Source organism: Eucalyptus grandis, chromosome 5 (genome assembly GCF_016545825.1).
Source record: "Eucalyptus grandis isolate ANBG69807.140 chromosome 5, ASM1654582v1, whole genome shotgun sequence".
Taxonomy (NCBI): Eukaryota; Viridiplantae; Streptophyta; class Magnoliopsida; order Myrtales; family Myrtaceae; genus Eucalyptus; species Eucalyptus grandis.
In genome coordinates this window covers 34,542,952-34,615,040 of record NC_052616.1, presented here as the reverse complement: position 1 = coordinate 34,615,040, position 72,089 = coordinate 34,542,952, and the positions used below count along the sequence as shown (strand labels likewise).

The 72,089-nt window shown below is 36.7% G+C and overlaps 3 protein-coding genes and 1 long non-coding RNA gene across 5 annotated transcripts; 3 read left to right on the top strand and 1 right to left on the bottom strand.

The window, feature by feature from the left end:
- Positions 1-11,824: 11,824 nt before the first annotated feature.
- LOC120293857 lies at positions 11,825-13,387 on the bottom strand. The gene is made up of 3 exons (XM_039313629.1): positions 12,805-13,387; positions 12,582-12,611; positions 11,825-12,387 (listed from the first exon to the last, which is right to left on the bottom strand). The coding sequence occupies exons 1-3, from the start codon at positions 13,385-13,387 to the stop codon at positions 11,825-11,827; spliced, it is 1,176 nt and encodes a 391-aa protein (XP_039169563.1).
- Positions 13,388-25,900: 12,513 nt separating this feature from the next.
- Positions 25,901-45,294, top strand: LOC104446651 (TMV resistance protein N-like). Its single transcript, XM_039313628.1, has 3 exons — positions 25,901-26,373; positions 31,347-32,454; positions 44,590-45,294. Exons 1-3 carry the CDS (start codon positions 25,901-25,903, stop codon positions 45,292-45,294), a joined length of 2,286 nt encoding a protein of 761 aa, XP_039169562.1.
- An 11,646-nt stretch (positions 45,295-56,940) lies between these two features.
- Positions 56,941-60,309, top strand: LOC120293130. 2 transcript variants are annotated; one of them, XR_005550822.1, is made up of 3 exons: positions 56,941-58,040; positions 59,296-59,460; positions 60,164-60,309. It is a non-coding gene; the product is annotated as an uncharacterized LOC120293130 (long non-coding RNA). The 2 variants fall into 2 exon arrangements; XR_005550821.1 differs by lacking the exon at positions 60,164-60,309 and having other exon boundaries at positions 59,296-59,540.
- Positions 60,310-61,842: 1,533 nt separating this feature from the next.
- On the top strand, positions 61,843-63,401 carry LOC120293856. Its single transcript, XM_039313627.1, has 2 exons — positions 61,843-62,259; positions 62,379-63,401. The coding sequence occupies exons 1-2, from the start codon at positions 61,843-61,845 to the stop codon at positions 63,399-63,401; spliced, it is 1,440 nt and encodes a 479-aa protein (XP_039169561.1).
- Positions 63,402-72,089: the final 8,688 nt, after the last annotated feature.

Genomic DNA, 72,089 nt, shown 5'->3' with positions numbered 1-72,089 from the left:
CAGAGTTGGATCGACCAAAAACTCTTAGGACCAAGGACCAACCCGTATAGTGTTGGTCCTGGAATTTCAGGACCAAGGACCGACCCAGTCCCCTTGGGAATCGGACCAGGACCGGCAAGGTTGGGCCGGTCCAGGGTTAGTCCAGGGTCAACCCTAGACTGCTGCTCACCCTTAGCGGAGAGTGGACTTTTGCGGTTCACGAGCGTCCGTTGGTCTCCCGACGGTCCCCGCAAGCATTTTCGTTGAGAGAAGATGAGGCGAACATCAACGAGAGATGAAGCTGCCATTAAAATCACCGAATTGAACCGAAGTGAACTGTTAGGAAAAACTTCCGAACTGAACCGAATGAGACCCAAACTGAAATTTCGGTTTGGTTCAGTTCAGTTCGGTTTTTCGGTTTTTGGTTTTCAACTTTTAGTTTTCGATTTTTACATTTGTTTTTTTTTCTGTTGTATTTCCAAGAAATAAGCTCTTATCGGTTTGTTGGTTCAGTTAGGTCTGGTTAACCGTAAAAACCGAACCAATAAAAAAATTCCGATTTTTAATAAGAACCGAACCGAATGGAATTCGAAAAAAAAAATGAATATCGGTTTGATTCGGTTTGGTTTTCGGTTTGGTTCAGTTTTTGGTTCGGTTTTTAACACCCCTAGAAGGGATAGATAAAAAGTAACTACCTTGTTAGTGAAAGATTATTCAAGAATGACGTAGCCTCCATTTCATGCGGAATACCTCGACTTTTATAACTAATGTCAAGAGGAGTAATAAAATACATTTAGAAAAAGGAGAAAATGCAATTTAATATTTTAAATTATACTTACTATGACATGAATATCTCAAACTTGCTTTTTATCACAAAAATCTCAAAACTTGTATTAGTGCGACAAAAACACCCTTTTTCTACCACAAAAAATCACGGGCTTTGCCCATTGTGATATTAATACTCCAATCTTTTTATTTTATTTTTTTATCATTAAAACTCCAAAACTCCAAATTATGAGTTTGGGGTTTTAGTATCACAGTGGACATAACTTATGGTTTTGGATGATATTAATCCTAGTAACAAATGGTAAAGTGTATTTACCTCATAAATTCTACGACAACTTGGTTGAAATCCTTAAATAATCAAAGGATCAGGCACATGAAAAATATGCAAAGAACAAAATTTCTTAGCAGATAATTACATAAATGATCTCTCAACTTTCCCTCAATATGCAATGTCGTCATTGAACTTTTAATTTATTTAATGTGTTTCCTTTTGGTAAATGTTTAATCTAGTTCCTAAGCTATATGATGATATTTGATAATATTCTTCCATTAATTTAAATTAACAAAATTTGTTGATTTGGCTTTTAATTGGGTCAGTTGAATGGCAGATAAAAAAAAATATCGTTATATGTGGATATTCCATATAAGATATGTAAGTCAAATCAAAATATAATAGTCCACTTTATCATATAACATGCATAATTAATTTTGCAATTGAACAAATTAAAATGGCTTTTATATTTTAATATGAGTAGAATATGTTACGTATATAATCCAGATGTGACGTTATTATTATTTTTTCCATTGTTTAGACTTGTTGGATTGGAAACCAAATCAACAATTCTGTTAACTTGAATTGACAAAGGGATAACATTAAACATTTTCATTTAGTCCGGAGTGCAAATTTAATAGGTGCTAAAAGTTCAGGGACTATATTAAACAAACTAAAGTTCAGAAATGATGTTGCAAATTATGTCAAAGTTTCAATTTTAAATTTTTTGAAATCATAAACTAAACTGGTCCATTGACTTTTTATTTAGTGTAAAAAATTAAATTTCAATAATAAAACATAGACCTCACATCATTTTATTATATAAAAATATTAATTTTTCATTATGATAATCAAAATTCAATTCTTGTTGGGTACGGAGATCCTATTTGGCTCGGCTTTGGGGAAATGACTTTAGGAAAATGCAAATACCTTCGAATTAAAGGGGTTTTTCAAAATGCTATAATGTGTGATAAATTATAACTTTAAAGTGCAATGGAAAATAACTTTGACTTCAATGCCATTTGGTAAAACCTATATTTAAAAAGGGCTATTGTTTCTTTTTTAAAAAAGGCAAAATTAAATCTAGTGTAGCTTAGCGGCCAACAACCACCGGCGGCCGACAGCCTCACCTGAGGTATGGCGACCTTGGGCAGTGGTCACTTGAGACACACAACCTCAAGGTGGCAGTCACCAAGGAGGACGTGATCCCTCAGGTGGTGGTTCCTAGAGATAGCGTGATCCCTTAGGTGACTATAATTGGCCTCCAGCAACTCCTCCATGCAAATTGGGAAAGATGATCAATATACATGAAGATAGCATGACCCCACCTGATTTCAGCTTTCAGTCTTTTAATGCTTGCATTTGGCCAATGGGGTTTCAAAAATACTTGCCAAACACTTAGGTTACATTTGTTCATTTCTAATCAAGTTAGGATTAAATAGGATATGATATAAAATCCATGAAATTATATTATATCTTATCAATTGTTTGGTGATTACAGAATAAGGTTGGATATATTTACATTATATATATTGTTTGGTATAAATGGCATATCAACGTAAGTAAATAACAAATTCTACAAACGGAGACAGTAAAAATCTCTCACAACACATTTTTCTACTTTATTTTATTTTATTTTCCTTTCTTGACTTCTTTTTTTCTTTCTATTCCATCATTCTCTAACAAAAATTTATTAAATAGAAAACTATATTAATAGACCTAAAATACTAAAAACCTAAAATATGTAATAAAAATATATTTATATATTAAATTTATATGATAAGATAAAATTAAATTCATATATATAAATGAAAATAAGATTAAATTAAAAAATTAAATTTTTATTTTGAATTTCGTATATTAGAATTCAAATATTATTTATATCAAAATATAATTTCAAATTTGTTAATTTAAGAAGTTTGTTATTTAGCAAAATAACTTTCTTATTAGATATTAGAAATCCTATTCACCTTTATCCCATCTCTCCCATAAGATAATTTTATCCGGTCTATTTTTCCATTATTTCCAACTTTATCTTATCTTGAGCAATAATCAAATGTGGGATAAGATAAATTTTATCCTATTCTAAATTTTATTATGACGGTCAAATGTGGCCTTATATTTTCCCCCTTAACGCCTATTGAACCAAACAGGGCTGAAGTCTTTTTGTTCGGGAACCTTGAACATCAATTTGAAGTAATTGGTTTAGATCACAACATAAAGTTGGCCATAGAAAATAAGCCCACCTTAAAAAAACCTCCAATTTTAGTTTTTGTCCCAATTTTACAATATGTCTGATATAAAATCTCCAACTTTAGATTTAGTCCCAATTCTAATAATATTTTTTTTTTGTCCTTGTTTTGTCGATTTTGGTTCCGCAACGAAATATATTTCACCAAGCGTTACATTTTGTCCCCTTGAAATGGTCCCACCATGGTTGGGTGGCTTCCTCAGCAATTTTCCAACCCCAAATCTTCCCTTATAAGCTAATGAGATGGTCCAAAGGTTGAGGGCATGGGGGGCTACGAATTTGCATTTGGTTTCTCGCAATTTCACTTCAATTCTCACTTGAATTAAATCATTTCGGCTCCCATAAATTCTACCAAAGTGTCCTCAATCAACTTGACAGTTTTCCTCGCCAATAGAACCAACTTGCATCCTAAAAATGCGATAAAAAACAGTCCCCTGAATTTTCCAATCGAAAATGACCCTATACTTAATTTTCGCCAAAATCTCGGTTTGCAGAAAAATCTTCGGAGGATGAGTCGTGACATGACAGAAGTTTCAATTTCTGAAATCAAATTCAAATTCACAGTTTGTTTTGAGTCACAATGTACATCTTCAATACATTGGCGACTCTTGGTTGCCGTAAAAATCTCGAAATTTCAAATACAAACATTGGGTACCAAAATGACGGAAAAAATAGTCTAGTACAGATTGACGAGAAATTTTGCAATTTGGTGGAATCGCCAACGTTTAGCCACACATCTTAGTTAAACCAACCTATCTCTGATCTCTAATCAATTTTTAACTGTGTCGTAATAATCTCTGCAGATGAGCATGATCGAGTAGTCGATTCCTTGTCGAATTCTCAAATCTATTGCATTAAAATCCCTTAATGACTTTCCCGTATAGTCTAGTTATCTCAGAGTAATCAGCTTAGAGAATAGCACTATAGGCGCGTCGATGAAAGGCTCGATTTATTTAATTGAAAACATAATTGCATTTTCAGGATGTCGTAGGTTCCCTTCAACCCTCTTCCATCCGTAGGTTTCTCCTAGTATCCTTATTGTTATGCCCCGATCCTTGAGCGTGTACCCATCCATCAGTGGTTGATTTAAAATGCGACGTCCTAGGACGCGTCACCGACCCATTCATTTTAATGCGCACGCGGAAGTGAATAAATAAATCCCCAAACAACACAAAGATGGGATAGAAAAGGAGGGCCACAAATTTCACAAACCACAACACACATTTAAACACATCAAACTAGGTGTTCGAATCCTCAACCGAAGGCTCTGGGGTCTCTAGCTCTAGGGAACTCGAGTCTACCACTGAACCACCAGGAGGGTTAGCCGTACCCTTGCCAAAAGTGATCTCTAACACCGACATAGGAATCTCAGATTCTTATAGGGGACCTTCTCTGGGTCCATTTTGTTGGAGAAAACTCCCTTATTGTTTTGAAGTTGACAAAATGTTTCCATCCGTCTAGTTCAAAGATCTCCAGACTCTGTTGTCAAAGTCTAAAGACCGCCAGACTCAAAATTCAAAATCTACCATCACTGATAGTTTCCAAACCGACGAAGAGAAGACTTATCCAGATGCGGGTTTATCTTCAAGGATTCGCTTCGTACAGTTATAGAAGATCTTATGGCTGGAGATAACACCTTGTGATCAATTATTCTTATTGAAATCAATTTGGATAATCAGATCTGTTGAAAGGTGAAGTATATTTGGAAGGTTCTACTTATGGAAACCTAGATCTTGATTGTATGGGCAAGCATGATTGGTGGGCTATCATCACATTCCTTAAATGACTTGAGATCTCTTTTAATTGATTCTGTCCAACGGGTAGATTGGAAAAACTTTTTTGGAAAGTGCCAACGGTTATATAGGTATGAAGGAGTATATAACGAAGACACTCAAGTTATTCAAGTGTGTGCGTAAAAGAAGAATTTCAAAGTCTAAAACTCTTAATTCCTTGCTATTTCAATCGTAGAGCTTTATTTGTACTCAAGGGAGAGATCAAACCCTTTTGAGACTTTGAAGAAGTGTAGAAAAGTCTCTACACTGTAAAGTCAAGGACGTAGGACTATAACATCTCTTTTGATTCTTAGTGAAATACAGCTAGTGGGCTGTTAGTGCGGGAGAGTGGACGTAGGCTTGATCTAACCCAAATCATTATAAATTATGTGTTTATATTCTCTTTCCCTTAAACTCTTTATTTTAATTTAGGGAAAAGTGTTCCGTAGTCTACAACTTGTCACGAAAATGCATTTTAGTTCTAAAACTTGCAAAAATGCATTTAAGTCCTAAAACTTGTCAAATTGTTTCAAATGAGTCCTAAGATTGACGCCGTTAGCGTTTTCCGTTAAAAATGCTGATGTGGCATTTTCAATAATTTTTTATTTTCCTGGTTTATTTTTTAATTAATTTTTATCCATTTTTTAAAAAAAAAATTAGATTTAAAAACTAAAAATTGAATTTATTCTTATCTTATTTTCAACAAAAATAAAAAGAAAAGTTAAAAATTTTATTTTTAAAATTTTTAAAAATAAAATTTAAAAATAATTTTAACTTTTAAAATATGTTTTTTTATAAATATTTTAACTAAAAAATCTATTTTTAATTAAAATGTTTTTTAATAAATATTTTAACTTTTTTTTAAAATTTTTTGGTGAAAATAAGATAAAATGAATAAATTTGATTTTTTTAGTTTTTAAATGTAATTTTTTTAAAAATAATTAAAAATAATAATTTAAAAAAAATTCACATGGAAAATAAAAATTATTTAAAATGCCACGTCAGTATTTTTAATGGAAAATGCTAACGGCGCGATCTTAGGACTCGTTTGAAACAATTTGACAAGTTTTAAGACTTAAATGCACTTTTTATAAGTTTTAGGACTGAAATGCATTTTCGTAACAAGTTGTAGGACTTCTGGAACACTTATTCCTTTAATTTACAGCTTCATATAATTGTTTATTACTGTTTACGTTGCTAGCAAATTATTATGAAATTTCGTAAAAATTTCTTTATCACCTATTCACCCTCCTCTAGTTGATCTTACTAGCCCTTTCGCATTTCGCTCGTAATGATACCACGATCTGAATTGATTGGGTACCCTTTGGGATAGACCAGCATCAACCCAGACAATGGATCTCACGAGTTCGTAGACCTAGGCTCCTTGGCTCATAGGGAGGGGAATCTGAGAGATCTGTTCGGTGACTTTCTTCGGCTGACCGAAACGCTTAGGAGGAACAACCATCTACAGACCTGAAAATGTTGATCCCACGACAGGGTGAGACAATGTCTTAGCAAGTCCATCCCTTAAACTCCAACTAGGAAGGAAATATGCCTAAAGCTGTCTATGCATACATAAGACAGATGACTTACATTGCCTCAGTTCCTTCCTGTACGTCAGTATAAATCATATACTCAATTAATTCAAATCAAACCATTGCTCAATCGAATCACTCAATTCGATACATACAAGACCATCTATAAATTCGATTGATTCGAACATTGCTCACCCAAGCTGAAATAGATGGTGAAGCTCACCAAAGCTGAAAGATATACCTATAGTACTACTCACCAAAGCTGATAGATATACTTATTTTACTGCTCACCAAAGCCGATACCTATATTGCTCATCGAAGTTGCTATGCAATAATGCTCATCGAAGCTGCCATAAAATCTCGCTCACCGAAGCTGCTATAAGATCTTACTCACCAAAGCTGAACTACGAAAATTAATCCTAGCCAAGGATCCTGTCCTTTGCACATCGAATCCTCAATTAAATAACAACTTGGTCCAATTTCATCGTGTTAAAATACATTCGATAAAAATAGTCGTGTGTGAGTACACAGTCGGCTTGAGCCAAAATTATAATAACTTTACTTTAGAAAATCCCATTATTTATATAGTGTCTGAAAATATTTTTGGCTTTGTAACCCGACGCCTCGATAATTTATAATTAATTAATAAAATTCCAAAATTTTAGGATAATTACCCAAAATTACAACTTTCACTCAATTTGCACAATATATCATTCAATTAAATAAATCGAGCATACCATTACAATCGGCATGAAATTCCGGTTACTGGCTATCCCGGTCTAATTTTCGGAAAATAATAAATAATTAAATATTTACCAAAAATAACTAAATAAATGAATTTAATTACCAAAAATAGAGACTTAGGCTAGAAAAGCCTAATTAAATATCGAAACGGGTCTGGAAAATTTCCGAATCAATCTAGATAAATACTAAAACTTATCTAGTCTCTAATTACACTACTCTAACCACCTAACATGCAAAATCAAATAATTAAATTGCTAATTCATTCTAACTAACCACCTAATCCATACTTAGTCTAAACTAATAAACCCCTTAAGCATCATTAACTCCCTAAACAGAGATTAGTGAGTAAACTCACCGGTTTTGAAATCCGATGAGTTCACGGCGACGGCAACGCGGAGACATGCGACAAACTCCGAAGCGGCAACACCCTACTGTTAGAGTAAACTCCTTAACCATTTTGAAGTTGACAAAACCTTTCTAAAGTCCAGTCTGAAGACTTCCAGACTCTAGCGTCAAAGTCTGAAGATCGCCAGACTTTAGATTCAAAGTTTGCCCGCATTGACAGTTTCCAAACTAAATAATGAAGACTTAACTGGATATAAAATTATCTTTATTTCCTCAGAGATTCAATTCGTATGGTTTATGGATGACCTTATGGTCGGATTCAGCACCTACATGATTGATTATTCTTATTGAAATCAATTATGATATTCAAATCTTTTGGAAGGTAAGCAAACTTGGAAAGTTCTATTTATGGAAACCAAGATTCTGATTGTATGGGTGAACATGATTGACGAGCTTTCATCACAATTTTCGAACAACTCAAGATCTCCTTGATTGATTCTGTCCAACGGGTAGATTGGAAGAATTCTTTTAGAAAGTGCCAACGGTTGTGAAGGCATGAAGGAGTATTTAAGGCGGACTCTCTAGTTGTTCAATAATGCGTGAAAGAAAAATTTCAAAGTCTAAAGCTTCCTAGTTCCTTGCTATTTCTTTCACTGGGCTCAAAGTTGTATATAAAAGAGAGAAACTCTTAGTGAGACTTTGTGTGAGACTAGTAGAGACTCTTCACCGAGAAGTCGAGATCGCAAGACTGTAAAATCTCTTTTGTTTCTTAGTAGAATCCAGCCAATAGGCTGTTAGTGCGGGATCTTATTCTCTTTCCTCAACTCCTTTATTTCAATTAATAGCCTTGATTAACTATTTAAGCTTAAATTTATTTATTTTGTTTAAAGTCTATCTAATCGCTAAAGCCTGAATTCGTCTGTGATTTTCTATAAGCAAATTACTTATATTAAACCTTGTGAAAAATTTTGTTAACTCCTATTCACTCTCTTCTAGGTGTACTTACTAGCCCTTTCACCTACGAGACCTAGAAGTGGTATGAAATGGGCCTTGAAGCCCACAAAGGCTTGCTAGACTTCAATTCTACTAGGTGGGCCGAGAGGCTGGAACGGAGGTCGGTTGGGCTGGAAATGGCGAGAACAGGCAGCAACGGGGCTAGGCGGCCAACGGTGGTGCTTCACGATGGCATAACAGCGATGACAAGGCTCCGGCTGAGCTCAACGTGGCCTGAGGAGGCTCGGGGGACGGACTAGGCTAGTGGGATAGAGAGCTAGAGGCGGACGGCCAGACGGCACGCAATGAGCGAGCGATGGCGAACGGCAGGCCTAGCGGTGGTCGGATGGGCGTGTGACAGGCAAAGGGAGGGGATGCTTGGTTTTCTCTGCACTTTCAGAGCTTCAAGGGGTTTAACAATGGGGAAAGCAGCTCTAAAGGAGAAGAAAGGGGACATCCAAGGCTTGGTGGGGGCCACTTTTCTTCCATTCTATCTCTTTGTCTCTTGAAGAGGTCCCACCAAGCTTGGCTGGCTTCCTCAGCCATTTGCAGACCAACAAGCTTCCCTTAGAAGCCAAGGAAGTGGTCCAAAGGTTGAGGACCAAGGGGACTTACGAATTTGTAACATATTTCCCCTAAATTGGACCAAATCCTCTCCAATTGGATGCAATTCGGCCTCCATAAATTTAACTAAGGTGTCCTTGATCCAATTGACATTTTTCCTTGCCAATAGAACCAACTTGCATCCCAAAAACATGATAAAAAATGGTCTCCTGAATTTCCCGATCGAAAACAGCCCTACGTTGAATTTTCGCCAAAAATCTCAGTTTGCAGAAAAATCTTTGGAAGATGAGTCGACATTCCTAAAATGCCTCACGACATAACAGAACTTTCAATTTTTTAAACCGGATTCAAATTCGTGGTTAATTTCAATCTAGCGCGATTTTAACATAACCTAGCCTACCGGGTAGCTTTCAGAAATTTTTAGTGCATTTGACCAGCCACAACGTACATCTTTGACACGTTGGTGACTCTCGATTGCCATGAAAATCACAAGATTTCAAATACGGACACATGATACAAAAATGACAGAAAAATCGGTCTAGTACCGATCGACAGAAATTTTGCAATTTGGTGGAATCACCCACACACTAATTACATACCTTTGTTGAATTGACCTATCTCCGGTCTCTAATTAATTTTGATGGTGCCGTAATGACCCTTGTGGATTAGCATTGTTGAGCAATCGGTTCTTAGTCGAATTCTCAAGTCTATTGCGTTAAAATCCCTTAACGGCTTCACCTGATAGACTAGTTATCCCATGAGTGATCAGTTCAGGGAAAAGAACTATAGGCCCATCGATGAAAAACCGAACTTATCTAATTGAATACAGAATCTGAAATTCAGGATGTCACATTTGTTGTTGAAGTTCGAAGCTGAAGGCAGGGCCGCAACTGGTTTCTTCGAAGCTTCTTTAGTGGTGGGGTCGTCCTTATCTACCAATCTTAGAGCCGGGATCCTTTCCTTGTTCTTGTATTGTTGTAAGGGTTGCCTTTGTGCTATTTGTTTTCTTTGTTAGCAGCTTTTTTGGGTGCTTTTGCCACTGTTTTGGCTTTGCCTTCGGTGTTTTTATCTTGCTACCCTTCCACTCGCTATGGCTTTTGTCTTCGTGAGTGTAAATTTTTGGTGCCAAGTTCTTGTTGTATAGCTATATATAGCTCTTCGGTTTAAAGTCAGTATAATCTTACCTTATTCCCCCCTCCCCCCCCAAAACCCTCCCCCCCAAAAGTCCATTAGGACTAGTATTGATCTACACTATTCACTACTTTTTTCGGCCACGGTAAAGCTTGGGTCACTCTAACAGTCCGAATAAGGCAATGGTAGCAACTTTATTCAAAATAAGTCCATGTTCACACCGTTAGATGTCTTGATTTATCCTTAAGCACCATCATTTGCCGAAGTACTAAAACAAGTCATTTATCTTTGTCCTCTAGTATAAGAGTTAATCAACAACAAGTTCAAGTGGTGAACGAAATGCTTGGTAAAACACTGTACCAAATCTTAAGCTAGTACTCATTGCTGATTGTTAAAATTTATTGTTCAATAGCTTTGTCATCAAAACCAAAAAAGAAATAAGACGTCTTCTTGAGTTTTAGAGGCATGGACTTGTGCAACAACTTCTTCGATCATCTCTACAAAACTCTAGACCAAAATGGAATAAATAAATTTGTTGATAGTGAAGAATTGAGGATGGGAGATCAAATATTGCCAGCACTTATGAAGGCCATCGAGCAATCAACCATTGCAATCATTCTTTTCTTGGAGTATTATGCTTTGTTTTGATTATGAATAACATTTCATTATCAAAATCATGACACTAATATATATATATATATATATATATATATATAATAAAAGATTTTTTATTCTTTTAACTTTGTAAGTATCCACGAAACCAATCGACTAATGATTGCTACAATGAGTCATATTTTCCATTAAGAGAGCTTTAAATTAGAATCCAAGACTTTACTCGGCCGTAGAACCATTTGAGTTCATGAAAAGAAAGTGGAAAAAGATTTGTACAACGATCCTTAATATATATATATATATATATATATGTATATATATCTTTAGTATATCATCAAGTAGTTTACATGCTATTATAACACGGTTCAAATTCTATTCATGTAATTTCTCATGAATATTCATATATGCTATATTTCTAGTAGGCTAACATTGCCTTTTTTTTTTCTTTTTTTTTTTGTGAAAGGTAATTGTATTAAGCTTAACCAATATGTACAAGCAAACGGCACCAAAGCTTACACTCAAAATGAACAAGGCATGTTGAGTGGAAGGGTACCGAAAGAAGAAAAAACAAAAGCGTACAAGGCAGAAGAGCAAAAAGGCACGGTCACACAACGACGGTCACAACCAACAGTAGGACCAATACAAAAGAAGGCGACCAGCTAGCCAAACAGAGGCAACCGAAGCCCAAAACCCGGGATTAAAGAACCCCGTCCACAAGCGGCAACGAGAGACTCAACGGAAGCAACAAAGCACAACAACGGCCCACACAGCAACAAAAAACCAAACATCAAGAATGCTAAGGAAGTACTAAAGAGGAATAGAAAATACAAGGGTCAATCCCTCAAGTGCATTGAAGCCTCCTATTTCTTGGATTGTCTTCAACATTAGTGAAAGTCAACGCCTTATCCTTAACAACTTTAATCAAGTGATTCTTCAGAGCTGGAACCGTGAAGGTGTAATTTCTAAACATAATCTCATTCCTGTATTTCCAAATAAGGTGGCAGGGAGCTCCAAAGGAAAATCGGGCGATGGAGTGATAGAAATCCTTACCGGGAAGGAACTTCAGAGCCCAGTTAAGGTTGTCGGCCCAAGTCCTGTTACGCCAAGGGAGGTTACATCTAGCCGCCCACAAGAATGCTAACCTGGCTGAAATGCTACATCCAAAAAACAAATGATCAATAGAATCTGGCGTCGACTTGCAAAAGGCACACATCGCATCCGCAATTCTGCCATGAGACAAAAGCATGGCCTGAGTAGGAAGACGGTTCTTGGTGATAAGCCAGAGGTTGAACTGATATCTTGGAGATATAGCATTGTTCCAGATCAAGGAAGCCCAATTGACCCGAGGCTTCTTCTTCCTTATAAGTTGCCACGCCGAAGTAGAGAATAAACCGGAAGCACCTCCTAACCAAGTAAAACAATCCGGTAATTGAGATAATAAAGGAAGGGGTTGCTCCGAAGATTCTAACACCCGCATGGACTGACCAGCCGGTGAAAAAAGATCAGCCATCGTAGCATGTATGGGTAAGCCTGAGCTATAAATCAAAGAGTAAGAAAATAAAAGGTTGAGGGGACCTCTCGGATGCCAATGGTCATACCAGAAAGAGATAGAACGGCCGTCTCCAACCCTGAAGAGAAAAGATAGCCAAAACTCAGACCTAAGATGGAGAATTCTCTTCCACGCCCAAGAGCAAGAGGTGGGTTGATTAACCACCTAGAAACTCTTCCTTTTTAGGAATGTCAAATGGATCCACCTACACCATAAGGACTCCTTATCTCTAAAAAGAATCCATATGTGTTTCAACATTGCTGCTTTATTACAGTCCCTCAGATTGCGAATACCTAACCCTCCTTCCTCCTTAGGAAGGCAAACATCATCCCATGAGACCTTAGCTCCACCCCTCCCCAATCCAGGGCCCTTCCAGAGAAACTGTCTCAAGATCTGCTCAATGCGATCCAATACTGCAATAGGGATAGTAAATACACTTGCCCAGTATGCTTGGATTGCATGGAGAACTGACCTTATAAGCTTAAGACGACCAGCAAATGAGAGGAAGTGTTGAGTCCACGATTGGACCCTATTGGTTATGCGATCCACGATGGAGATACAATCCGCCTTGTCAAGCCTGGATGAGATAATAGGAACTTCAAGATAACGCACTGGCAATGTCCCCTCAATGAAGCCAAAAGCAAGGAGAATCTCGCTTCGCAAGGTTGGCGACCCTCTAGCAAGAAAGATCTCACTTTTATTGGAGTTTGGCTTGAGTCCACTCCATGCAGAGAAGGTGTCTAAACCATTCTTTAAAAGAGAGATCGAAGTCAAATCAGCTCCACAAAATAGAAAGACGTCATCCGCAAAAAAGAGGTGGGAAAGGCTCAACGTTTTACATCTCCAGAAGAACATTGCCTTTGTTTATACACACATAAATCCACAATTTCTCACAAGTTTGTTGGTCCGACGGCTTGTTGATGACCACGTTATACGAGGTGGAGTAAATCCAAGCGGAATCACATGTTCATACTTAATGAAATTAATAAAAGATGCTTCACAATAAAGAAGAGAAAATAACACAAAAATGGCTCTTGATTATAGAAAGATTATCGGGTTGAATACCCAAAATAATTTACCAAACGATACATGGTGCCACCACATAATTCATAGCATCTTTCATTTTGTGATGGCAAGTAATTAATTAATTAATTAATTAATTAGTGTCCAGTCATGAATATCGAGATACATCGATCGACACTCACAAATTTGCCATTAAAGAGTTGGCTTAAACAAAGATAACCAAGATATGTCATATCACTTAGCTATGATATACTTACATTGTGCATATAATTAGTTGGGTAGCTGGTCCAATTATGCTTTGAAAGCACTAACGTTAACTTGCAGCACGAAAAAAAGAAAAAAGAAAAAGAAAAGCTATTGTGGATGAGGTGGTGCTGATCCATTTATTTAATAAATTGGGTAAAACAGCGTTCCATATTTATAATATCAATATATGTCATTTTATGTAAGTTTGATTCATCTTCTCGATTGCATTTCAATGATTGAGAATGAAAAATTCAAACATAAATGGGAGTAAAAGCTGTAGATTGTCTGCAATGTTGATCCTCATGAGTTTAATTTTATCAATTTCTTCATGAGTCCACAATACTTTTTTTTATTTGGAATTTCAATATCCGAATGATTTGAGGTATGTAATAAAGAAAATGTAAATTATTTATAAACCATATATAGACAACTCTAACAAGTTATTTTTTTTTTTTATTATTAGAGAGATTTCTAATGAGATTTTTTTAAGCATTAGAGATATTTTTCTCATATCGTATATCTTAAATATGCACAAAGCCTAAAACTTCACAAGACTTGAGCATCAATTTGTTTGTTCGACAATATACAAAATGGGAATAGATTATGCTTCTTTTTTTTAGAATGCAAATTACTCACAAACATTAATATATGAAAGGAAAACTCTACAACAAACAGTATGAAAATTATTATACGTAAGGAAGATGTTTAAATGACCTTTCATAATAAGAACAATTTATTGTAATTTGAAATTTTGAAATGTGATTTCTATATTGTAATTTTTCAATATATTATTTAGATACTTTTGAAATGATGCAATAAAATGTTCATTATTAAAAACGTAACACTTGAATTTACTAATGTTATCCTTCATACATTTTCTTATCCAAATACTTACTAAAATGATTTGTAAAAGTTTAGAATGGTATTTATAGTTTTCGTTACGTTTGAACAATAACCGAAATAGATCCTGAAATTCCCGTGCATAGGATGGGCTTTGTGACTAATATATATATAATGTTGTAGGCGTACATAGACCTAAAACACTTATATTCTTCATATGTTCTTTAAACAAAATGGGTCGTAGGCCTTTTGTTAGAGGATCAACCAACATGGACTCAGTTATGATATTCTCAATTATAATGTCTCCCTTTTTGACCAAGCCTTTAATAGTATAATATTTGATCCAATTAACATTTCAACCGTGGCATTGTTGTTATTTACAGCAAAGAAAACTATTTGTCACACATAATACAATAAGCATAATAAGCAATTCAACAAAAATAATTCGTACATTATAAAACTCCCTTTGGGCAGAGTGTATTTATAATGCATAATTATTTCCATAGCATGAAGTTTGTAAAGCGACAATAAAGAGAATTACATATAATTGTTAAGAATCCATCACATTTGGGCGGACAAATCCTTTAAATTATATAACTCCATAATATCAATATAGAGGAGAATTATATATAATTTTCAAAATATTTATCGTCTTTGGGCAGATAAATACTTTTAATTATACATCCCCATCTTTTAAATTTGGGAATTAAACTTCATAAAATTTTCCAAATTAATATACACAATAACCCCTTCGGATGAATTATTGTATATACTAATTTTTTATCAATAGGGAACTCCAAAAATTTATGCTTAAAATTCATCAAATAATATGAAGCACTTTACAACATGTACTTTCCAAGATCATATTACATTTATCAAGCAACAATTTTTGCCACAATTTTTTTATTTATCATTTATTATTTTTTTTTATTTTAATGTTTTGGACCCTCCTGCGGGCCCTCACCTTCGCCCGGCCCGCAGACCCGCAGGAGCCCACGTGGGCTGCTTGTAACGGGCCCATCCTTGTTTTAATTAAAATGGCCCAAGATTGGGCAACTGGCCTAAAGGAGAAAATGGGCTTATGTCCAAAATTCTTGGTCCTGGGCTCACGCCCAGAACATCTCTTCCTTTCGTTCATGGGCGTGAGCCCAGAACCTTTATTTTGTTCTTGGTTCGGGGCTTACGCCCAAAACCCTTTTTTTTTTTTTTTTATTCTTTTAATGGGCGTGAGCCCAAGTTGATGGCCCGGCCTGGTTGGAGGTCTTCTTCAACCTCCAGCCGGGTCACGAAGTCTGAAAACCGGGTCACATGACCCGGTTTCAACCAGAACTTTAAAAAAAATCATATAATAATTGATTTTTAATCAATTTTCTCCATGAGTCTTGCATCTAATATTAATACGATTGACTTCTTCAATCGCTTCTTCATTGTAACCTAAAAAATTTACGACATCTTGAATTTTAGAGGCACGGACATACGTAACCACTTTGTTGGCAATCTTTACCAAGCTTTACACTGGATTGGAATGTACACTTCCCTAGATAGCTACGAACTGAAAAAAAAAAGGGAGACCAAATATCAATGCTTATGAAGGCCATTGAAGAATGGAACATCGCAATCATCGTTTTCGCTAAGGACTATGCTTCCTCAAAGTGGTGCTTGGAAGAGGTGGTGAAGATTATGGAGTGCAAGGAGCAAAAGAACCTCATTGTTCTAATGGTGTTTTATAAAGTGGATCCAAAAGAAGTGAGAGAGGGTGAAAAGAGTTATTAGATAGCTATGGCTAACCACAAGTCCAAGTTCGAGAATGATTCGGAGAAAGTGAAGAAATAGAAGGAAGCTCTTCTCGATGCAGTCAACTTGTGCGGGTGGCATTCGAATGATGGGTTTATTTCCATTGAATTCTTGAATGGACAATTCATGTGAATTAAGAAATAATGGCACGGTTATTAATCTCGAAAATGATTGAGTCAACTTACTATATAAACTAAATTGAATTTGAACCATAAAAAATAGTGGACTCCATACAAATCTCTTCAACTTTTACGCTTTAGGTATCATCGAACACATATATTTTCCTTTTAATAATTTCTTACTTATAAGACGCCAATAATTGCCTCCAAGTTGGACATTTTATCGTGGAAAGCACCTCGGACTCGGAGTGAAGAAGATGGGAGACAGAATAATCACGGTAAGGAAATGCACGGGGAAACAGACAAAATAATTGCACTAGGCGGCTAATGACAATCAAGTGTAAAAGCAAAAGAATAATATTTGTTTTTTTTATTATTGGGGGGAGAAAATTAGATGCTTTCTAAGCATCATGTGCAGTAGGCGGCTAATGACATGATATATGTCTTGATGGTATATGTGGTAAATTATTATATAGCATGGAAAAAACAACTTCTCAAAAGTTGGGAATGAAATTTCGAGGAAGACAACAGAGTAGTTTTTATTAGTGAGCCTATGACTTAAATAACGAGAATCCACCATCCTAAACTTGTTTCGTCAGTTTGTACAATAATTTTGTTACCCTCGTAGAAGCTTATGTCAATAAGATAATCCGAATAATGCGGTGGTATGTAGATTTCAGTTAAAATAGGTCCTTGCGTTGTTCGCATCTTTAGTTGTCTTGGTCCATCCTTAAGCACCACAATTTTCCAAAGTGCTTAAAAAGTCATGCATCCCCATCCTTTAGATTAAGAATAAATCAACAAGAAGATCAAGTGGTGAACGAACTACTTGAAAACGTTGAATCAAATCTTAAGCTAATAGCCATTATTGATTGTTGAACTCCTTAATTCAATGGCTTCTTCTTTGTAACCTAAAAAATTTACGACATCTTCTTGAATTTTAGAGGCATAGAAATACGTAACAACTTTGTTAGCAATCTTGATCAAGCTTTACACTGGATTGGAATGTACACTTTCTTAGATAGCTAGGAACTGAAAAAATGGGAGACCAAATATCAGTGCTTATGAAGGCCATCGAAGAATTAAACATTGCAATCATTGTTTTCGCTAAGGACTATGCTCCCTCAAGGTGGTGCTTGGAAGTGGTGGTGAAGATTATGGAGTGCAAGGAGCAAAAGAACCTCATCGTTCTAATGATGTTTTATAAAGTGGACCCAAAAGAAGTGAGAGAGGGTGGAAAGAGTTATTAGATAGCTATGGTTAAGCACAAGTCCAAGTTCGGGAAGGATTATGAGAAAGTGAAGAAATAGAAGGAAGCTCTACTTGATGCCGTCAACTTGTGCGGGTGGCATTTGAATGATGATTTTATTTCCATTGAATTCTTGAATGGACAATTCATGCAAATTAAGAAATAATGGCATGGTTATTAATCTAGAAAATGATTGAGTGAACTTACCATATAAACTAAATTGAATTTGAACCATAAAAATAGTTGACTCCATACAAATCTCTTCAACTTTTCCGATTTAGGTATGATCTAAAACATATATTTTCCTTTTAATAATTTCTTACTTATAAGACGCCAATAACCGCCTCCAAGTTGGACATTTGATCGTGCAAAGCACTTCGGACTCGGAGTGAAGAAGATGGAAGAGAGAATAATCATGGTAAGGAAATGCACGCGGAAACAGACAAAATAATTGCGGTACGCGGCTAATGACACGATACTTAGAAAGGATCTATTTTCTCACCCCCAATATATATATATTTCTTTTGCTGTTACACTTGATTGTCATTAGCCGCCTAATTGCAGTACGTGGCTAATGACATGATATTTGTCTTGATGGGTCATGTGGTAAATTATTATATAGCATGGAAAAAATAACTTCTCAAAAGTTGGGAATGAAATTTCGAGGAAGCCAACAAAGTAGTTTTTATTAGTGAGCCTATGACTTAGATCACGAGAATCCACCATCCTAAAGTTGTTTCGTCGGTTTGTACAATTATTTTGTTAGCCTTGTAGAAGCTTATGTCAATAAGATAATCCGAATAATGCGATGGTATGCAGATTTCAGTTAAAATAGGTTCTTGTGTTGTTCCCATCTTTAGTTGTCTTGGTCCATCCTTAAACACCACAATTTTCCAAAGTGCTTAAAAAGTCATGCATCCCCATCCTTTAGATTAAGAATAAATCAACAAGAAGATCAAGTGGAGAACGAACAACTTGAAAACGTTGAATCAAATCTTAAGCCAATAGCCATTAATGATTGTTGAACCCCCTTCATTCAATGGCTTCTTCACTGTAACCTAAAAAATTTATGACATCTTCTTGAATTTTAGAGGCACGGACATACGTAACAACTTTGTTGGCAATCTTTATCAAGCTTTACACTTTATTGGAATGTACACTTTCCTAGATAGCTAGGAACTGAAAAAAAAAAAAGGGAGACCAAATATCATTGCCTATGAAGGCCATCGAAGAATCGACCATCGCAATCATCGTTTTCGCTAAGGACTATGCTTCCTCAAAGTGGTGCTTGGAAGAGGTGGTGAAGATTGTGGTGTGCAAGGAGCAAAAGAACCTCATTGTTCTAATGGTGTTTTATAAAGTGGACCCAAAAGAAGTGAGAGAGGGTGGAAAGAGTTATTAGATAGCTACGGCTAAGCACAAGTGCAAGTTCGGGAAGGATTCGGAGAAAGTGACGAAATAGAAGGAAGCTCTACTTGATGCCGTCAACTTGTGCGGGTGGCATTTGAATGATGAGTTTATTTCCATTGAATTCTTGAATGGACAATTCATGCGAATTAAGAAATAATGGCACGGTTATTAATCTAGAAAATGATTGAGTGAACTTACTATATAAACTAAATTGAATTTGAACCATAAAAAATAGTAGACTCCATACAAATCTCTTCAACTTTTCCGATTTAGGTATGATATAACACATATATTTTCCTTTTAATAATTTCTTACTTATAAGACGCCAATAACCGCCTCCAAGTTGGACATTTGATCGTGGAAAGCACTTCGGACTTCGAGTGAAGAAGATGGAAGACAGAATAATCACGGTAAGGAAATGCATGGGGAAACAGACAAAATAACTGCGGTAGGCGGCTAATGACATGATACTTAGAAAGCATCTAATTTTCTCCCCCCAATAAAAAAAAAATATTATTCTTTTGCTGTTACACTTGATTGTCATTAGCCGCCTAATTGCAGTAGGTGGCTAATGACATGTTATTTGTCTTGATGGGTCATGTGGTAAATTATTATATAGCATGGAAAAAACAACTTCTCAAAAGTTGGGAATGAAATTTCGAGGAAGCCAACAAAGTAGTTTTTATCAGTGAGCCTATGACTTAGATCACGAGAATCCACCATCCTAAAGTTGTTTCGTTAGTTTGTAAAATAATTTTGTTAGCCTCGTAGAAGCTTATGTCACTAAGATAATCCGAATAATGTGGTGGTATGCAGATTTTAGTTAAAATAGGTCCTTGCGTTGTTCGCATCTTTAGTTGTCTTGGTCCATCCTTAAGCACCACAATTTTCCAAAGTGCTTAAAAAGTCATGCATCCACATCCTTTAGATTAAGAATAAATCAACAAGAAGATCAAGTGGTGAACGAACTACTTCAAAATGTTGAATCAAATCCTAAGCTAATAGCCATTGCTGATTGTTGAACTCCTTCATTCAATGGCTTCTTCATTGTAAACTAAAAAATATACGACGTCTTCTTGAATTTTAGAGGCACGGACATACGTAACAACTTTGTTGGCAATCTTTACCAAGCTTTACATTGGATTGGAATGTACACTTTCCTAGATAGCTAGGAACTGAAAAAAAGGGAGACCAAATATCAATGCTTATGAAGGCCATCGAAGAATGGAACATTGCAATCATCGTTTTTGCTAAGGACTATGCTTCCTCAAGGTGGTGCTTGGAAGTGGTGGTGAAGATTATGGAATTCAAGGAGCAAAAGAACCTAATTGTTCTAATGATGGTTTATAAAGTGGACCCAAAAGAAGTGAGAGAGGGTCGAAAGAGTTATTAGATATCTATGGCTAAGCACAAGTCCAAGTTCGGGAAGGATTAAGAGAAAGTGAAGAAATAGCTGGAGGCTCTTCTTGATGCAATCAACTTGTGTGGGTGGCATTTGAATGATGGGTTTATTTCCATTGAATTCTTAAATGGACAATTCATGCGAATTTAGAAATAATGGCACAGTTATTAATCTAGAAAATTATCGAGTGAACTTACTATATAAACTAAATTGAATTTGAACCATAAAAAATAGTGGACTCCATACAAGTCTCTTCAACTTTTACGATTTAGGTACGATCTAACACATATATTTTCCTTTTAATAATTTGTTACCTATAAGACGCAAATAATTGCCTCCAAGTTGGACATTTGATTGTGGAAAGCACCTCGGACTCGGAGTGAAGAAGATGGAAGACAGAATAATCACGGTAAGGAAATGCACGGGGAAACAGACAAAATAATTGCAGCAGGCGGCTGATGACGTGATACTTAGAAAGCATCTAATTTTCTCACCCCCAATAAAAAAAAAAAACAATTATTATTCTTTTGCTTTTACACTTGATTGCGAGTATTCTTATATATGTCTTGATGGGTCATGTGGTAAATTATTATATAGTATGGAAAAAACAACTTCTCAAAAGTTGGGAATAGAATTTCGAGGAAGCCCACAAAGTAGTTTATATCAGTGAGCCTATGACTTAGATCACGAGAATCCACCATCCTAAACTTGTTTCGTCAGTTTGTACAATAATTTTGTTAGCCTCGTAGAAGCTTATGTCAATAAGATAATCCCAATAATGCGGTGGTATGCAGATTTAAGTTAAAATAGGTCCTTGCGTTGTTCACATCTTTAGTTGTCTTGGTCCATCCTTAAGCACCACAATTGTCCAAAGTGCTTAAAAAGTCTTGCATCCCCATCCTCTAGATTAAGAATAAATCAACAAGAAGATCAAGTGGTGAACGAACTACTTGAAAACGTTGAATCAAATCTTAAGCTAATAGCCATTGCTGATTGTTGAACTCCTTCATTCAATGGCTTCTTCATTGTAACCTAAAAAATTTACGACATCTTCTTGAATTTTAGAGGCATGGACGTACGTAACAACTTTGTTGGCAATCTTTACCAAGCTTTACATTGGATTGGAATGTACACTTTCCTAGATAGCTAGGAACTGAAAAAAAATGGGAGACCAAATATCAATGCTTATGAAGGCCATCGGAGAATGGAACATCGCAATCATCGTTTTCGCTAAGGACTATGCTTCCTCAAGGTGGTGCTTGGAAGTGGTGGTGAAGATTATGGAATTCAAGGAGCAAACGATCCTCATTGTTCTAATGGCGGTTTATAAAGTGGACCCAAAAGAAGTGAGAGAGGGTGGAAAGAGTTATTAGATAGCTATGGCTAAGCACAGGTCCAAGTTCGGGAAGGATTCACAGAAAGTGAAGAAATAGAAGGAAGCTCTTCTCGATGTAGTCAGCTTGTGTGGGTGGCATTTGAATGATGGGTTTATTTCCATTGAATTCTTGAAAGGACAATTCATGCGAATTAAGAAGTAATGGCACGGTTTTTAATCCAGAAAATGTTTGAGTGAACTTACTATATAAAAACTAAATTGAATTTGAACCATACAAAATAATGGACTCCATACAAATCTCTTCAACTTTTACGATTTAGGTATGATCTAACACATATATTTTCCTTTTAATAATTTCTTACTTTTAAGACGCCAATAATTGCCTCCAAGTTGGACATTTTATCGTGGAAAGCACCTCGAACTCGGAGTGAAGAAGATGGAAGACAGAATAATCACGGTAAGGAAATGCACGGGGAAACAGACAAAATAATTGCGGTAGGCAGCTGATGACATGATACATAGAAAGCATCTAATTCTCTCCCCCAATAAGAAAAATAAAAATAAAAAGAAATTTGGATGAGCTGTTGTTGTTAATAAATTGGTCGAAATAACAATCCAATTATAAAATATCAATATGTGTGACTTTATGCAAGTCTAGTTTATCTTCTTACCCATTTCATTTCTATGACTAAGAATAGAGATTAAATATGGACAAGAGTAAAAACTATAGTGTTACTAACTCTTTTCGTTGTGACAATAGCGTCGGCCTACATAAAAATTGAATTGCACAAATAGTAAGTAATAGAATTTTCAAAAATATGAATGCATTTGTATTCTAAATTATTACTCAAAAGGATCACGACAATCCAGCTAAGGCAAATTAGGAAAAAAAGTTATTCTCAGCTGAAACCTTTCACAGATACCTCGTAGAAAAGCTAGAAGTGCCATCTCATGGTCGTACACAATCTTTATGACTATCTCAAAGCGTTGCTCCACTAATTAGAAAAGCTGGAAGCTTGTTCCCTCCACTTAGAGAAAATTTCATAGGCATGACTTAGAGTCGTCACTTTAATTGGGCTTGACTTAAAGTCGTTGCCGTTCTTACGGTGCTAAAGGAAAAAGAAGATGCGTGTCTCAAGAAAAAGCCTTGTTTTGTGCGCCGCGGGACCGACCACGCGTACTTTTTTTAAACATTGGTGTTCTCTATCACCAACAGACCCTCTCTAAAAGAAATAAAAACACTCAAAACGTTTGAACTTGACTTAGATTTTTTGACAAGAAATTCGAGATTGAGAATTTCTAATGAGAATTTATTATCTTCTAAGGATTAACTTCAATTTTTGTAGTACTCAACTGAATAACTTCCTCTTACACCTATGGATAAGATCATGGGAATCACAATTCATTATTAGCCCGCAAGATCATCTATTACGACCAAGGGATTAGGAACATGGGCTAAACATCATATCCACTTACACCATTATGATCATCCCCTAATTTAAAAATTTGTTAATGAATTTCGTTTACCAAGGATGATCGACTCACACACAATATAGAAGGTGGGACTTATGCAAGATCTATTCTCTCGACACATGAGATTTAGCATATTGAGATTACACAAAGTTTTATTATTATTATTGTCGAATTCTTGAAATGATTTATCTTAGGCATTAAGAAGTAGTAATATGGTCATCTATCTAGAAAAATTATGAAGTGAACATAGTACATAAACTAAATTGAATTTGAACATTAAAATTAGTAGACTCCATATGAATCTCTTCAACTTTTACTATGCAGATTTAGTCTAATATATATATATTGTTCATTTGTTAATTGCCTCAATGTTGAACTTTTGGTTGTGGCATATATCTCTAAAAATAAATCAAGTGGCCCTCTTAATGAGAACATAAAATTAACTAAATTCCTAAGCTATAGTGAAGCGATAGAACTATTGCAGTGGGGAAATGCATGCCTAAGCAGAGAAATTGTCTGGTGCCATTCCCAAAACATGTTGTCCAACCCATTTTAAAGTGGAATCCACAAGTACTCTTAGGCTACGTTTGGTCGTCGGGATAATAATCAGGATAGGATATGATAAAGTAGGATATTAAATCCTTTGGATAATAAAGGCGGACATATCTAATCCTATCAAGTGTTTGGTGCACTTCAGGATAAGATTAAAAAATAAATATGATATTCAATTAATTAAAGGCCATGTTTAGCCCTAGATATAGGAATTGTGGACACCTCTACAGTGGCCACCATTGAAAACGGCAAGATGCGAAGATGGGAGAAGAAGTGGAAGAAGAGGCTGACAATGAATCGGAGAGGCGGAGGCATCCATTTGACGTAAATGCTTATGATATCTTCTCTTTTTGTTAAGTTCTTTCTTTCCTTAAAAAAAAAAAATTCTTATCCAATCCGGGCTTATCCCACCCCTCCCCCGGATTTTTTATCCGACGTTTTATCCGGATGTATCCCGGTTTGTCCGATCCGGTGGACATTCCCAAACATTGGATAGGATAACAAATTATCCTATCCAGACTCAAATCCAGACTACCAAACGCAGCCTTAGACTCCATTTGTTTCGCGGAAAATAATTTTCGGGAAAATCTTTTTGGATTTTCTGGCATTCGTTTCACGGAAAATGAATTCCTTGGGGAAAATGTTTTCCAAGAAAGGAAACAAATCTTCTAAATTAGGGAAAATGTTTTCCACTTTTGAAAAATGGAAAACATTTTCCTCACTTGATCTTTCTTATCTCACACCTCTACAAATCCTCAATTTCTCCTCCACTTTCTTCTTCTTCTTTTCTTTTTTATTCGAATTATTTTTTAATTTTATTTTTCTTTTTCAATTCGAATTATTTTTAATTTCCTTTTTCTTTTCTATTTCTTTTTTTCTTTTTCTTTTCTTTGTTTCCCATCTTCTTCTTTCTTGGCTAGTCGTTGGCCGTTGCTAAGCAAATCTCGAGCTCGTCGATCTCAAGCTCGCGCTTTGCACTCTTGCTTATCATTTTCTTTATTTACTCTACCTTGCAGTTGTGCATTACTCAAGCAAATGACTCTACATACTTTGCTTATTTTTTCTTTTGTTTATTAGAACACAAAAGACGCATGGGGAGAACCGGCCACTCAACTGGAAGATTCTCATTAGGGTTGTACATGCTTTGCTTCTTTTCTCTTTTACTTCTTTTTAAAATCCATACGAACATTTTTTAGAGTAGATGAGCATTTGGTGACAATGAAGGAACCAAAATATGAAGCAAGTTTGCCCGGACTTAAAGGAAAATTCATTTTTGATGGATTTATAGGTCGATAAGTGATGCATGCCTAAGTGGTAAAGTCTTATAAAATATTTTCTTTACCGAACACCAGAAATTTTTTCTAGAACATTTTCAGGTTTTAGCCGAACACCAAAAATATTATCATTTTCCTAGAAAATGACTTCTGGGAAAATATTTTCCGGAAATGGCCAATTTTCCGCGAAACGAACGGACTCTTAATTTGCTAAGGTTCTTTTGGTAAATGTCATTCACAAATACTCCCCACGTGCACTCATTTACTCTTTTCTCTTCTTGTGACATAGAATGGCAATATAAGGGGAGAACAATATCATGGTTTAGCAAGTGACAATCATCATTATTTCTATGACATCACGTAAAGAACGATGCAATCTTATAAATATGTATCCACGATATGCATTATGCAAATCATACTAGTAAATATTATCAAATAACATGAATATTCCATGCACTCTTTATAAATCAATGCAACGCATAGTATGCGTCATATCATAAACCACATTGTAGCATATATCAACGTCAACCCTTCATATAAAGAAACCTCGTGGTCACGTTTCGCCGATTCTTCATTTTCCATATAAGAGAAAGAAAAGTGAAGACTAAATAGATGAAAAGCCATTTCCGATTGCTAATCTCGATCATCCAATGGCTTCTTCATCAAAACCCAAAAGTAATTATGAGGTCTTCTTGAGTTTTAGAGGCACAGACCTGCGTAACACTTTCCTTGGTCATCTCTACAAAGCTTTATATCATAATGGAATATATGCTTTCGTTGATAGCGAGGAGCTGAGGAAGGGAGACCAAACATTACCGATGCTCATGAAGGCAATTGAAGAATCATGTGTTGCAATCATCATTTTCTCTAAGGATTACGCTTCCTCACAGTGGTGCTTGGAAGAGGTGATGAAGATCATGGAGTGCAAGAAGCAAAAGGACCTCACAGTGCTACCGGTGTTTTATAAAGTAGACCCAAGAGAAGTGAGACGGGGCAACATGAGTTATGGGAAAGCTCTAGCCAAGCATGAGTCCAAGTTTGGGAAGGATTCGAAAAAGGTGAAGCAATGGAAGAAAGCTCTTTTTGATGCTGGTAGCTTGTCCGGGTGGCACTTTAATGATGGGTAAGTAGAGTGGAGTCCCTCTTTTGTGCAAGAAGCTAATCTGCACTTGTAAATATAAAGATTGCTTAAAAAAGAAAAAAAAAATCTACACGCATGATTATTGGTATACATGACAAAGTTTCCTTTATGATTCTCGAAAATTCTTAGGTTCTGTTTCAATTACCAAGTGTTATCATTTCTATGGAATCGGACTTGTCGAGTCAATTCATTTCTTTGGCTTGGACGATCCTCGTTCTGTTCGCAAAAAATGAATATTTTTTTTGTATTGATAGATTTTTTAAAGAGTCGATACACGTCAATTATCTAATAGTTATAAATTTTGAATAAACTATTGATAATTTAACAACACTTTCATGAAATTACGAGCTTTCTGATAGTTCGTAAATTACCACATTTTTTTAATATCTTTAAACGAAATTTATTTGTCTATTTTTCTACGATCGGCTTAAATTTACTAACTCTTAGAAAAATTTTGGGAAAGGTATCAGAAAAATCTTAAACCTATTACATTGGTATCAATTTAGTCATAAATTTTTTAATTGCATCAATTTAGTCATAAACTTTTTCACATTGATATCAATTGAATTCATCTGGCTAATTTAGGTTAGAGATTGCTAACATGGACGTCAATCGTCCTATGTGGCACAATGGATGGTGACGTGGACATTTTAAAATACTTTTCTTAATTTTTTCTATTTATTTCTTTCTTTCTTCTTCTTCCATGATTGTGTCGGCCATGGCCAACGATGGTTGGCCTCGCATGGGTGAGGGTGAGCGCTAGCGAGGCCAACCCTTGCCCCAGGACACTGACTCATCATAGAGATTACCAATTCGTTGGGTATCTTGAGCGAGGACAAAATGTTTAGTGATCTTTTAGTGTCGTGCAAGCTAGAATTGAGCAAGAATCGATTCTTGGTGAGCAAATCAGGCGACTGGGATAGAGAAAAACCATACCTTTGGAAGAGATTCACGAGGGAGACGTGTTTCTTGTTCTGGAACTGCCAAAGAAATCGGGGGTTTGGGCTTGAAGGGTTGTCAATGTTTCCGAAGAAATAACGACGTTTCATTTCAGAGAACGCCAGTAATTTCAGTCGCGACCTCATCTAGTCAGAGAGGACGAGACTGTTTTCTTCTCGCCTGAGCCCGCTAGTGCGGTAATGGCCTCCCTTAAATTCAGCTGTACGTGGTCAACAGATCTGGCAGCAGCCTCGCCCATGGCAGCGAGGGCAACCCTCACTTGCCATGACCTGTGCCAGTAGACGACATAGCCATGGAAGAAGAAGAAGAAAGGAAAAAGAAAGAGAAAATACAGAAATTTCAAAAAATTATTTAAAAAAATCCAAACTAGGTCCTATGGTGCCATAGGATGGCCGGCATCCATATTAGTAATTTCCAATCTAAATTGGCCAGATGAGCTAAATTTGAAACTAATGTAAAAATATTTAGAACTAAATTGGTCAAATTGAAATATTTAGAACTGAATCGTATCAATGCAATATGTTTAAACTTTTTTAGTACTTTCCTTCGATAGTTTACCAAGTTTGCATTTAAGTCATTTATCAACTCCTTTCCTATTAAAATATTAACTAATTTTGGATTATCCACCCTTATTTGAGTTACTTAGCAATATTTTTATTTTATTTTATTGATTTTTATCACCGTTTACTAACTGTTATTTATTTTCTTACAAATAGCATAGATTTATCAACTCTTTTATGAATTTATGAACCTTTATTCGTGTGACTTATTAACTTTTGTTTCATTAGGTTACCAACTAGTTTTGGTTTATGAATCCTCATCTTAGTTGCTTACCAACATTTGTTCTTCTTAATTTAATGACTTGTTTTTAGAGTTGTCGATTTTAATTTACCATACTTACAAACATATTAGATTTACCAACTTTCTTTTAAAAAGAAATTATTGACCTTAATTGTAGTGGTTATCATCTTTTGTCCCATTCAAGTTACCAACTAATTTTGCATTACCAACTCTTATTATACTTAGTTATCAGTATTTAGTTTTCTTTCATAAACAACTTGTCTTAATTTTCACAAAAAATACCTCTCTTATCTTTGGCCAACTTTTGTTAACTTTCTTAACAACACCTTAATTTTACCAACTATAATAACTATCCTTGAGTAGCCAACTAGTGTTGGGTGACCAATTTATTCGATCGCTCCATACCAACTTTATGTCTTTTACTAATTTACCAATATTTCTTATCATTTAATAACTTTTATTTGACTTGCTCAGCAACTTGTCAAACTTATTAACTGTTTTTAGAAATACCAACCTCAATAAGACTGATTAGCAACTTTCACTAGTTAAATTACTAACTAGTTTTGCATAACCAGCTTTTAATAAAGATAGTTTACCAGTGTTAATTTGTCTTCCTTCAAATTAAGAACTTTTTTTTTAACAAAATAATATGTTCTCTTATCTTTTATCGACTTTTATTTACCTTCTGACTTATTATACCCATTACTATATGAAATTAGGAACATTTAGTTGTGTAACTTATCAAATTTTCTTTGATTAAGTTATTAACTATTCTTTTATTATCAATACTTATTTGAATCGCTTACCAAATTTAACAAGATTTGAACTTTTGCATCGAAATGCTACTTTTATTTGCCTTTCTTATCAACCTTTTAAATGTACCAACTCCATTTAGAAAATACCAACCTCAATTAGAGTAATTATCAACTTTTCTTTGATTAAGTTACCTATCGATTAGTTTTGGGTTAGTACCTCTTACCTGAGTTAGTTCTCAACATGTATTTCTTTTTTTTCTTTTTTTTAATTACCAAAGTCTCTTATTTTTGAAAGAAATATATTTTCTCTTATTTTTTCACGAACATTCATATACCTTTCTTACCAACATCTTAAATATGCCAACTATTATACAAGTTACAGATATTTATTTACGATTACCAACTTTTCTCTAATTAAGTTACCGACTAGCTTTGGATTATCAACTCTAATTTGAGTTGCTAACCAACTGTTATATGTTTTTCCTTTTTCATTTTACCGATCATCTTCTACAATTAAGTCAACAACTAGTTTTACATTACAAACTCTAGTTGAGTTGGTTACCAACATTTATTTATTTTTAAATTACTAACTTCTCTTATCTTTGACAAAAAAAAAAAGGTTTTCTTTTATCTTTTATGAACTATTATTTACCTTTCATACCAACACCTTAAATACATCGACTTTTATATGAAATTATAGATTATGTTTGAGTTACTTGCCAACTTTTTCCTCTATTAAGTAACCCAATAAAAAGGTTTCTAAATTTTAAAAATAAAAATAAAAAGAATGTTGGCATCTAACTCCAATAAGAGTTGGTAACCCGGAATTCATTTGAATATTTAATCAGAGAAAAATCGATAAGTTGCTTGCATCAAAGTAGTTTTGTATAAGAGTTGGTAAATCTGAGATGTAGTTACAAAAGATAAATAAAATTGGGCAAACAATAAGAAAAATGGGCAATTAAAAGAAAAAAAAACTTGATCAGTAACTCAAATGAGAGTTGATAACAAAATACTAGTTATCAACTTAATTAGAGAAAAGTTGGTAAGTCACTCTAATTATGGCTGGCATTCCTAAAAAGAGTTGGTAAATAACTCAAATGAGAATTTATGACCCAATAAAAAAGTTGGAAATTAAAAAAAAAGTATTTATTGATAAGTAGCTCAAATGAAGTTGGTAACCCAAAACAAGTTGATGATTTTTTTATATGACAAAAGTTAGTAAGTCACTATAATTGAGGTTGGTAATTTTATATTAAATTAGTATATTTGAACCAGTAACTTATGCAAATCAACTTTGGTAAGTCAGTATAACAATTGGTAACTCGCAAGCTATAAATAAATATGGTAATTTCATATAAATGTAGGTAAGTTGCTAACAACTTATGCGAAATGAAATGTCCCATATCTTTTGTTCACCAATAGTTTTTTGACACTTACCTACGCTTATTGAATATCACCGGCACTGATAAGAAAAACCTATTTTTGGGCGTGGAACAATTGAATTCCTCCTATGGGTTTTGATGAGCCGTTTCATGTGAGCAAGCTCTATAGCTCTTTCTTTTGGATCCATGTTGCTCCCCTTCAATGTATGAAAAAAGTTCTGAACAATTTATGTATGGGCTATTAGAGTTCTTCAATTTTCATTTTTGTCAAGTGAGTTCTACAAATTTTTAATTTTGGTCAACTGAGTCCAAAACTTGCTACCAGTGGCCTTTTAATTTCGAAAAAACACATGTGGCTAACAATAACAATAGAATTAACACCACCAGGAAAGTCTGGGTAGTTGCTTTTCCAGCATAAAAACACGTTGATACTAGGACGTCATCCCCTGGTGGCTGAAAAGTTTGCACTGGCTTTTAATTTAAAAAACACATAAAACAAGTCAAATGTAAAAAATGTTCACTGGCTAATTTAAATAAAATCAAATGTAAAAACTGGATCGACCAATGGACAAAATGTTAAGTAGTTTTAATGCACTTGTCCCATTTCTTTGGAAGGAATAAAAAGTTCGCAACAAATGATAAAAAATTATTAATGTGTATAGGCTATGGTGAGCAATGACATTGTGCTTCAAGGTATTTAAGAGTTTTGAATTGAAAATCTTAACCACCATTAGAAGTTCTTGATAGCTCTTTTTGATTAAGCATACTTATGAATCACATATATCCGTCAAAAAGAAAAATAAGTCCATCGTCATGTATATATCAAAAGAATATGAATTATTTGGATGACCAAACGTTGAAGCCTTGACTTGTTTCAATTGGTGTGTAGCTCTTGGAGTTCTAATTCAACTAGTTGGGAACACATATTGTTTTGGTTGTGATAATCAGAAAATGTGATGCACTGCTCTGTCATTGTTGGGTGGTAATTGATCGTTATTTGCTTATTCAAATTGCTAACAATGATCCAACAACTTCTTTTTTCTGTTTTTATCAGAGATGAGTCAGAGCTTATAGAAAGAATCGTGAAGGAGATCTCCACTCTTCTAAACCGAACTCCTTTGCATGTTGCTAAACATCCAGTTGGGATCAATTCCCAAGTGGTTAAGCTGAAATCCATGTTAAACCTCGAGTTTGATGATGGTGTTCTTATGATAGGATTATGGGGAAAGGGAGGCATAGGGAAGACAAGTTTAGCTAAAGCCATTTATAATGATATTTTCAGACAATTTGAAGGTTCAACTTTTTTGGCAAATGTTCGGGAAACTTCAAAATATTGCAAGGATTTAGTTGCTTTGCAAGAAAAATTACTATCTGAGATATTATTACTGAAACAAAGATTAGTAGTGTCCAATATTGATGCTGGTACTCATCTAGTACGAGATAGACTTTGTCGCAAAAAAGTTCTCCTTATCCTTGATGATGTAAATGACTTGCATCAATTAAATGCTTTAGCAGGAGAAGGCAAGTGGTTTGGTATTGGAAGTAGGATCATCATTACTACAAGAGATAAACATTTGCTAACTTGTCACGGGATAGATCAAGATCATGTGTACGAAGTTAAAGCATTGGAGGATAGTGAAGCTCGTGAGCTGCTTGGTAGGCATGCTTTTGGGACACACCAAAAATTGAAAATCAAGACAGATCTAGTGGATAGTGTTTTGAATCATGCCGAAGGCCTTCCTTTAGCAATTGAGGTGTTGGGTTCCTTCTTATGTGGTAGAAGAGAACATGAATGGAAAAGTACACTAAAGAAACTTTCTAGGAATCCTAACAAAACCATTAATAATGTGCTCAAAATAAGTTATGATGGACTAGAGCATAATGAGAAAGAAATTTTTCTCCACATTGCTTGCTTCTTTAAGGGGTGGGGTAGTGAGTACATAAAGAAAGTTCTTGACAGTTGCGATTTCGAGATGGATATAGGATTAGAAATTCTCATTGAGAGGTCCTTGATAAGTATCAAGCATAGAATTGTGGAAGTGCATGACTTGATTCAATTAATGGGTATGGATATTGTGAATCAAGAATGTCGCGATGATCCTCGAAGACGCAGTAGGCTATGGCTATATGATGATGTTCTCGATGTTCTGTCCCACGACATGGTAAGACTTGCAAATACTATCAAAATTGTGCTCCTTATCTTTGACTCTAATTATTGAATATGCATTACTTAAATAGTCTAGTCTCATATATACAGGGAGATTGTGTAGTAAAAGCCATAGTGTTGGAGCCACCGGAGCATAAAGAGATATATATCGGCCCTAATGCTTTTACAAAAGCAAGTAAGTTGAGATTGCTCATCATGCACAATGTGCATAATTCTTTCCAAGGTCCTATATGTCTTCCTAATGAGCTAAGATGGTTTGAATGGGCTAAATGTGCTTCTTGGTTTCCTGAATTTTCCCTTGGTCCAAAGAAATTAGTGGGACTTAATATGAGCAAAAGTAGTATCACGGGAGTGCCAAAACAATTTAAGGTGAGCATTTACCTGCATAGACCTTTTTATCATCTACTTCATTTGTATATGTACATGTGTATTATATGTACTAATACACAAAAGAAAGTGGTGTTCCTGTGTTTTAGAAAGCGCTTCTCTTTTTTCTTTCTAAATGACCCTAACTACTTGCTTTAGAAATATTCTTTCGTGTAGCAAAATTGGCATTTGAAAAATTAAGTGTAAACAAATTTATTAGAAATAAATACACAAAACTAGGAAATTATATAAAGATATGTGGGAGGGAAAGATATTTCAAGATTGGATTTTTGTTTTTATTTTATGAAGGTCATTAAATCATAAGATAAAAATATGTGGAAAGAGAATGATATTCAGAGAGTTAAATTTCTTTTTTGAAGGTTATTGCATCATAAGAAAATTACAAAGTTATAAAGAGAAAGATGTTTAGAGATTTAATTTTTTTTTTTGTATTGAAATATGTTGTAAGATAATGCGAAATGACCAGTGAAATAAGTAAGGAACAATAAATAACATAATATATACTTGGTTTGGTTTAGTATCAATACCCACTTCATTGGGATATCTAAAAGCCAATAGTTGAATAATTGATCGGGGAATTGTAGAGTTACAATTGCTCATGCACACAACCCACAGTACTCACAAAGAAATAAATCATTTTAGATGTAAAACTCATTTTAAAAAATTGTATGAGCCCGCTCCTCTGCATGGCTAAGCAAGAGCTTCTCGCTTGTTTCTCTTTCATGCGGTTGCAGATGAAAGGGAGACAAAAAGATAAAACCCACATTCTATTTTCTTTCTCTAACCAACCTACGGCTTTCTTCGGTGTCCCTTTTTGTTTCCCCTTGTGCAGCTTTTTAAAGGAAAGTCCACTGTGAGGCATTCAAAGGAGTTCAACTCTTGGTCTCGGTCAAACCTGAAAAAATATGAAGAAATTATTGGGGCTAAAAAGGCAATCTAGAGGGGCTGAAAATATGAAAACTTAAACATTTTATCTCATTAAAGATAACAGCATGTACTTTGATAATAGCAAAAACAGATTTGAAAGTATCAACCGAGCTGGTGCTGCTATTAAACAATTATAGGCAAAATGAACATATAGAAAATAGCACACAATAATAAATAGTGATTGGGCTTTATACCCAAGCTTATGTCCACTTTCCCTTGTAATAATAGCCTGAATATGGGTTACAATTCACTAGTAATCTTTAAAAGAAGTTACAATCAGCACATATTGCTTTATTATAAGATATATCACATTATCAAAACACAAGTAATGCTATCACTCTTGTACACATTCTCTTATCACTAATTACAAAGCAGCAAGAACACTAAGAGAGAATTATAGATGAATAGTAGCACAATTTGATTAGAATAGAGAGATGATATAATAGAACAAGCTTTCTCTATGTCCAACCCTTTTTAGCTATTTTGATCCTCTTTATTAGACATCTCCAATCCATCCCTTGGAGATGCTTTTGAGGACATAAGACCCATTGGGAGTTTAATGGAGCTTTCGCTGAGGTCTAGATCGCCCATACAATCCTTTCCTTTGGATGATAGTGAGGTGTCCCAAAATAGAGTCTGTTGGCGTTAAATTGTAACTTTGACTATTTGACTAAAACAATCAGTCGTACTCTGACTCATTTCTGGTTCTTCGGCTAAGAACTGTCATTTGGAAATGCACTTATTGAGTAACACCTTTCAAGACTTGACAACACAATACATTGCTTCCTATCACCTTATTATAGAGTGTTAAAACCTTAAGTGTCAAAACTTAGAACTAGTAGGCATTTAACTGTCAAAACTTTTTAAATGTATACTTAAGTGCCAAAATCGGATAAGAAAGGACATTTAAGTGCCAACGGCATAAATTCCGACCAAAATATTGACATGACACTTATCGGGGACATTTTTTGCTAAGGTGGCAATTCTAAAAAAAATACCCATTTGGCATTGACATGGCTAGCTTGTTTCAAAATGATATCTTTTTGCTCTCAAAAATGATTTTTAATATAGATATTAATTAAATTAAATTAAATTAATTAAAAAAAAACACAAAGGTTGCAGCAAAGCGGCGAGGGCCTCGCCATTGCTACCGCCCTACCATCACCAAAAATGGCTGGCAATAATGGGGCGAGGGTCACTCAAGGTCAATGGGCCTCGGTTAGTGGCCGGAGAGCTAGGCTACCAAGGGCCGCCACCTAGTGAGCCCTCACTTAGAGGGGCCAAGGGCCGCTGGATCTGGTTATGGTGAGGGTTGGCTCCCTCGGCCTTTTTTTTTTTTAGAATTCGGGCAAAGTTTTCTAAGCCCTAGCTAGCAATCGGCTAGGATCGCCGGCCCTTTCCAATGATGGTGAAGTGGTGGCTAAAGCTCTCGCTCTCCGCCGGCTCCGCTTTGCTACAACCTTTTTTTTTTAATGTAGTTTTGTTAATTTAATTTAATTAATATTTAAATTAAAAATCAATTTTGGGGCAAAATGACGTCATTTTGCACATTCATTGTTGAGTAGGCAACTTTGGCTAGCCACGCAAACTATATTTATTTTTAAAATAATACCATGTCAGATGTCCGACTACTCTCATTGGAGTTGGCACTTAAGTGTCCCAATTTTTTTTTTAAAATTGGTACTTAAGTGCACATTATGGAAGTTTTGGCATTTAAATGTCCACCCATGCCAAAGTTTGACACTTGCAATGTACTTTTGCCTCTTATCATAGCATGCACTCTTATCACTAGTCCCTTGGTGTTGCTCATTGTCAAATTGTGTGGAACAACTTGCAATTAATTATCCAATGATTCTCTTGAGTATGTCATCTTCCAAAGACTTTACATTGATGATAGATCAATCACAATACCTCAAAGTCCTAATGAACACATCGTCATATTTGACTTGTTCTCCTCCTATCATGATCCTTATGCTTGCAATCAGTCTTCACTAAACTCACAAAGACTAGCATTATTATCACAGTTTTTCTGAAATCATCACCATGACGAATATCTTCACTTATCATAAAGATAGAAGACTAAGGATAGTTTTGAAATCATCAAAATACCATGAGGATGTTTTCCCAATAGGAACCATTGTCAATTGATCAAATATGGATTCATATGTAAAAATAGAAATTATAATCCAAGATTATTATATGAAAAAGGAAACACCAAATCAAGGTCCAACTAAGACTTTCTTTTTATGCCTCATCCTATCTAATCAATTTACATCCTCTAATAGGGTCAGCTCCAGTATACAGGCTCAAACCTAAGACATAATTTAACAACTCTCTACCTTGATGTTTGTAGCCAAGTCATATTGCTCATCCACCATAGTAGCTCTCCTAACAACCCAATGGGTGCTTATTCTTTACGAAGGCTAATTGAGCTCGAGCTTTGCCATCATGTCTATGGGGTTCTTTGTTGTCACAATCTTCTTCAGATCAATCTTACCCTTCACCACAACATCGTGAATGAAATGGTACTTAATGTCGATATGTTTGGTTCGCTCATGATAAATTAAATTATAAGCTAGATATTTTGCACCTTGGTTGTCATAATGTACATCAATGTTTTGTTGCTCCAACCCAAAGTCTAAGAGCATATCCTTTAGTCATATCGTCTCATTCGCTATAAAAAAAATTCAATGCCATGTACTTTGCCTCAATCAAGACAAGGCAATGTGGTCCTACAAGGATGCCTTCTAACTCACTGCACCACTTGCTAGTCTAATCAATCTTTCGCTAACAACCTACACTCATCCAAGTCACTAGCATGATTTGAACTTACATAACCTATGGTATCTCTGCCATTGTCATCCTTTTGATGCATTATACCAATATCTATTGTCCCCTTCAAGTAAATGAGTATCCATTTCATAGCTTTCGATTGTTTCTTACTAGGACGTTTTATGTAACGACTAACAATACTCACAACTCATGAAATGTTAGGCCTCATACATACCATGGTATCCATAATACTGTCCACTACATTAGAATTTGGAATATGGCATATATCTTCCCCTCCTTAGTTTGTAGTGAGTTTAAAGTGCTTGGTAAAAGGTATACTCACAAATTTCACTGACTACATGTCATAATCATGTCAATATTTCTTTTGATATAGACGTAAAACTCCTATAGCCTCATCACACAAAAATCTTCATATCCAATATCTTCTTTGTAGTACCTAAAGTCTTTCATCTCAAACTTAGCACTCAATTGGCGCTTCATCATGTGAACATCAAGCATATCCTTAGCTGCTATCAACATGTTATCAACATATAATAGCAGCTAAATCAAATGCATTAAAGTTAGAACAGCTATCTAGCTGACTTTTCAAATAGTCCCACTAGTCATGGAAACATCAAAACATTTATACAAATACCTTGGAGGCTGTTTCAGCCCATGCAAAAATTTCTTTAATAAGCTAACATAATCTTCATTACCTAAATAGCATATCCCTTTGGTTGCCTCATGTAAATCCACTTGTCCCATGCACCATGAAGAAACACTATTTTTCACATCTTGCTGCTCCAGCTCAAGATCTTATGTAGCAATTAAGGCAAGTAATACATGTCTTATCATATAAAAGAACACCTTACTATAGTAAATGTCCTTCCACTAAATATATTCCTTCACAACAAGTCTTACCCTATACCTCACTACCCCACACTAGGAGTCCCTCCTTATGTTTTTAGACCCATTTGCATCTATATCTTAAAGCTTTTGGATACTTTGACTGAATCCTATGTCAAATTCCAATGGAGTGACTCTATCTCTTCACTCATAGTTGCTAGCCACTATGACGACTCGACACTAGCCATCACCTCAGAATAAAATGAGTGTGCATCTATCTCCACCTTATCACCAACATTCAATGCATGAGCAATATATGTATGACCATAACATACCGGTAGATTGATTTGCCTTCTCTATTTGTCTATGGCTATACTATGTTGTGACTTTACTAGTTGTCCAATATCATCAACTTTAGGAACTATAATATCAACCTCTATTACCTCTGAGTTGTCTGAAGTCTCCACCTAAAGATCCATTTCACAATTGACTCCATGATTCATTTGTTCAGCCAATAGTGTCTAAGGAGTCCACTATTAAATTATAGTAGTCACGTCTAGGGCAACTAGAAAACCAGGTGATTCGAGACCATTGCACCACAACTGGTAACCTTTGACCCATAGGCAAAATCCAGAAATATGCACTTCTTTGCCCTCTCTCAAGCTTACCATCATTTGCATGAGTATATGCTAGACATTTGAATACTCATAGTCTGGAGTAGTCAATAGGATTCCTCAACCATACTTCCTCTTGAGCCTTCCACTTGGTAACACCTAATGGAGATCAATTAACCAAGTAACAATCTATGTTCACTACTCTAGCCTAAAATTCCTTGCCTAGTCTTGCATGCGAAAGAATGCACCAAGCTCACTCAATCAAAGTTCTATTTTTTCATCCTCCGATGCCATTCTGCTGTGGTGTCCAAGGCATTGTGTAGTGTCCCAACCCCTTCTCCCTCGTAGAAATTGGTAAAATCTTTACTACATGGATTCCATGTCGTTATTGATCCTGAGGCACTTAATTTGTGCACCAAGTACTTTTCAATAAGTGCCTTAAACTTCTTGACATGTTCGAACACCTCAAATTTGTGCTTTAGGAAGTATATCCACACATTTTTCAAATAATCGTCGATGAATATTAGCATATACCGAATGCCTCCTTTTTGAGGAAATCAAAGATGGGCCTAGACTTTTAAGGGTGCGTTTGGTTCAGCATTCCCAATGGGCTTTTAGTTTCAAAGCCCCTTGGAGAAATGCTAGATCATTTGATAGTCAATTTTAAAGTAGCTTTCAAGTAAAGCTAGCATTGGGAAGGCTAAAAGCCCAATGCTAATAGAGACTAACTTTGAACTTTTAGCATTTGACCAAATGCCAAAACTCATTTTTTTCCAAAACTATCCTCACTCATTCTTTAAATTTTGATTTTGCCCTCATTATTATTTTTTTAAATGCCAAAATAATGCTAAAAGAATAAAATATATATAATGTTAAAAAATAAATATATTTTGGTCTTTTAAAAAAGGACGCACCTATTAATATATTTGATTTTTTGCCGTAAGGTGCATTATTAAGTCCCGCAAATTTATATTTAAAAAGTTGCATTTACATTTTGATTTTTTTATTTTCAAAATTTATAAAAAATAAAAAATTTTAAAAAATGAAAATTAAACCCTTTTTTTTTAAAATATATATGTATTTGATTTTTAGCATTATTTTCAATTTTATACTTAAAAATTTTATACATTATTTTTCAATTTTAACCAAATAAAAATTAAAAACATTTCAACGAAGGATTTGATCTTTTTTTTTTTTTTTTTAAGTTATATATATATATGTATGTATATGTGTGTATATGTATGTATTTGTGTTTTTTACCATTATTATCAAAATTTATATTTAAAAATTTACATACATTATTTTATTCAAATTTAAACAAATAAAAATTAAAAAATTCCAATAAAGGGTTTGGTCTTTTTAAAAAAATTTATATGTATTTGATTTTTAGCATTATTTTCAATTTATATTTAAAAATTGCATGATTATTTTTTCAATTTTAAAAAATTAAAATTAAAAATTTCAATAAAGGATTTGGTATTTTTTTAAAATTATATATATATGTATTTGATTTTTTTTTAGCATTATTTTCAAAATTTATATTTAAAAAGTTACATACATATTTTTTTTTTTTCAATTTTAAGCAAATAAAAATTAAAAAATTCCAATGAAATGTTACATACATTTTAAAAAAAATTATATATTTATTTGATTTTTTTAGTAGTATTCTCAAAATTTATATTTAAAATGTTACATATATTATTTTTTCGATTTTAAACAAATAAAATTATAAAAATGAATATTAATCACCCAAAGGACTTTTCAAATGTGTTTTATACAAAACGACATTTTTTTCAAAGTTGTTTCTCAAAGTATAGTTTACAAAATAATTTTTGCATTTGCCTAAATTCTTTTAGGGTAAACTGCTTTGTATTTTCACAATGTGGTTTCAAAATGCTGAACCAAACGCACCTAAATGAATATAACAAATTGATTACTTGGTCAAATGCATAGCTATAATGAATTTAACTTGGCTTTGCTTCCTAAAGATGTATTGCTCACACAAGTCTAGCTTCACTATCTTCTAACCCTTGAGCAACCCATACTCACTCAATATTGTCATACTTGTCTCATTCTTATGCCCAAATCTTAGTCAAGTTTGAGTCTGATTCACCTAATGAAACTGCAAGAGCTCTAGTCTCTCTTAGTAGATGATATGGAGAATTCACCTTATTCCCTTCATCACTGTCATGGCACCTTAAGAGATCTTTAGCACTCCTCCTTTAGTAGTATATTTAAACCTGATGTTATGGAGTATTTCAAAAGAAATATTGTTATTCTTGAGCTCTGGGACATGCTTCACATTTGTCAATATATGCATTACTTCAACGTGCATTCGAATCCGAACTGTCGCCGTCTAGACAATCTTTTTGGTTGTTTTATTCCCCATCATAAATCTATCACCATGTGTAGTCTAGAAAGTTGTAAACCATTTCCTATGAAGAATCATATGATAAGAACACCCCAAATTCTACTATGCATCTCTTGATGGGTCAATAGTCACACTCAAGACAACCTTTGCACAATTAGTGCTTTCCTCGGCAACATTGGCCAAATTACACTACTTGTGGTATTTTGCTTATTATCTCTGTTTTCTAGTTACATTCAAAGCACATCACACAACCCTAAGACTTTCCATGGTGAGACTTCAATCTATTTTTACCTCTACTCCCGGACTCTAATGTTGATCTCTATCTCAAATCACACGTCCTCACGCCACCTCTTGTGCTAGATCCTCATCTTGCAACTTTCACTACCACTCCTTAGAAACAAGGCAAATTGTACCTCTTTTGAGGTAATTGCAGTATGCCTTATAATAGTAACTTAGTAAAGTATATTCATGACTTTGGTAGAGAAGCCAACAATATCATGCCTTATTTTTCATCATCTAGAACTGTTCAACATTTTTCAAGCCCATCATGAGTTTGTCAAAACATCTAAATGGGATTTGATGGAAGTATCTTTAGTATAACAAACTTGAAACATCATTTTCAACATGTATAAGTGATATTAAAACCCTTCTTTGCATATCATACCTGAAGTTTTTCCCACAATGGTCAAGCATCCTTCTCTTGGGCCACCATTATTAATACCTCATTTGATAAATTTAATAGGATTATACTCCTTGCTCTCTCAATTAACTCATCTTTATTGGCATCTTTCATCATTTTTGGTAACTTAGCCTTGCCACCTAGCGCCTTGGCCAAATCTTGGGTTGTTAATAGCAAATGCATCATAATGCTTCACAGCCCAAAGTTGTTCCTCCTATTAAATTTCTCAAAATTTCTACTTTTTCTTTACACATAATTGCAACAACAAATTTTCTAGATAATAATCAAATAAGCAAAAATCTCAAATCAAATCCAGAAAATTCTAGCGGTAGCTCTATAACAATCGTGGTAAAATAATGTAGAAACTTACAAATCTTGAAATTAAATCAACACAAATTTACTAGAAATAAAAGAGAAATAAAAAAAATGAGATATTTATGTGGTTTGGTCTCAGTATTGGTACCTATTCCATGGATATAGCCAACACAAAAAAATCCACTAATTAATCAAACAATTTCAGAGTTATAATCATTCACACATGCAAGTGTTTCCTAGTCCTAGATACACCTACACCCACAGTGCTCACAAAGAAACAAATCAGTTTGGATGTAAAATTACATTGCATATATATCACCGTGTGTTCTTGCTCATATGCCCAGCTAAAGAAGAGCTTCCCCCTTGTTTCTCTTTTGTGCAATTGTAGCTGAAGGAAGATCAAAAATAAAACCCACACTTTATTTTATATCTCCAAAACCCACCTAGGACTTTCTTCAAAGTATTCCTTTTTGTTTCCTCTTATGTGGCCTTTTGAAGGAAAGTCAACCGGGTGGCAATCAAAGGAATTCAACTCTTGGTCTCATTCCTTGGATAGATATGAAGAAACCCTTGTCGGTTGACTGAACGTTGGATTCATATATCCTAACAAAGAAAAAACAAATTATAATCCAAGATTATCATCCAAAAGAATGCAACAACATGTCAAAGTCCAACTCAGACTTTTCTTTTACGCCTCATCCAATGCGATGGTCCACATCCTCCAACTAGGTTGGGTTCAATATCTTACACTCAAACTCAAGACATAATTATAAAGTATGTGAGATAAAATAGAATAACCAATTTCACATAGCTGTGCATGAGTATAATTGAAGGAAAGAATTAAAAAAAAAAAATAAAATGAAATCCCTTAAAAGTAGGATGTCCTTTCTTTACTTTATATAAAAATATAGATGAAGTTCAAATACTTTTTAAATTCAATGTCTCTAACAATTGACATAGTTATATTCTAAATCAAATCATATCTACCTTGTGAAGAATGAGAATGTGCTAGTGTAAGCTAAGTAACCTCATTCTAATTGTGTTGGTTGTTTACACATAGCCTTTTTATTTAATTGAAAATTTTGTATAATTAGTGAATATAAAGGAAATAGAAATATGAAGAACAAATCCATTAATATTGTGTTTATAAGTGAAAACTCCCAAGATGTAGTTGGCTAAGTGGCTAAGCGCTTGATTTGGATTTGGTAAATTAGATATGCTAGTAAATTAGATATGCTAGTCGCAACATCTCCTACTAAAAGTAACCTTAAGAGGCTAGGTAGTTATCAAGTGATGAAACCTTAATGTACACACCTGAACAACATAATTGGTCCTACATCAATAGAAATAGCTCTGTTAACGGTTTGAATGTATTGTGCTGCAAAACAAGGCATTATTAATTACTTAAGTTAGTTGTTAGGGAGCAACATTTCTAAGCAAATATAACAAAATATATATTATAAGCTTTGACAATAATGTTGTAATGCATTTAAAAATAATGTGATCTAGTGGTAGCTTACCACTAGTTTCTTAATCAAAAGTCAGAGTTAGATTTTGAATTGTATATGTGAATTTTTTTCTTCATAATTTTTTTCAAAGTTGGTTTTGTTGTCTTTGCATGACTTCAAGAAAATTTATAATTTTATTTATTTTTGGAAAACTTTCATTGTGATGGAATATAGCCTTAAAATCAAGCTATTATATATAGTCTCAATAATAATTGAAAGAATGCCCATTCTAGTGCTTGCCACATGACATTAACTTTGCTTCTCTAATTGGCACATGGCATGAGACGTGACTTAGTTTTGTCACGTGGCCCGCACTGGCATGATTGCCGTATGGCACTTCACTTTACTTTTTTGATTGCCACATGGCATGACATGCCACCTTGTGGCCCACATCCAACCAATATTCCTTACCTTATTAATTTATCATCTCTAAATTTCAATCTCTTACAGTATATACATATAGATTTGTAATTACTACTAAAGTTTCTAATTGTTTACTAATTTCTCAATACAATATTTAATTCTTAGAAAATCATTTTATAGTAACTTTTAATGAAATATTGGTTTTGTTGTTTTCGCAGGGTTTCCAAAATTTGAAGTACATTAATTTTAGTAATTGTGAATCGTTGGTTCATATGCCTGACCTTTCTTGTACTCCAAATCTTGAAGAATTGGTTCTTAGTGATTGCAAAAACTTGGTAGAAGCCCATGAGTCGATTGCACATCACAACAAGTTACAACAGTTGAATTTAAGGGGGTGTAGAAAATTTGATAGTTTCCCTGATATTCCACATAAACTCGAAGGCTTGAAAAAGCTTTCTTTACAAGGGACCGCTATTAGAGAACTTCCTACATCAATAGAAAACCTTGTTTCTTTGGAAAAATGAATTTATGTAATTGCAAGAACTTGGTAGGTCTTCCATCTAGCATTTACAAGTTACAAAGCATTGAATTCTTGGAACTTGCGAATTGCACAAATTTAATAGGATTTCCAAAGTATGAGGATTCAGCTGATCCGCGCATGAAGAATGGACTTTCAAATTTGCTTTATTTAGGTCTTGGGGGATGTAATTTTTCTAAAATAGAATTTCTTGAGAATCCTTCCTGTTGTCCCTTGTTGCGACAATTAATTCTGGCAGAGAACAATGTTACAAGCCTTCCCACATCCATCCGTAAGCGTGATCATTTGTCCATATTGGTATTGGTAGTTTCATATTGCCATCAATTACAAGAGTTACCTGAGCTTCCACCATTTTTGAAGCATCTTTTTGCTGATAATTGCAAATCTCAACAAAAAAATGGAGATTCAACGTCATTTTCTGCTTTTGTCCGTGGAGTGTTGACCATGGCGGACATCCCCTCGCCGGACCTGGTTAGACTCTCTTTCTCTCTCTTGCAGAGTATTGCTTGTTCATTGTGTTCTTCTATATTGCAATAGTAGTAAATGCAAAGGCTAAAGAAAAGCAAACAAATATAAAGTGATTTGCATGTATATGCATGTAATAAAGTTGGCTACCATACTTTCATGGGAATGATTTCTATCACATGATAGTTGTATGTTAATGCAAGCGAGGACCAATGATCTCTACTCATTTAGAGAGCTCTAGTTTGAAGTGGAATTCACTAGGATTAATCACTAAACTCAAGTCTTCTATTTGAGTACTACCAATAACAAACTTTGGTCTTTTCTAATAGTCTATGTTCATAACAGACGCCTCCTAGTTATGCAATTTGGCTCCCTATAGGAGAGATGCCAGAGTGGGTCTTCCCTATTGACGAGAGCTCCATATCATTCATGGCTTCAAAAGACTTGTATGACAAGTTTCTTGGGTTGATTCTTTGTGCTGCTTTCAATGATGATGAACAAGCAAAGTATCCAGTAGTTGAGATTTTACCACATGTGAATGGCGAAATGAGGGATTGCAAAGGAGGAATGAACTTCTTGGCAATGGATTTGGATCAAATCTTGCTTTGGTGTTTCACACCATACGATCTATGGGGAGAAGTTGATTTTGGTCAAATTGATGGGAGTTATGTACACTTTGGCCTTACAATATTAGCTACGAAGGTGAAAAAGTGGGGATTCCGAATAATATGCAAGCCACTTGAGGATGATTTAAAGGTTGGGATTCAAGACAATCAACTGATCGATCTAGCTTTACTCCGCGAGGTTGTTCTTGAACCAACAAATTTAGAAGTTGAGAGTCCACTTATGCACAGAGATAGTTTGATCGAGACAGATCTACAGAAAGACATGTGGGATTACCAAAGGAGAAATGAGGAACATAGTCAAATAGTATCAAAGGAAAATCCTAGGCTTATTCTCCCTCTTGGCATGCGAACCAAGACTATGCTGACTTCCAATTTGACCGGCAGAGATGAGGATGGTAGTGTTGGCTTGCAACTTTTATTGTAAGAATGATCGAAACTTGCTAAGGAAGCAATTCATAGGTAAATGAAATCCCTAACCTTGATTACAATGCATTCTTTCTTCCTTGTTCTTCTCGTTTTCTTTTCTCAAAAAAACTTATAACCCGTTGTTAGTACCCGCTTTACCCATATATTAACATTGAAGTACTTGATGTGTCCATTTTAATTGGCGTTAACTTTGCCAGCTGCAACGATGGAAATAATCAGCCCCATTGAGAGGAGGTCGCCCTACTTCTTGACTTAATATCGAGAAAATGAGTTCGACCAGGAAAGCACGCAAAGGTTGTGGCTGGAGATTTACATGGGGCGGAGGCTCGGGCGAATAATTTCATGCGTGTAGAGCACTTTTCTTGCGAAGAAAAGTCGAACAAGAACAAGATCACAAGCTCTTACCTGTGGCAAAGCATGCAAACGTGGAAAGTGGCCGGGATGGAGGGATGATCTGATCAGAACGTGAAGGAATTCCAGCACATGTAAAAGAAGTGGGAAGCGATAGAGCGTTTTATAAACGTGGGATGGGCATTTGATGCTGGTGGAGGTGAAATTGGAAGAGAAGGCAGGAACAACTTCCATTACATGGAGTATAAAGGACTAAGGCATCAGAGGAGAGAGACGAGCGCACGCATGAATACTCTCTCCGTGAGTTTTATCTATCTTCGTACTTCCATTTTTTTTTTTTTTTTGCCATTACTTGCACGTTCGGTTCTTGCCACTTTCATTTCCTTGTTTTCATCTCAAAATTTATTTCCTATCAATGTAATCTCAATTCCAGTGCATCTACTTTTATTTGCACGGAGTGAATTTCATGTAGATTCGTCCCTTCATCTAAGCCTGATACGTGCATTTTATACTTGAGTTGAAACCACAAAGCCATTTCGGTCGTTCTCTCTTCACTCAACTATCACTCTGAAAATGGATTTGATCACATGACTCATAAAAATTATTAGAAGCCTTGACTATGTGGCTGCCCCGTTATGTCATTTTTCTGAAAATGACTTCTTGAAAATTATCAATATCAAATTTCTTGTGAAACGAAAGTGGCATCTCAAAAATGATTTTGGTTTTTGTCGAAGTACTCTTCCATCATTATAGAAATATAATATAGATTAGACGGTCACTTGCATATAATAAATAATTGAAAAGATCCTCTCTTAAGACTCTCAGCGTTGTGGGTATTTGAAGAAAGATCTGAAATTTCTGGATAAGGTGTATCAAGATTCTGTTTTAAAGACAGCGATTCTCCCAGTACGATTCATCATCTAATGCAGTTGGCTTTGACAAAAATCCTTTCCCTAGAATACAATTTATGCACTGTAATCTTCCTCACTTACTCTGCATACCTAGCAAAGGATGAACATGATCAAGCCTTAAAAGTATAGTCAACATGGAGCACGTACGAAAGAGGTGATTTGAAGAGGAAGAAGACAAGTTATAATGTGTTGTCATTATTTGCTTGTTGTTAACTCATTTTTATTTGCACTACAAATGCTCTCAGCACCAAGAGGGAAAAGGAAACGGCACTAAGGGATGCACCATTTCAAAGATAAACTACTGGACTCGATTATTCATGAAATGAGTTTCCTAAATTAACGTTGAAACTACACTAAGAGCAGCTTTCTCTCTGAGAATGCTCCCAAGTTTGATATTTTTTTTATATATATATATATCTCCTTGCACTTTTTCCTAGGCAACAAGATGTGCAGAGATGGAAACTCTTGATGTTCTTCTTGGACAGAGGACTGGATTTTTGTCTGCAGAAGTTGCAGAGAAGTTTTCGGAATGCTCTTCTCATGTGACATGTGAACTATGCATAATGTGTGCAGCAGCATCATCAATCATTGGTCATTGGTCCAATTCCAACAATTGGTATCAAAGCTTGCAGTTGGATTTCTTGATTGTGATTTGGAGCCTTTACTTGTCTGATTATTATCTAGAAATTATGTTATTGCAATTATGTCTGAGAGGAAATCCGAAGTTGCGAAATTTAACGGGAGCAACAACTTTATGTTATGGAGCATCAAGATGCGGGCTTTATTGATAACTCAAGGTTTGACCAAAGCACTGGATGGTGAAGATAAGTTGCCAATTATAATGAAAACCTTAGAGAGAATAGAGCTAATGAAAAGAGCAAAGAGCACAATTCTATTAAATTTGTCGGATGAGGTTTTAATAGAGGTTGCTAAGAAGAAGGATGCTACGGCATTATGGGAAAAACTTCAAGCACTCTATGTGAAGAAATATTTAAACAATCGCTTGTACATATTGAAGAAGATGTTTCAATTTAGACTATTGAAGGTACGTCTATCAGAACCCACCTCTATGAATTTAATAAACACGTGATGGATATGAAGAACATCGATAAGATACTTGATGATGAAGAACAGGGCATGATGTTGTTAACCTCTTTACCAGAGTCATGGGAACACTTTACTAATTCTCTGTTGCAGGGGCATACTACAATTACCTCAAAAGAGGTAAAGTCCGCCTTATTCTCTAAGGAGTGGTAGAGAAAGTTGCAAGATGACGGTCTGGCGCAAGGAGTAGCGCAAGCACTAACTATTCGGGGGTAAAGAACAACATCGAGGGCCTAGTAGCAGTAGAGGTTAAAGCAGATTGAAATCACACCATAGAAAGTCCAAGGGACGCGTGAAGTACTTTGAGTGTCACGAGGAGGGACACATTATGAGAGATTGTCCAAAGCGGATGAATAAAGTTGATAGGCAGAATGCTACAAGCAGTGTGACAAACGTTGCCGAGGGGAGCCATAGTAATGCAGAAGTTGTTTTATGTGTGACTGCTACTTTGTCAAGAGACGAATGGATGCTAGATTCGGGATGTTCTTATCATAAGACGCCTCCTAAGAACTGGTTTACTACTTACCAGACTACAGATGGTGGTAGAGTTATTTTGGGGAATAATGGAGTCTGTAAGGCTGTGGGTATAGGGACAATTCAGATTCGAATGCACAATGGGGTGGTGCGCACATTGACAGATGTAAGGCATGTACCAGAGCTTAAGAATAATCTTATTTCTCTAGGGACACTCATGACATCGAGTGTAGGCACACCGCTGAAGGTGGAGTACTGAAGATCTCTCGAGGTGCCATGACAGTGATAAAAGGGAAGAAAGTGAATACTCTCTATTATCTACTAGGAGAGATCGTGACCGGAACCGCTGTAGTATCATCAGGTGAGTTAGACTCTAACTTGACTCAGTTATGGCATATGCGTTTAGGGCACATGAGTGAGGCAGGTATGACGATGCTGAGTGAATGGAGGTTATTGAAAGGTCAAAAGACAGGGAAGCTAGACTTATGTGAGCACTGCATCTTTGGGAAGCAGCACCGAGTTAAGTTTACTATAGCTATTCATTCAACCAAGCGACCAATTGACTATATTCATTCAGATGTCTGGGACCCATCTTCGGTTCCTTCGAAATGAGGTGCCTGATATATGCTGACATTTATCGATGATTATTCGAGGAAGGTATGGGTATACTTTCTGAAACACAAATATGATGTGTTTGATCGGTTCAAGAAATTTAAGGCATTGATTGAGAAGTGGTCAAATAAACAAATCAAGTGCCTGAGAACTAATAATGACATGAAGTTCTGTGGTAAAGATTTTATTGAGTTCTGCGAGAAAGAAGGTATTGTGAGACACCGCACAGTACCTGAGATACCACAGTAGAATGGCGTGGCAGAACGGAAGAACATAACTTTGCTTGAGCGAGCTCGATACATGCTTTTGCATGCAAGACTTGGTAAGGAATTTTGGGCCGAAGCAATGAACATGGCATGTTACCTGGTTAATTGATCTCCATCATTTGCTATCGAGTAGAAGATTCCTAAGGAAGTATGGTCAAGGAAACCTGTTGATTACTCCGGATTGCGTATATTCGAATGTCCTACGTATACTCATGCGAGTGATGGTAAGCTTGAGCTAAGGGCGAAGAAGTGCATATTTATGGGTTATGCACATGGGATGAAAGGCTACCGGTTATGGTGCACCGATCCCAGATCACTCAATTTTCTAATCAGTAGAAATGTGATCTTCGACGAGACTACAATGCTTTAACAGAGGAGTTTTGAGATACATCCAGCAGAGAAGACAAATCATGGTGTCATTAGTGAGGTGGAGTTTCAGGTGGAGACTTCGAAGACCTTGAATGTAATAGAAGTTGAGACTATAGATGAAGCTGCAGTTCCTGAAGTTGGTGATAGTGAACAACCGGCAAAGCCGCAGCACACTATAGCCACAGATAGATAGAGTAGGTAAATTAAATCACCGGTACATTATGATTATACAGATATTGCTTATGCATTGATTATAGGTGATGAGGTGGAGACAGATGAGCTTTCGTCTTACTCTGAGGTGATAGCTAGTCCAGAGTCGTCGTAATGGCTAGGGGCTATGAGTGAATGGATGGAATCACTCCATCGAAATCAGACATGGGAGCTGGTCAAAGTACCCAAGAGCCAAAAGATTGTCGGAAGTAAATGGGTCTTTAAACGGAAAGAGGGTATTATCGATGTCGAGGCAGTGAAGTATAAGGCGAGACTTGTGATGAAGGGGTATACACAACGTGAGGGCATTGACTATAATGAGATGTTCTCTCCTGTGGTAAGAAATATTTTTATTTGTGTTTTACTTACCTTAATTGCTTCGCAAGATCTCAAGTTAAAGCAACTTGATGTGAAAACTGCATTTCTTCACAGTGAGTTAAAGAAGTAGATCTACATAAGGCAACTAGTGGGATTTGCTATTATGGGTAAGGAAGATCATGTTTGCTTGTTAAAGAAATATTTGTATGGGCTGAAACAATCTCCTAGACAGTGGTATAAACGTTTTGATACTTTTATGGCTAGTCAAAACTACACAAAAAGTCAAATGGATAGCTGCGTTTAATTTAGGAGATTGGAGAATAGTTCTTTGATTTATCTACTCTTATATGTTGATGATTTGCTAATAGCAGCTAAGAATATGTCTAATATTGATATGTTGAAGATGCGGTTAAATGCTAAATTTGAGATGAAAGATTTAAGTGCTGCAAAAAAAATATTGGGTATGGAGATTTTGCGTGACAAGACTGTAGGAGTTTTACGTCTATCTTAGAAGAAATATATTAAGAACATTGTGGTACGTTTTAATATACAGTTGGCAAAATCTATAAGTACACCTTTAGCGAAACACTTTAAACTTTTAGATAAATTATTACCGCAAACTGAGAAAGAGGAGGATGAGCATATGTCCCGTGTTCCTTATTCTAGTGCCGTGAGTAGTATTATGTATGGTGTGCACTACATTTGATATTTCACAAGTTGTGAGCGTGGTTAGTCGCTATATGAAGCGTCCTGGTAAAGCTCAATGGGAAGCTGTGAAGAAGATCCTCAGATATTTGAAGGGGACAACATACGTGGATATAGTGTACCAAAGGGACAACAATGGTAGTGAGACCACTGGTTTTGTAGATTTGGATCACGCCGGTGACTTGGATGATCACAAATCTTTAGCAAGTTACGTATTTACGCTAGCGGGTGGTGCAGTTAGTTGGAAAGCGTCCTTACAAGATCACATTGCCTTGTTTTTTACTAAAGCAGAGTGCATGGCACTAACATTTGTAGGTTACAAAGTTTGCTCTCAAACTTTGGGTCAGAATATAAAAGTGTGGATATACACTGTAATAAGGAATGTGTGATATAATTGGCGTATAATCCAGTTTATCACAAGCGAACGAAGCATTTCAACATCATGTACCATTTCATCTGAGATGTCTTAGCTAAAGAGTAATGTTATTGTCAAAAAGATTGCTACAGTAGATAACCCGGTAGACATGATGACTTAGTATGTTCCTTTGGCAAAGCTCAAGCTCTGCTTAAGCTCTATTGGCATCTGTGGAGAGTGAGTGCCCGTCGAGGCGTTGGAAGAGCATCATGGATGATAAGCACTATAATTTGGCTTCAAACATCGAGCCAATGTGGAAAATTGTTAAATTAATGTCTCGAGTTTGAATTCGGATAACGATTTGTTAAATCCAATTTGTCAATAAAGATTTCCCAAGTAGATTTCAAATTGGATGAAGAAGCCCTTATTTTCTTGGACTCCTTAAAGTTGCACAAAGGAGGAAATAATTAAAAAAAGAAGAAGGAATTTTCCCCTTTGGAGTGAAGCTGCCGAAGCCCCCTTGCACGTAGAAAAGAAAAGAAAAAGTAAAAGGAAAGATGTCGTTTGCACCTTTGGCGTGAAGATGAAGTCCACGCTTGGAAATAAAATGTGGTGGGCCCAAGTCAAACTTTGACCTGGGCACACGTATAAAAACAAAATTATTTTTACAGGTCTTCTTTTCTTCGCCCAAAAGAAGCTGCCGAAGCAAGAAGCTGCAAAAACCTACGTAGAGCCGGACGTTCACACCGTTTGGGAAAGAGCCGCATGTTCCCTTGAAGCCATGCGAAGCTTTCCAAAGGAACGCGAAGATTTACGTATGTGGATCAAAGATGAACGTTAAAGTTCTTGATTTTGGCGTACGTAGAGTGTTTTGTTTCGAGCTTGAACGCGCAATAATTTTGTATTGTGAGTTTATATCAAAGTGAATTGTTTATTTATAAACACTTTAAGCTTGGAGCTAAATTTAAGTATGAGAAACACTTGAGCGTTTGAGCGATTATAAACTCTTATTATCCGATTCTAATGGATTATTTGTTGCTGGCTCTCCCTGTGGACGTTGGTACCGATACTCGGACCGAACCACGTAAATTTCTGGTGTCCTTATTATTTCTCGTTTATTTCTCTGATGATTTCGCGTTGATGTAAATTGCAAGATTCTGTCATTTCCACGTATTATATTCTAACACATCCGTTGCTCATACTCAATTATGATGAACAGGAAGAGATAGCCGCTCTCAGTATTGATAAAGAGTATGAGATAGGCACATTTTTATAGCACGGCATGTTGATGGCAAAGAGCTGTTTGGCGTGGAACAATGTTGCAGATTGTTGGATTCGGATCATATGTTTGTTGAATATTTATTACCATGTGAGTTGTGGAGAAAAGTCGATTTTGCTCAATTGATGGGCATTATATATAATTTAGTGTTGGAATAGCAGGTGGAGTTGTGAAAAAGTGGAGATTTCGAATAATATGCAAGCAATTAGGGGATGATCCGAAGGTTAAGGTTCAAAATAATCAGCTGATAGATTCAGCTTTACTCTATGAGGTTGGTCATGGATCAACAGATTGAGTAGTTGAGAGTTCACATGTGCACGAAAAAAATTCGAGTGAAGCAAATCCACAAGAACTCGCAAGATTGTCAAATGTGCATTGGAAACATAGTCAGATAGGATCAAAGAGAAAATGTGAGCCTAATCTCCCTTTGGGCAAGCGAATCAAGACGATGTTAACTTCTATATTTGACCAATGGAGACGAGCATGGTAGTGCTGGCTGGCTGCATTTGTAGTTGGAATGATCGGGAAACTTGCTAAGGAACCAATTCCTAGGTGAGTGAACTTAGCTGATCTTTATTACGATGCCTTCCTCTTCCTTGTTCGTCTCGTTTTCTTTTTGTCAGAAAAACTAGTAACTAGTACCCACTTTCACCCATATATCGACACTGAGGTATTTTTACGAGTCCACTTGAACTAGCTTTCTTAATTTTGCCAGCTACAATGAGGAAAACGATCAATGCGGGGGGAGAGCTCGACAAGGAGAGAGAGGCTCGACCTACTTTTCGACTTAATATCGAGAGGATGAGTTCGACCAAGAAAAGCATGCAGAGTTCGTGGCTGTGTGAGTCACGTGATGAGGCTTCGGGCAAACAAGAAGACGAAGAAGAAGATCGCAGCATGCTCATTTACATGGGCCAAATCATGCAAACATGGAAAGGCGTGATGATGGATGAAGATTTGGTCCTAACATGTGAAGAACGTGGGAAATGAACCGTTCGGTTTATCAACGTAACGACTTCGATGGAGTACAAAGGACCAAGGCATCAGAGACGAGCGCACGCCACAACTCTCTCCGTGAGTTCGTCTTTGTTTTTTTTTTTTTTTTTTTTTTTCTTCACTTACACTTGCACTTCGGTTCTTGCCACTTCCATTTCCGAGTATTTTTGTTTCAAAATTTATTTCTTTCAATTTAATCTCAATTCCAATACATTTACTTTTAGTTACCCTCAGTAAATTTCACGTAAATTCATCCCTCCATCTAAACTCCATTGGTACATTTTATACTTGAGTACAAAACCATACAGCTATTTCAATCGTTCTCCCTTCACTCAATTTTCACTTTGGAAATGGATTTGATCAATAACTCATAAAAATTATCAGAAGTCTTGATTATGTAGCTGTCTCGTAATGTGAGTATTCTAGAAATGATTTTTGAAAATTAGCAATGTCAAATTTCTGGCGAGACAAAAATGGGCATATCAAAATTGATTTTGGTCATTGTCGAAGTACCCTTCCATCATAATAGGAAATATAATAGATAAACAATACCTCTTCTTTTTTGCTCAAATCCCCTTTAATTAAGCCTAGTTATTTAACTTTAATTCCCAAATAGAATTCTGTATTTCTTTCTTATTTCTTTATATTCTTTTGATTTTCCCGCTGTAAACTCCTTCCTTTCTTTTCTCCGCCACAGCCAAACTTTCCAACTCCTTCGACGCCACTTTCGGCATCACGGCTCCTCCTCATCTTCCATACCACACCACCAAGCTTTGACGAAATGCAAGAGATCGCCACCTGCCAACGGAGGTGACGAATGGACGGAAGGAATTCGACGGCGATGGAGGCCGGCCAGCAGAGGTGACGGGCCACCACCGCCGACCGAAGCCATGGAAACTGGTGACGTGGCTTCGGGTGAATGATTCTCTCCTGAGGTTTGTTCCCGCCTTCATGCAGCTTGCTATAGATCAGGTGATGCCCGACACATCCGAATTTTATTTAATTGATGTAATACTTGAGCTGGACTTTGAATTCAACTCAGTTGGTGCTACTATTGTGCGGGAGCTTGAAGAATGTGTGGTTAAATTTGTTCGAGAGACGCTAAAGCAGCGTTTCTTTGTAGGTTCTATCTGTGGATGCTTGATAGTGGATTCATAGGTTATCGACATTACACGCTGCAAAATCAGCGACGATCTCTGGAAGGTATAGCTTTTCTTTATCTTGTTTTCATAGGTGGCAAATTATTGAAAGAAGTAGGTGAAGTCTAGGCTCAAAGGAAAACCAAGCGTGGGAGACTGAAATAATGGGAAGTAGGGCGTACATGGGTTGGTCCCCTTTACTGGCCAAAAAACTGAGCCAATCCGGGTGCTGTAGGTTGGGAGGGAGGGAGGGTTTGGGTGCTTTTGAGGCGTCTAGGAAATGTGGATGTGTAGTATGTATTTATCATCATACGGAGGTGCAGTGGGTGATCGATTTGCCGGGAGAATTGAATTTTGAGAAACTTCAATCACTAGGATAGGGCTTTGTCTCTTTGTTTTATGAGGTGCTTGAAGATGCAAAACCATGGAGGAATGAAGAAGATGTAGTGAGATGGCAAGCCACCAGGAAAGATTGCGTGATGGTCAAGTCCTTTAACCACTTCTTGACTTGGGCAACTAGGGAGAATTGAAAGCCAAATTTACTTGGAGTGTGAGAGTAATATGAACATCGGTTTTGCCCATGGATAACTGGTTAGGTGGTTATTTTATTTTGCCCTATGGACTGTGGATATGAAAAAGAAATAATCACCAGAAACACGGAGTTTACATAAATTATTTGGTAGAATAGAGATAAAAGCACAAGAAGCTGATTGTCGATTCTGAATTCCAAGGCCTTTGCAACTGTTTAGGATTCTCTTTTATCCTTATGTGCTACAGCTTTTATGAAGGAAAATGACCGAGAAACTAAAACTACTAGATGCTTCTTGAATGTTTGAGTGAAATCTGATTAATGAAAGATAAACTTCTGACATACCAACAATAAGACACACAGGAATGGGCAACATGTAGTTTCTCAAATTAGTCGCAATTTTTGCTTTAGTGTTGTTAGGGTCATATCAGTTAAAGTGTCAAGTGGGGTTTGCATCTGAATTACAGGATGAGTATGTATTGATTATCATTCCTTGGAAGTTTGTGACCTGTATATTATATAGGACCTGCAAGATCTTGATCTTATAGTTAGGAGATATGGCCAGAATGTATGTTTATCATTGCTTCTGCATCCCTCTTTATAAATTTTGGATAACACTTTGCTGTTGTTCTGAATTGATACCCTCACGTTATCCACTCACATTTATTGTGTTAATCTTTTGTGTTTCTGCTTTAAATATTTCTTTAATAGATGCTAATATAGTATGAACAAGTCTGTCAAAGAGTGGAATTTTCTGTGCATTATTAGGCTGTAAATGGTTTTGTTCCCATTATTCTTTCATAAAATATGACTATAGCTAACAATAGCAAGAATCTTGTTTTACTGTGTACAATGTTTCACGGTTCTCCTGTGCCATTGTGCTCTGTCTGAATTTCGGACTAAGAACAGTCAAAGAAAAAGCTTTAATGAAAGTAAAGTTGTTGCAAGCTGTTGGACCAGAATGTTGAGCGCTCATAGATTGTGTTGTATTGCATGCTTGAAAATGTTAACGTGTGCTTGATGGCCCCAATTGTGACATCCCAGATTTTCAGTCATGTTTTCAATTGAAGAAATCGGGCGTTTCATTGACGCGTCTATAGGGCTGTTCTCAGAACTGACCATTCTACAGATAACTAGACTATTTGGGGAAACCATTAAGAATTTTAAGGCAAATAAACTTGAGAATTCGATCAGAATTCGATTTCTCGACCGTGTCCATCTTTAGAGGTCATTACGGCATATATATAAATCAATTTGAGATCAGATATAGGTTGGTTCGATTGAGATGTGTGGCTAATTGTGGGTGACACCACTAAATTGGAAAATTCTCGTCGGCCGGCAATAATTTGATTTCTTTATCGTTTTGGTACCCTGTGTCCGTATTTGAATTCTCAAGATTTTCACGACAATTGAGAGTCGTCATTGAGTCAAGTGGGTTCATTGTGGCTTGAAGAAAATCGACCACGGGTCATTTGCACTGAAAAGTTCTGAAAGTTACCTAGTAGTCTAGGTCACGCTAAAAACGCGTTGAATGGAAATTAACCGTGAATTCGAACCCGATTTCAGAAATTGAAAGTTCTGTAGTGTCACGAGCTATTTTAAGAATGTTGACTCAATCTCATAAGATTTTTTTGGAGATTCCGAGATTTTTACGAAAAATCGATTCAGACATCGCGGAAATTAGCGGAAAATTGAATTGGGCAAATTGATTGGACTTTTGGCCTCTTTATCAGACTTTTGGGTGTTGGGGACTTGCTGAAAATTTTATGGGATATTTCTTCGATGAAATTGATCGTTGATTTGGAGAATCAAATAAAGAATTGGAGCCAAAAAAAAATTAAGAAATTCGGATCAAAGGGAGAGGGCTACCTTTTGGCATCATTTTGGTTTAATTAGTGAAATTTCAGCTAGAAAGAATTAGGGGACAAGTTGATATGCATGAAGACAAAGGTGGGACCGAGCTTTAATTGATTTAGGATATGTTTTGTTGACTATGGGTTTTATCTTCTTTTGTAATTCTCGGACGTCCAAGCTGGTCTCCACCTTCACCGAGCAATCATCCCTTTCGGCTCTTTCTTTTTCATTTCGTCCTTTTCGCAATTTCATTCTGCCGTTCCCTTCCTCCGACCGAGCAAATCCTGTTTCATTCGAGCACCTCACTCCACGCTGCCACTTGGCCGCGTTTGCATCTTCGCCGGTCAACAAACCAGCACCGAAGCCCCCAAAGCTTACCGAAATCTCCGCTCCCTGAAGCAGCTGCCACCCGTCCGCTTTTCCTCATCTTCGGTCATTTAGTGGAGCCTCTCCACCGGTGTGTCTTCTCCAGCAGCGACCAGTGCAGCCTATGATCTCTACCTCACTGCCGCGTGCCGTCTTCACGCGTCCAGTCAACCCAGCAGCAAACGAAGTCCGCCGTTGACGCCGGTTTCATCGATTCATCCGCTGCTTCTGTTTCCGTTTCAACCTTTGCCTCTCCGCCTGTTCCATCACCGAAGCAAGTTGCCCCGCGTCGTCTCTCTCCTTCGGCCACGACTTCAGCACCAGAGTTTCTTCGAGTCAGCTGCTGCCTCCATCGAAGACATCCCGTGAAACAGCAACGTCGTTCGAAGCCGTGAGTCCACCGAAACAGCTTCCTCCGTGCGCCAGCGTCCATTCAGCCCGTGAGTGACAGCCCAACGTTCGGCCTCTTCAGCCCAGCGTTTTCAGATCTTCGGCCCAGCAAATTTTCAACGGTCCAGCAGTTGGGCCCGTCCACGAGCCCAAGTAAATTTCGATTAGCCCAAGCTGCAGCAAGCCCAAGAGTCCAGCAAAGCCCAGTGGAATCAGCAGCCCAGCTCAGCCCATTAAATAAGTCCATCAGCCCAAGTCTTTGGCCCAAAAATCCAGCAGCCCCATTGAGCCCAATTCAGCAAGTTCGGCCCAAGTCCAGCCCTCGAAGAAGGCCCAATCGCAGCCAAGCCCAAGCCCAAGAGTGAGCCCAGTCTAGTGCAAGAACAAATCTCAGTTGGGCTGAGATTTGTTGGGCCAAGTTCAAGGCCCGATCCAAGCCCACTAGTGTTGTCGAAAGTCCGATTTCGGCCGCCGTCGCGCCGCCGTTGCGGTGTCCCGGTCCCCGCTTTTAATCAAGTGAGTAATCTCACTAATCCTTGCTTAGTAGAATAATGATGCTTAAGGATTGATTAGATTTAATTAAGTGCAATTAGGTGGTTAGATTAGCATGGATTAGTGATTATTAGTTAATTGCATTGCATATTAGTTAGGTGGTTAGTGTACTTTGCTAGAGAACCGCCTATACTGTTTATTGAATGCATCTCGGGGTTTTTCCCCACCCTTATCGAGCTTCAATTAGGCATTACGGGCCTAAATTGGATTTTAGTATTTATTTATTAATTTTAGAAATTAATTATTTAATTATTTATTTTTCGGAAATTAGGCAAGAATAGCCGACGACTGAAATTTCGTGCTAATTGTCGTGGTGTAGTCCGTTTATTTATTTGAGCTCTACGTTGTGCTGAATTGAATTAATTGTGCAATTTGAGGAATTATTCCTAAATTGATTGAAATTGAATGAAATTGAATGATTGATCGATAGATAGCCGAGTGTGGTTATTTAGCATTGACAATGCTTTGATGAGTTGTAAAGTAGAGAAAATCGTGAGGCTGAACTGAGAATAATCTTGGCTGAGATCGATCAGGTACAAGGTATAGACATACGTGATTTGGTGATAAGGAAATCAATGGTGAAAAACGGCGCCTTAAAGAATACACGAGTGCTGTCTATTACTCGCATCAGTATAGACATATGTGGTTCGGTGATAAGGAAATCACTGGTGAAAACGGCGCCTTAAAGAACGCACGACTGCTGTCTATTGCATGCCTCATTACGGACATAACCACATTAAGAGTATCACTTGTGAAAACGGTGCCTTAAAGAACGCACGAGCGCTGTCCAGTACATATGTCACCTTGGCGAAAACAACGCCCAAGAGCATTACTGTAGCTCTGTGATTGAGAGTGCAAATGTGAGGTTTTATATTGAGGAGTGATTTGACCTTGAAATGGTCCAACTAACATGTAATCGACTAGGTCGATTGTTCAATGATTGATCTGTTGTCGTGAATTGACTGATTAAGTGGTAGTGACCTTGAATGATCCGATTGACATATAATCGACTAGGTCGATTGATCGAGATATCGATATGTGATTGCTTAGATGCCTATTGAACTATACTAATATGCAGGTGGAATCTGAGGCCAAGGTAAGTCCTCTAACCCATGCGTGTATAGGCAGCCCGGTTAGCGTATTGGTTTCCTAATCGAGTCTTAGTGGAGTAGAACTTGCTCAGACATAGTCTCATCCCGGTTGTGGGACAACATTTCAGAACCCTGATGAGGAGCCTGAGGAGAAAGAAACTGAAGAGGAGTACCTGGAGGAGAACCCCGATGATGATCTGAGTACGAATCGGATGAGGATTGAGATCCCATCCTCTGTTGTGAATCCTGTCTAAACGTGAATAGTGTGAGACTAGACCTTTGTGAATAGTATGGTAAGTTACTTTGAGGTGTGGTTGTATAAAAGTTTGGTTGTGAATTTTGATATGAAAAATATGACCCTACTTTTCTATCCCATTGTTTTATTGTCTGGGGATTATAATTGCTTCCGCATGTGCATATTAAAATGAAAAATGGTCGGTGATACGTAGTCCTCGGATATCGCTTTTAAAATCGACCAAAGATAAGGGATGTGTGCGTGCCTGAAGATCGGGGCGTGACACCAATGGATTATAAATTTATAGATTGTTCTGGGTATGCATTTCTTGCTTTGCATTACATGAGAGAAAGTTGTTATGGTGGCTTCACCTCCCCTGATTAATAAGGTGTTGTGAGAGATGCAAAATTCTAAAGTTGAGGGAAGCGAGTCAAGAGACTTTGCAAAATTTCAAGTATAGGGAGTTTAACTGCAATTTCACATAAACTTTCAAAGAATATAATGCTCGAGTACTAGAAATTAGATCGAATACCTAATAGTGAGGAGCAAAGAGAGTTGTCTATGCTTCACGCATAAGAGATCCTCTCTTAGATTCTCAGTGTTGTGGGTATTTTAAGAAAGGAAATTTCCAGATAAGGTGTATTGATGATTGTCTTACAGAAAGTGATTTTTCCAATAGGATTTACGATCTAACGCAGTTGGCTTTAATGAAAATCCTGTCCCTAGGATACATTGTGTGCACTCTAATCTCCCTTGCTTAGTTTGCATATCAAACAAAGGATGAGCACCATCAAGCCTTAAAAGTATAATCAACGTGGAGCTGATATGATGCAGCCCGCATTGAAGACCAGCTCTCTTGACCAAGAAGATCGGCCCGCATTCAAGCTCGACGAAACCGTTAAGCCATATCGACATCTTGAGTCCATTCCAGAGGCTTGAAAGACACCTTGGGAGCTCGCATGACGCTTTTACTAGCTTATAGTTTCAATGCTCTTTACTATTTCTCCTATTTTCAATGCTCCGTTTTTATTTCTCCTAGTTTCAACGCTCTGTCTTTATTTCTCCTAGTTTCAATACTCTATTTCTATTTCTTTGATGATATAAACCATCCAATCCCTTGTACAAGACGGACGACTTTTGATGAATGAAAAAAAAAAAAAAAACTTTGCTTGAAGCAAGTAACATGAACCTTGTAGAGTTCATACCCTTGAAAATCTAGAAGAGTTTTCACTCCGTCCTTGAAGAGTCGGAGCTTTCGAAATCTGCATCCTTGAAGATTTGCAGTCATCGATCTAGAAGAATTGGTGCCCCCTCAACTTCCTTGGAGGCCTAGAAGAGCAACCAACGGAGTCTCTATCTTTTCCTGTTCTGTTCGTTACTTCCAACCCAATTTCGACTATCCTACAGTGCTTATTTCAGAAAACCCAAAACAGAGAAATTGTAGATCCAGAAGTATTTGTTCATTTGGCTTTGGAATTAGGTCGATCTGATCTGTATCGACAAAGATACGACTGTTCACCTGAGCTCGTGCAGTGCTGAAATTCCTGTTCGTCCTGTTCCCGTGTGCAAGTCACTCTTCCGATCCTACTGCTTGAGAAAGCCTACCCTAGGCTTGCATCATTTGGTATCAGAGCTTTGGAGGAGAGGACAATGCCTCCAAGACAAGCTAGGCATCATGGTGGCAGAACCGTTCCCCTCAATGAATTGCACACACTTGCTGAGAATATGCAACAACAAATTGACGAATTGATGCAAGAAGTTCAACGTTTGAAGGCTGAAGCAAATAATTCTCCACCCCATTTCAGGACTGAAGATTCCCATGGTGACTCTTCCTCTTCGGAGAGTGTTCAATCTATTCACGGTCAGAGGCATGTTCGACATCGTTTACAACATATTCGTTAGCCAGATTGGGAAAAGGAAGCCAAGAAAGATGTTCCAGAATTTATAGGTAATGAGTCTCCTGATGAAATTGTTGATTGGCTAACACTTGCGAATGAGGTGTTTGAGCATCGAAATGGTCCAGAGAATCGTCGCGTTGGGATCATTGCTATGCGATTCTGAGGCAAGTCAATTGCTTGGTGGAGACATGAAAAACAAACTCGCCAAGCCATTGGCAAAGCACCAATCACTTTGTGGAGAAAGATGGAGGGCAAGATTCAAAATATTTTCTTCCCAAAGGATATAAGAGAGAGCTCTACCAACGGTACAAAAATCTAAAACAAGGTACGCGAACGGTGGACCAATACACCAATTAATTCAATGAGTTGGTGATTCGTAACAATATCCAGGATCCAGAGGAGGTGCTTGTGAACAAATACTTGAACGGTCTTCAATTTTACATTCAAGACGCCTTGGAAGTCCTTGACATTTGGGACTTAGGAGATGCACACCAACGAGCACTCAAAATGGAGCTCATTCTCGGAGACAGCAATCAACTACCATGGCAAGTCGAGCCACTAAGAGCACCACTAGCACTGCTAAAGTTGCTGAAGCTACAACGCAATCTGCTAGTAAGTCTTCTACTCAGCCCCATGTTTCGAAGCAACCTGCTACATCCGAAATACGTTGCTATTCTTGTGGGGAGTTGCGTCATCGTGCTAGCAATTGTCGAATCAATAAGAATCGACCAGCTGGTAAAGCCTTCTTGGTGGATAATGATTCTGATGAGAATGCTGAGGATCCACTTGAAGAGGAGTTGAACAATGATGAAGAAGCTGCGGATGATGAACAAATAGTGCATGCCGACACTGGCGAACTTCTTATGGTGAGGAAATTTTTTCTTACTCCTCGAGATGACACTGGAGATAGGTGGCTGCGTACCAATATTTTCCATTCTGCTTGCACAATCATGGGAAAGGTGTGTCAATTAATTTTGACTCTTGTTGTTGTGAGAATATAATTTCTGAAGTAGTGGCAAACAAGCTGAAGTTGGAATTAAAAATGCACCCTACACCTTATAAAATGTTGTCTTTGAAGAAAGGCGCTGAGGTAACTATTTCGAAACGATGCCTTGTTAATTTGTCCATTGGTTCTGTTTATAATGACAAGATATGGTGTGATGTTCTGCCGATGGATGCTAGTCACATTATTCTTGGTCCACCATGGCAATTCGATAGGAGGACTACACATGACGGTTATCGTAATACATATTCTTTTGAATATGGAGGCAAGAAAATTATGTTGGCACCTAGTAGGGAACCTTTGAAAACTCTTGTAGTTGAGAATTCCTTCTCCCCTACGTTGCTTGCAATGAAGGATATGAAGGATGCTTTGAAAGGAGTTCGTATCTTGTATATTTTGCTCAATAAAATAGGTGAGAAGAATGAAATTGCCTCTGTTGTACCTCATCGAGTTCAACCTCTTTTGGAAGAGTTCATGGATGTCTTCCCGATGGACTTACCCAATGGTCTCCCTCTTATGAGAGATATTCAGCATCAAATTGACTTGTTGCCCAGAGCCTCTTTGCCGAATCTCGCTCATTACCGGATGAGTCTGACCGAACAAGAGGAATTGCATCGACAAGTTATGGAGCTATTGAACAAGGGTTTTATAAGGGAGAGCCTTTGTCCATGTGCCTTTCTAGCTCTTTTAGTGCCTAAGAAAAATTGTACTTGGAGGATGTGTGTCAATAGTAGAGCGATCAACAAGATCACCATCAAGTATCGATTTCCTATTCCTCACCTTGATGATCTCTTAGATCAACTTTTTGGTGCAAATATATTCTCGAAGCTGGATTTGAAGAGTGGATATCATCAAATTAGAATCAAACCCGGGGATGAATGGAAGACAGCATTCAAAACGAAAGATGGGCTATATGAGTGGTTAGTCATGCCATTCGGATTGTCGAATGCACCATCGACATTCATGAGGTTTATGACTCAGGTGTTGAAGCCTTTTCTAGGAAGGTTTGTTGTTGTTTATTTTGATGATGTCTTGATTTTTAGCAAATCTACTGATGAACACTTGCAGCATCTTGAGATAGCTAGTACGAGTACCTAGAGGGGGGTGAATAGGTATACAAACAATTTCTCGAAGCTTGCACGATATTTTAAACAATTAGAGAATTTGCAATAGTTAAAAATTCAATCGCAAGACTGAGTAAGGGAAAGAGAGAATTGAACACTCGGTTTATAGTGGTTCGGCTTGATTCAAGCCTACGTCCACTCTTTTCGCAGACCGATTGTTGGGTGATTGGCTGGATTCCACTATAATCAAAGAGTTGTTACAGTGTTGATCTTCCTTGATTTCTAGGTGTAGATGATCTACCACACTCACTCAAGGCGTCACCAAGTATAAACACTCTCGGTATACAATTTCGCTCGGTCTCAACTAACAATCAAGGATCTTCGACTGGAATTTTTCTATCGATCACACACTTAAAACAACTAGAACGTCTTCCTTTTATACTCCTTCATGCCATCATAGCCGTTGGCACTTACCAAAGGAATTCCTCCAATCTACCCGTTGGACGGAATCAATCAAGAAGATCATCCGAGCTATATAAGGAATCGATGATAGCCCATCAATCCTGTTCGCCCATACAATCGGGATCTCGGTTTCAAGAATAGAATAATCCAAGATTATTTCGTCGACCATCGGATCTTCAATCGATCTTAGATAAGAATTAAAGAATCCGAAATGATTATCCAACCAAAGAATCTATTCCGTGAGGATAGGATCAAATCCTCAATCATAAACCTCGATTTTGGATTTCCTTCAACACTTGGATTAGAAAGACCGTCGTGAGAACAATCTTGAGTCTTGAGTCTTGAGTCTTGAGTCTTGAGTCTTGAGATAACAAAGTCTTGAGACTATAAATTCTTGAGACTTTAACTATCGATATCCAGACTTAGATCGATAGAAATGTTTTGTCAGCTTCAAAATATTCTGGAAAGATTTCTCCAACAATCTCCCCTTTTTGATGGTGACAAAACTTTCTTGAAGATTTGAACAACTTTGACCTGCAAAAACATTTCTCAAGCAATATGGCTAACTCATAAAGATTAATAAACAACCGACTCGCATCCACAGCAAATTGGTTAGTCTTTCATGAGTAATACCATGTAACAATACTTGATATAAATGCAACCAGTCAAGCATCAAAATCCACAGCCAATTCAGTCTAACACTCAAGTTCAAGTTCTCAAGTCATGCTCAAACATAAATATAAAAGTCATTTAAAATAATGTTTGTTCAAATTGGTTCTCCCCTTTTTGTCATCATTAAAAAGAGGGTGAGAAAGGAGTCATGTCTCGCTTGGGAATGCGCACGATCCGGAAATCCCCAATGGACCCGACTACTCCTTCGAGCTTCTTCGATCTTCTCGCATGAGCTACCTCTTCTCTCTTGGCATTGGCTTGAAGTTGCAGAGCGAGGTCTTTGTATTTATCTTCCGAGAGACCGAAGATGCTTGTCCAAAGATGCTTCAAAGATTGGATTTCACAAATCCGAATATATATCTGGTTACGCATTTCCAGAAGAATATTCATGATACTACGAAGATCTGCAGAATCATCCGTCTGTGTACTGGCATTGACTTTCTCAGATGGTGAGAATGCAGACGATGGCGCTTCTGTTCGGTCTGGCAGATTTGGTATCGACGTATCACCTTCTTCAGGCAATTGAGAGATCTGAACTTTTTCTGGGTCTTCTGGAGATTGTCTTGGATCTTCAGTAGCATGAGGTGGAGACCTCTCTTGCTCGCTAACTCCCCCTGTCTCTAGGACATCGAAAGGGGAAGAGTGATGATCAATCTCTTGATTTCCCTTCTCTCCACATTTTTCAGCAGTTGTTCTTTTACTTCTTCTCCTTCTTCCTCAACTTCTTTCTCCTTCTCTCTGAGTTCTTCTTCTTCTCTGCTCTGCTGAAGTTCTGTTGGATAAGATACAGAACGTCTTGTTCTTGTCAGTGCTGGAATAGAGGGATCTTCATCATCTTCATCCTCATCCTCATCCTCATCCTCCAGGATAAGAGTTCTTTTCCTCTTTTTCGATGAAGCACCAATGGCCTTCTTTCCTTTCCTTTTTGAAGCAGACTGGACTGGAGATTTCACTTTGAATTTCTCCATTGCCTTGGAGAGTTCTTGCAGACGCATCTTCATTAACATTTTCAACCCTACCACCATCTTATCACATGTTCGAACACAAAAAGAATGTGGCGGTTCAATATTCGATGTCTCAAGATCTTGGTCACCGCACCGGGATAAGGCAATTGTCCTTTGTCTTTTGACACCGTTCGTACATATGGAAGAGAATAGTGTGCGGGAGAGAGAACTTCCGTCCCGAGTTGATCGCATACATCAATTTTGCTTCGAAAAGAGACACGAAGTCTTTGAAGTAGACTTAGGTCCGAGACAATTGATCACAATCTTGTGAAGCACAATGTTGATAGCATTCATCCTGAATAGATAATTTTCTTATCTACATCCCTATCTTTGACAAGATCCGAGTAGTTCGAGCAGTGAGACTTTGATTGGGAGATAGCGTCCCCGTTCAACTCCAACTATGTCCGCCAACATATTCACATCTACCACATAGACTTTGTCTCGAACACCGAATGAAATTCTATTCGCATCCAAAAAGCTAAGATTTGAATAGAAATAAGCGGTCAGATGATCATACCCGTCTGTAGAGTCAGAGCAGAAAGTCTCAAGTTGAAGCAAATTTAACTTCTCTCTTAGGTTCAAGTTGATGGAATCCAGGAAGTCAAAATCGACACTTCTAGGGTTGATTACCCCTCTTTCAACAGATGAAATACACTTTTTCCCGATCCTTGGATTTAAACAAATCCATCCGATTTCCTTTCACCTTTGCTGCCACACCCATTTTAGGTTTAAATTCAAGGAACATTTTGTCATCATCGTTCCCGTCAATCGATTTTGTCCTCGGCATACGAGGATCTCTTGGAATGTTCGCAAGAGCTTCCTCTGCTTTTCCTTTCGGGGCAATTCCCAATTCCTCCATTTTCTTCAGAAAACGATACTCATTCCCATAATTTTTGTCCTTAAGGAAGTCATCTATATAGTTCAATGGAGTACCTATGCTTTTCAATGCACGATAAAGATTATACAAAAAGGAGGGCTTTTGAACTCTTACTGGGTCGGCATCCTCGATTATCTCTTCTTCAGTTGTGACTTGCACCTTGTGGGGTAGGAGATGCTGAATGACGTGGAGGAGAGCGAATCGGACTTTGTCGCTGACTTCTTAAGTCTTCTTCCTCGCAAGATCGAAGTGAGTCGGTCCCTTCTTCATTCTTTGTGGTCCCCCTCGTTTGCGATTCTAGATGATTTCCTCGAAGACGACATCTTTCTTTGTCTATTGGAGGATTCCTTCACTTGCTTTCCCAAGAAAAATGACCACTTTCTCGACGATGAACAAAGAGTAGAAACAAGATGATCGAGAGGAGAGTGCTTTTTAGGGTTTTGAAAATTGGGGAAAGAAAAAACTGTATATATATAACTCGCTTTTTGAAAAAGGAAGTTCAATCGGTGCAAGGAAAGTGAACGATTACTTCTTTTCAAAATCGATAACTGCCAAAATTATTAAACAAAAGATCGTACCTTTTCGAGTTTAATTATAACTAAATGACAATTAGTACCTTTTAGAACTTACAGTCTTTAGCCACGAATGTCTGAGTCTCAGGACTTAGAGTCAGAGTCTTAGAGTTGGTGAGTCTCTAGACTTTAACTTCTTCAAGCTTCAAAATGTTGAGTCTCGAGCGGATAAAGTCAAACTGATTCTTCTCCAAAGGCTTTGTGAATATGTCCGCTAGTTGACTTTTTGAATCAACAAATTGAATCGAGATTTCTCCATTTTGAATATGATCTCTAATAAAGTGATGTCGAATCTCAATATGCTTTGCTCTTGAATGAAGGATTGGATTTTTGGTGAGATTGATAGCGCTGGTGTTGTCACATCTGATTTCTGTGCATGAGTCTTCAATGCCAAAGTCTTGTAGCTGTTGTTTTATCCATAGAATTTGCGAACAGCAGCTTCCAAGAGCTACATACTCGCTTTGTCTTTGAAAGAGCTACGGTGCTTTGCTTCCTCGAAAACCAAGACACCGTTCGTTTCCAAGTAGTTGACAAGTTCCGAAGTGCTCTTTCTATCGACTCGCAACCGGCCGATCTGCATCCGAGTATCCTAGAAGATTAAAGTCTCCCTCTTTGGATACCAAAGACCGATGCTTGAAGATGAAGCAACGTATTTGATGATTCGTTTCACGGCAATGAGATGTGATTCTCTAGGATCCGATTGAAACCTAGCACGAGATACAAACACTAAACAAAATATCGGTCTAGAAGCAGTAAGATAAAGAAGTGAACCGATCATGCTCCTGTACAGCTTTTGATCTACTTTCTTCCCTTCTTCATCCTTGTCTATCTTCTGAGAACATGACATTGGTATGTCGATCTTTTTGCATTTTTCCAATCCAAACCTTTTGACAAGATCATTCGCATATTTTTCTTGATGGATGAAAGTTCCTTCCTTCATTTGTTTCACTTGGAGTCCAAGAAAGAATGTTAACTCTCCCATCATACTCATTTCAAATTCATCCCGCATAGACTTAGAAAATTTCTTGCAAAGACTTTCATTAGAGGATCCAAATATAATGTCATCAACATATATTTGAACAAGTAAAAAGTTTTTGTTTTCCTTTTTGATAAACAAAGTAGTATCTACTTTACCTTTGACAAAACCATTTTGTAATAAAAACTTACTTAGTCTGTCGTACCAAGCTCGAGGTGCTTGCTTTAGACCATACGAGCCTTTTTTTCATCAAGACCGAGTCCGCTTCTTTGGGTCTTCAAATCCAGGCGGTTGTTCCACATAAACTTCCTCATGGATAAATCCACTTAGGAAAGCACTTTTGACGTCCATTTGGAATAACCTGAAATTTTTGTAACAAGCAAACGCAAGTAATAGACGAATAGCTTCTAACCTTGCAACGGGTGCGTAAGTCTCGTCATAGTCTATTCCTTCTTCTTGCGTATACCCTTTGGCCACGAGTCTTGCTTTGTTTCGTTTACGACTTTTCCTTTTTCGTTCATTTTGTTCCCGAATACCCATTTGGTTCCAATAACAGTTTTACCTTTTGGTTTAGATGTCAATTCCCGACATCATTGATGTTGAACTGTCGAGCTCTTCTTGCATAGCTTCGATCCAGCTTTCATCGATAAAGCTTCTTCTATGCTTTTTGGTTCAATTTCGAGATGAGAGCCACAAAGACTAGATTCTTCATGCCTTTTTGATCCGTGCGGATTCCTTCATTAAGTTCGCCAATAATAAGATCTTTGGGATGACCGGATTTGTGCTTCCAGTTACCGGGTTGATGATCTTTTTCTTTATTTGATTCTCCATGAGCGTCTTGATGATGGACTTCCGAATCCGAGATGCTTCTTGAGATGTAGACATTTGAAAATCTAGAGCGGATTCGGTCTCTTCGTCGAGTCCGGCTGGATTCATCTTGCACCGAGTCTTGGAATTTGACATTCATTGATTCTTCCACAAGACCGGCTTTTTTGTTGTAGACTCTGTAGGCTTTGCTTGATGTAGAATATCCAAGGAAGATGCCTTCATCTGATCTTTCTTCAAACTTACCAACTCGATCATTTGCATTTTTCAAAATAAAGCATTTGCAACCGAACACATGAAAGTATGAAACAATAGGCTTCTTACCTTTGAACAATTCATAGGGGTTTTATCAAGAATAGGTCTTAGAAAGACTCTATTTATAATATAGCAAGCGCTTGAAACACTTCAGCCCAAAATCGTGAAGAAACTTTACTTTCAATTAAAAGTGTTCTAGCCATTTCTTGAAGAGATCTATTCTTTCTTTCCACAACTCCATTTTGCTCGAGTATACGGAGAAGAAAACATGTGATTAACACCAGATTTATCACAAAATCTCGTAAAATCTTGATTTTCAAATTCACTTCCATGATCTGTTCTTATACTAGAAATAGCACATCCTTTTTCATTTTGAACCTTTTTAGCAAACTTTTCAAAGTACGAAAAGGTTTCTGATTTATTTGCAAGAAAATATACCCGAGTAAAACGAGTAATCATCTACAATTACTAGACAATATTTCTTACCTCCAATGCTCGGGTTCTTGTTGGTCCGAAGAGATCCATATGAAGCAAATCGTATTACATGATTAGTAGATACATGATTTATTTGCTTAAATGAATTTCTTACCTGCTTTCCCGAGAATGCATGGAGTGCATAAGTCGAGACTTTTGGTATGGCGGTTTAGGTAGACCTCGAATAAGCTGCTTTGAAGAAATTTTGGCTAATTGCTTCTTGTTGATATGGCCAAGTTTTCTGTGCCATAGAATTGCTTCATCTTGAATTGAGATTAAGCATTGTTCTTCATTTGGCTTTACATCAAGGAGGTAGATGTTTCCATGCCTTCGACCCATGAAAGACTCGAGTCGAATCTTTGCTAATTCCAGAACATATGCCTTCTTGAAAGAAGATCTTGTAACCAAGTATCACACAATTGGCTAATCTTTGAGTAGATTGTAGTTGAGTCCTTCCACTAGAGAGACATTGCTTATTGTGAGATTTCCAATTTTCGCAATTCCGAATCCCACAATACTTCCTTTGCTATTTCCTCCGAATGAAACTTTTCCACCATTTACTTTAATAAGCTTTATGAAACATTTTGAGTCTCCTGTCATGTGTCTTGAGCATCCGCTGTCAAGATACCACTTTACTTTCTTTTTGACAGAGACCTGCATTCAAAAAGAGTCTCAAGCTTTCTTTGGTACCCAAATTTTCTTGGGTCCTTTGGTGTTAGTAGGATGAGCATTATTAGGCCATACTCTCTTAACAAGCTTCCAAACCATAGGACACTCTTTTTCAAAATGATCCCGACTTGTTACACTTAGAACACCTTAAAGCATTTCGACCTACAGGCTTTACAAAAACTCTTTTGAAATGATTTTTATAAGCTTCTCTCGATGGTCTTTTCTTAATTCTTTCTTTTACTTTCGGAAAATCAATCAAAGGGATTGTTTCAGCTGTCATACCTAGACCTGACTTATTGAAGTAAGGTCTTTGGATTGAAAGGACTTTTTCAAGTTTTTCGGACCCTATTGAAAATTTCTTTGAAATATTTGATAAATCAGTTTTTAAGAAAGCATTTTCTTTTGAAAGATTGTCTTCACTTTCTTTAAGAGTAGAAACATTCAAGTCTAAATTTTTTACCTTTTCTTCTAAAATGTTTTCCTTTTGTTTTAAAACTGAGTTTTCCTTTTTAAGTTCGGAAATCTTTTTAAGAGATGTCTTAAGACTAAAACATAACTCATTAATATATTTAGAGACTTTGACAGGATTTTGTAATCACTTACCTCAAATTCACTGTCTCGATTCGATCCAGTCCGAGTCCGATTGCGCCATTAGACACGAGTTGGCATATTCCTCATCACTCTCTTCACACTCGTATCGCTCCGTGTTTCGGCTTTAAGAGCTTTTCGAAATTTCTCAGCTTTTCCTCTTTTCTTTTCGAAGAGGACAAAGGTTGGGTCTGATGTGTCCCTTCTTTTTACATTCGAAGCAAACTACCTCTTTGTTTGGTTCCTCATCATCAACGACTTGGTCTGCTGTCTCTGAAAACTTTGTTTCTTTGGGATGAACCTTCTGCCTTTTCTATTCAGTTTTCTGAATCTTCTTATCATGAGGGCGAGCTCCTCATCATCCATATCTTCTTCAGAATCTGCATCATCAGAATCATCGTTTGACTTTAGTGCAATAGATTTCTTACCTCTTGGATCTTCGTCTTCATTAATTCGTTCCACTTCGTAAGACTGAAGAGTTCCAATCAGTTCGTCTACAGATAATGGCATGATTCTTTGCGTCTCTCTTATTGAAGTCTTTATATGATTCCAATCCTTGGAGAGTCCACGAGAAGCTTGTTCACCTTCATGGGATCAGAAATTTTTTGTCCTTGGTTCTCAAGACCATTGACAATATCGTAAAACGACTAAACATGTCGGTTATAGATTCTCCCGGTTTCATTTTGAAGGATTCATATTGACCAAGAAGAATGTTAATTCGGTCTCCTTCACTCGATCTGTCCCTTCATAAGTGATATGTAACCTGTCCCAGACTTCTTTTGCTGTGACACAAGAAGATATTCTGTTATATTCAGTTGGTGACAAAGCACAATATAAAGAATAAATTGCTTTAGCATCGAGTGCTTGTCTCTTGTTTATCTCTTCTTGAGACATTCCGCTGGGTTCAACAATATCTTTCCCTCTTTCGGATACTGATGCAGCGGTAGGAGTAATTCCTCTTTCCACCACATCCCATTCCAGAGGATCCTTTGATCGTAGAAAAGCTTTCATCTTGTTTTTCCAGATGTTGTAATCCTTTCCATCAAAGTAGGGTGGTCTTGTATTGCTTTGCCCTTCCACCAGCCCTGGTGCTAGCATACTAGCCATGGATCTTTTACTCTGAAGTAAAACACTTCAAACAAAGTAAGAACACGGGCTCTGATACCAATTGAGATAGCTAGTACGAGTACCTAGAGGGGGGGTGAATAGGTATACAAACAATTTCTCGAAGCTTGCACGATATTTTAAACAATTAGAGAATTTGCAACAGTTAAAAATTCAATCGCAAGACTGAGTAAGGGAAAGAGAGAATTGAACACTCGGTTTATAGTGGTTCGGCTTGATTCAA

Bases quoted from the DNA above. Each gene is read 5' to 3' on its own strand.
- LOC120293857 (XM_039313629.1), bottom strand. From the start codon at position 13,387: ATGTTCTTCTGGAGATGTAAAACGTTGAGCCTTTCCCACCTCTTTTTT. The intron at 12,612-12,804 runs GTAATAAAGCAG...TTTTCTCTTCAG, and splicing joins TATTCGCAATCTGAGGGACT to GGTTGGAGACGGCCGTTCTA. The intron at 12,388-12,581 runs GTATGACCATTG...TTACTTGGTTAG, and splicing joins GGCCGTTCTATCTCTTTCTG to GAGGTGCTTCCGGTTTATTC.
- LOC104446651 (XM_039313628.1), top strand. From the start codon at position 25,901: ATGGCTTCTTCATCAAAACCCAAAAGTAATTATGAGGTCTTCTTGAGT. The intron at 26,374-31,346 runs GTAAGTAGAGTG...TGTTTTTATCAG, and splicing joins GGGTGGCACTTTAATGATGG to AGATGAGTCAGAGCTTATAG. The intron at 32,455-44,589 runs GTAAGACTTGCA...TGTTCATAACAG, and splicing joins ATGTTCTGTCCCACGACATG to ACGCCTCCTAGTTATGCAAT.
- LOC120293856 (XM_039313627.1), top strand. From the start codon at position 61,843: ATGGCAAGTCGAGCCACTAAGAGCACCACTAGCACTGCTAAAGTTGCT. The intron at 62,260-62,378 runs GTGTGTCAATTA...TTGTCTTTGAAG, and splicing joins CTTGCACAATCATGGGAAAG to AAAGGCGCTGAGGTAACTAT.